Here is a 60,948-nt window from a genome sequence, read left to right as displayed (position 1 = left end):
ATTTAATATATCATAATACATTTTTTACTTTAAAATAGAAAGTTTGTAAGGATGTATATGTTCTCATTAATCAAAGAGTGTCATGGGCTTTCAGCATGTGAACCCTTTTGGCCTTTTAGAAAGTTATATTTTGTATTATTAATGTTTTAATTGCGAAAAGATTTGAAATTCCTGTTTTTCATGTATTTGTCCGTTAGGCGGCGCCAGTGCGCGCAGTAAACAAGATCAGACTCTCCATGGAAACTTGGGGAAAACTTCAAATTGACGAAGCGAGTATCAATGGCAAACGATTCAATCATTAAAGCATTAAAAACCAAATCAAAGTCTCTAAATCTCAGTTCTACGAAAATTATATATCTCCCGGAAGCGCTTGAGAAACTGACGTGGATTTTGGTGTTAAAGCTGAATAATAATTTTCTGTCAAGTCTGCCGTCTGAGTTCATGCGTTTACAGAAGGTGAGTTCAAACCTGTTTATTTTCATAACAACTTTGTTTCACACATTTAAAGACAACGACAGAACAACTTTAATTCATATTTGTACTTCGCTAAAATTATGGGCTATTACAAACATGGCAAAGTTAGCATTAAAGCATAGATAGGCATTAAAGTGTTCAAATTGTTAACAATAACACATTTTGATTTATTGTATAGCGTTAAATACCACGACAAACCAACTACAGCGAATCATTAATCCAAAATCTAACGTTATATCTTATTCTATTCATTTTCTCTTTGGCTTGGTCCCTTTTTTAATCTGGGGTCGCCACAACGGAATGAACCGCCAACTTATCCAGCATATGTTTTACGCAGCAGATGCCCTTCCAGCTGCAACCCATCACTGGGAAACACCTATACACTCCCATTCACACACACACACTACAGACAATTTAGCTTACTCGATTAACCTACACCTGGACTTGGGAATGAACATGCAAACTTCACACAGAAATGCCAACTGACCCAGCCAAGGCTCGAACCAACGACCTTGTTGCTGTGAGGCGACAGCGCTAACCACTGTGCCGCCCTCTTATATGAATTAATATAATTTAAACATACAAAATATTGCTATTTTATGCTTAATTAAAAATGTTTTTATAGGTCTAAATAGATGTCGTTGTTTTTTTTAATAGTTTTAATTGTACTTTCAATGTATATTTTTTTCATGTGCGTCTTAAGTTGACAGAGCTCAATTTGGGAAACAATGTTCTTGAGGAGGTCCCATCTGTGTTGAAACACCTCTGCTGTCTAAATAAACTTTATTTATATGGGAACCAAATCAGCTATTTGTCAGCAGAGGTGTTGGGTAAGTTCAAACTCTTCCTTCTTAAGTGTTATTTCATTAAACCGTGTCAAATACTGTTTTACAGTTGAATTCAGAAAAACTACCCCCCCCCCCCCCCCTGTTTATTCTAGCTGAAATAAAACAAATAAGACTCTCTCCAGGAGAAAAAATATTATCAAACATACTGTGAAAATTTCCTTGCTCTGTTAAACATCATTTGGAAAATATTTTAAAAAGAACCAAAAAATTAAAGAGGGCTAATAATTCTGACTTCAACTGTATTTATTTGCAGAGGGTTTACCAAACCTTGTGCTTCTCAATTTGAATCACAACAAAATCAAAGTCATTCCCTCAGAAATAAAAAGGTAAGAGGATTCCAATCATTTTTATTTTTTACATATTTTTACTTTTTGACTGGCATGGTGTCTGATTTTTACATTTTTTTTATTTACAGTCTCTGTCGCCTACAAAGCATCAGCATCACAGACAATCATTTGGAGCAGATTCCAGCTGAACTGGGTTTGATGAAGAGTCTGACTGAGATTAACTTCACTAATAATAAACTGACTCAAATACCACAACAGTTATGTGATTTATCACAGCTCAGGAGGTTGTATTTGGCCCGAAACAAGCTCACAGAAATACCAGAGGCAAGAGAGTGAACCATCATTATACTTGAACCATTGTTTATGCATAGTAGTTCATTATGTGTTCATTTTTTTTTTGCTTAGGGAGTTCTTGGTTGGAAAAACCTGAAGATCTTAGATGTTGCAGGAAATCGTTTATCTGTGTTTCCATTTGATGTAAGACATTTTAACTTTAACTTTTTATTTACTACTATTACTACTACTAATAATACATATATACTGTATGTTTGCATGTATATATATATATATATATATATATATATATATATATATATATATATATATATATAAAATATATAAATATCATATATATATATAATGTGACATCATATATACAAAACATCATATATATATATATCGGGATATCGAATAATCAAACATTACAAGAATATTTATCGTTTCTTAAGTTTACTTGATAAAAAATCAGTAGATTTGACAGCAAACAAAAACACCACCTATTTTTTTGTTATATTTTAACTTTTAGTTGAACAAAATGTACAATTTTATAACATTCTAGCAACAACAAAAGACTTGCAGTTGATTTTTCTGCAATTTTTTAAACATAATTTAGTGTCCTTATAGATTTTTTTACTAAACCTGATATATGTTTGCGTTTATGTTAACATTTTAATATCTATAAATAAATCAGACGGAAATAGACATATATGTTAATATTTATAAGTCTAAATATTATATATAAAGTAGATCATTTTTAGTCATTTATCTTTTATAATATATTAATTAAATATATTTCATTGTTACTCTTTAATGTTAAGTTTCAGTTTCTCACACTGGATGAACTGTTCTTTGAAGGAAACAGTTTAGTCCCATTCTCACTGATGGAGTCAATTCAAGAGAAAGAGATCCTCACATTAAAGGTAACTAATGGCGATTATTCAATTCAATTCAGCTTTATTTGTATAGCGCTTTTACAATGTAGATTGTGTCAAAGCAGCTTCACATAAATGGTCATAGTAACTGGAACAGTGTGGTTCAGGTTTTAGTGTTTAAGTTCAGTTCAGTTCAGTTTAGCTCAGTTCAGTGGGATTTAATCATTACTGAGAGTTCAAACACTGAAGAGCCAATTATTTGTTCTTTTTTCATAATATATAGTACCTTTAATGTTAATCTGACATTATTTCACAAATCAGTTTAGTATTTGCTACAAGATGGCTGCAGTTTACTTTGATTTGATCTTTTTTTAGACATTCTGCTGACTATACGTAAATTAGCCCCTATATCTATTCAGTTGAGTATTAGCAAAGACGTTAGAATACACAAGACATGTCACATGTATCTTTTTGAATGAGGAAAAGTGTAACAGTCAATATGGTGAATAAAGCCCTGCCTGCTAGTACAAAAGCCAATCATCCATCGCTATATGGCGAATAAACCCCTCCTTCTAGTACAGGAGCCAATCATCAATCTCTGTATGGCGAAAAAAGCCCGCCTTCTAGTACAGGAGCTTATCATTGATCGCTAGACTGGCAATTCTCCGGGGGAGAGGCTCGGAAAAGATGTGAGTTTCTGCAGATTTTGTGTGATTTAGATGTTTAGAAATGAAGCTAAAAACACAGTTGTTAATTTTTTTGGTAATAATACCTAATATGAAATTCAATGGTAAGCTTGGCAAGCAGTTTTGGAGAATTTGATGTTTCCCCATTCAGACAGAATCCCCGAGCATACTGCCCAAGAGGTGTTTCAAAGATGGCCACCGAGTGATATGACTTGCCTTAAAGGGACTTTGGTATTAGTAAAGTTTGCTTGAAGGGGATTGTTCACCCAAAAACAATTACATTTACTCACCCTTAAGTTATAAAGCATAATAAGTTTCTTTCTTCCACAAAAGAAGATATTTTGAAGAAACTGAAAACTTGTAAGCACTGACTTCCATAGTAAACAAATATTGTGGAAGTCAATGGTTACAAGTGTCTAGCTTTTATCATCAAAATATCTTATTGATATTTAGCTTTTATTTATTTATTTATTTATTTTTTCTGTTTACTGTTGCTCATGTTTTGGGCTGTACATATCAATCGGACTGGGAAAAAACATTAGGAGTACTAAAAAGTCAACTAAATTCCAACCAATCATGCAAATAAGGCCTGTCAACAGTACAGTACAGTATTTAGTCTTGAATAAACCATAACTCTTCTATACTGGTGCTGACTGTTAGTTTATTGTGTTCAGGAACTCTCAGCCAGGCTCATTCTTCAGGAGAGCACTAATATATTGTCAGCGGTATACAGATCTCTGCCAATGTATCCAGAGCTGCAGGACATGCTATCTCACTGGAGTCAATGTGCCTTGTGTTCACAACCCTTCCTCACCACCTGGTTGGAGTGTGTGCAGTTCATCAACACCAGGAAGGTATCGGTTCATTCTGCATATCACCAAGGATCAGCATTCAGAGCCTCTAGCAGTACATGTTGCAGTAGTTAAAGGGACAGTTTACCATAAAATAAATATTTGCTCTAAAATTGGCTCACCCTCAGGTCATTCAGGATGTAGGTAAATTCAACATTAAGGAAGATTTGTTGATTAATGTATGCAATTCAATGGTCAACTACACTTTGTGAGTAAAAAACAAACAAACATACAGGCTAAACAAAATTAATACCCATAAAATTTGTTTAAGCTTTGGAATAATAGTAATTTTTTACATTTATATAGCACTTTTTTGGACACACAAAAGCACTATACTGCACCAAACCAAACACTCATTGGACAGAGTGATGAAGCCAATTATGATATGGGAATGGTTAAGACTAAGAGGCCATGATGGACATGATTTGGCCAGGATGCCAGAGTTAAACCCTACTTTTTTTCAAAGGACGTCCTGGGATTTTTAACAACCACAGAAAGCCAGGACCTCAGTTTAACGTCTCATCTGAAAGACAGAGCTCACTGAGCAGTATAAAGTCCCCTTCACTATAGAACACACACAGACCACAGGTTTAGCACTGCCTGCTGGCCTCACTAAGACCACTAGCAATCTAGCTTTTTCCTTGTGGTTTCCCATCCAGGTACTGGCCAGGCACTGCCCTGCTTAGTTTCAGTGGGCAACCATGTGAGAGTTGCAGAGAACTAGCTGCCAGCTCAATTTGAGATTTTTTTTTTAATGCTGCATTGATCTGTCCTTTTTTTTTTTTTTTTTTTTTTTATATGAATTTTATTTAGGTAAATGTATTTTTATTTATTTTTTTACTTTAAGTGGCCTGTACCTGCTGGCTTGGATATTTTATGAATCACCAAATAAAACTTTTGTTATGATCAGCTGAAGGAAAACTACCCCTGAGATGGCCTGATGGGTAGTAAAACAACTAATTAAAGTAAATTTAAATGGGGGGAAGGGGGATACGTCATGATTTTCCCTAGTATGAAGCAATCCTGGATTAAAAACCACAACAATCCCTAAACCCAACCGTTACTGTAAATTATTTCCAAAATCAGATGGCAATAATAGTTGGTTAACAATCATGTAGAAGTGCATAAACCTAACCGTGAGCTTAAAATTATGGTAAATGTATCCCTTAATTCTGATTGGCTGATTGGAATTTTGTTCAAGGATCAACATAGATGCTAATCCAGGAACATATCCTACTTGGTGAAATGCAAATAGTAAGAATTTGATTGAAGATTATTTTATTTTTTTTAATTTTTCACCTTGGGAATAACAATGTGAGCTAACAAAATAAACATTGTACATATATTAAATATATTATTCAGGCACAAATCACAACACACAGACTGAGAGAACTAATTACAATGTTGAGAGGAAAAAATACTGTGATGCTCACACTGATCCAACAATTGTCACACAAAATAAATAATTAAATGATCCTTCTCAGGGTCAAAAAGATATTTACATTAGGCCTATATCTGGTCCCTGATCAGATTAAGTGAGAGTTTGTAGACATTTGTTGGAATATCCTATCATACTATTCAGACCTTCCATAATGCAAAAGAAATGCAGAATAAATATGTACAGTCTGCTGAAAACTACCTCTGACCAACATACTGATCCAACAGGGTCCAAGACTTGGTTGCTGGCGTTCGTCTGTGCGGTGTGAATTGGCCTTGATTCCAATTTGAATCACTTGATCAAACTGAACTTGTTAACAAAGGTTTGGCAATGGAACCACACCTCACTTTGTCTCCTTAACCAATCACGTACTTCCTAAAACTTATTTAAGGAAGACCAGCCCTCTAGCACTGTTCTTCTCGTTCTTTCGAACCCACCCTCTCTCCCTCTTTTTCCTCGCTTCCCATTCTCAATCCTAATACCCTCTCTTCACTCCTAGGTTGAATTGGGGGATTCAACCACTCTACCAAAACATTACAGTGACGGTACCCCCACTCTGAGTCTCTGGGCATCATCATAGGACGCCCGATCAACCTACCTACCTGTTCACTGTTTATACTCTTACTTCCCTTACCCTGCATTACCCCTTCATCCCTACAATAAAGTCTAGCTTAAAGTGTGGGGTGGTCCATGCTGGTGAACTGGGTCATAATTCAAATTGTGTCATAATGTGTTTGTTCTATTGTCTTTGAACAGCACATGGGGATGAAAAGCTCTCAATCTGTTCCAGTGAGGGTTGTGCTGTGCTCCTATGACTGCTTCAACAGGGATGACCACCAATACTATGGACTTGTCCGATTAAATTAAAAATACTTCTGTTTTTCACCTCATGAGTGTCCATGAAGATCATGATTTATTATAAAGAATATATTTGATGTTTGTGCAATGCAGTGGTTCAGTTTAGTCATGTGCGATACCACTGATATCCTATCCAATCCGATAGCAAGTAAAATAAAGGTGAGTATCGGCGATACCGATCTGATTCCGATACTGCCCAAAAATTACTGTTTGGGAAATTAAATGAACAAGTAGTGTACTTAAAAGTGTCACTTGCGTATTCTTGCTTATTGATGAAAAATTATCATACAAAAAAGCCAACTTACATATTTATTGACAGTATCTGAGCATGTATATCTTACGCCTGCCTGAACATCTTAAAAAAAACAATCACACTTCTACGTTTAGTGACATGTTAATCCGGTTCTCATGAAAGTGTATTGAACCTTTTTTCGTTGTTTTATTATTGTCACAAAAAACCCCAAGACCCCTAATACAGCCACATCGCCGCATTTTCTCCCTCTGTACCTGGATGGTGCCTGCCTGCTGCACCTAAGGACTCTGAAAGTGATGTCTGTCTTACCCTAGCAGCACCTGTACCTCCCCTTTCTCCTCGTTTGACCGCCTAGTCATGACGTTGTCACATTCTGTCTTGTGGTTTCTATGTAGATGTTTGATCAGGTTTGTAGTATTACCACAGTACCTCACTGTGTTGTTACACGTGTCATAAACCGAAACATTTGAGTTTATGGAAGTGAAGTAGCTGCACTTGTAACTTCACATTTGCCAGGCCAGCAGACTAATTTTGTAGCTGGCGTGCTCTGAGTCTGCAGTTGTACAGTGCCATATTACGCACATGACTTAGCAGGAAGAAGAACAAGTAGTCCGACTAATTTGGCATTATTCAGAGAAACTAGGGTAATTGTGGTTACTTTCTGCTGTGTTTCTATTTCCAATAATATACATATTTGCTCCAAATTACTGAAATATCAATATTTTGATAAGATAATCGATTCTAGAACATACAAAGCTGGTATCAGAGATATCGATATTTTAGTATCGATCCGCACATCAGTGGTTTGCACTGTCACCTCACAGCAAGAAGGTTGCTGATTCGAGTCTCGGCTGGGTCAGTTGGCATTTCTGTGTGGAGTTTGCATGTTCTCCCCATGTTCGCATAGGTTTCCCCCACAGTCCAAAGACATGCACTATAGGTGAATTGAATGAACTAAATAGACCGTAGTGTATGTGAGTGCATATTAGAGTGTGTGAGTGTTTCCCAGTACTGGGTTGCAGCTGGAAGGGCATCGCTATGTAAAACATATGCTGGATAAGTTGGCGGTTCATTCCGCTGTGGTGACCCCTGATGAATAAATGGACTAATCCGAAGGAAAATGAATGATGAGTGAATGTTTGTGTAATACACCAGCAGATGGCAATATTTGATCACTGACAATCTTTGATTGTACTGTCAGACTGACATGCGCTGAATAGAATCATTCATATATTTTATGCATAAATCTGACAATAATGTGCATCGATTGTTAAATTCTCATTCCTTTATCATAGTCAACAATTGAAAAGAACATTGTGACTTTTTTTCACAACAGTTAAATTAAATGTTTTATTTAAACTCTTTTTATTTTATTTTTATGATTATACATTTCTCACACAGAGCGGATTTTTTAAGTATCTGAAATCACCACCGGCGATGACTAATTCTGACATTTTGTTTTCCATGAATATTTTCCCCCTTTTCTATAGTCTGGTTTTATGCTTGCCATTATAATTCCCTACAATGAGTGCACTCCATACCTTCCCCTCTGTTTGGGCCAATGGCATCTGTTCTAACCTGAGAGGAAACTTCATCTCTCCAAATTAATTTCTCATGCAGGCCTCCTGAGCTCAGAGCAGAGTCTACCGAGTTGGGCCTAATGAATAATGCAGCAGGTTTAATTGCAAAGCCAGAAACTAATGACTTTGGACTGGTTAACAGCAGGGGAACCATACATCTCTGCAAACTGAATGAAAAATCAGCTCAGAAAAAAAAGAAGGGAGGGAGAAAACGCTAATTGATGAATAATTAAAGCTTGAGCTACAGGGCATAATTGTGACATTTTGTTTCAATCAATTTGGAAGTGCGGGGAAAAGTGCACTTAGGAAACTAATGGTGACTGTGTGGATGTCCACTGAAAAGTGCCACGAGACTCAGTCATTCATTATACAGTCCTCAGTCAAGCTCAGCCATTATTCTGGAGCAGTTGCCTCAATTTCCAAGTGATTGTGCACTTGGCGGGCGTTAATGCGCCTCACAAATGCTATATGGACTCGCTGTGAAAGGAGGAGAGGAGATAGTGTAAACAAGTCTGTTTCAGTCTGATGTTACTCAATTACTTTCTCTGAGGCGAATGCACCGACAAGCCCAAAGCTGTCAGGAGAGCCGCCCGCTCGACCATGATAACACTGTATTGTATTCAAAACGTCAGCAAAATCAATCAAACACAAGACACAGCTCTCAATGAAGCACTTCCCTAGTATTAAGATCACAACTGTCTTTGTGCATCAAGAAGAGTACAAACAGAGGTTTTGTTCATGGTTTGACACGTTGATGGAAAAACCAGTTCATCCAGAAGTTTGTTGTTGAGTCACAGGGTTGAATTAGGGTGACACGGTGGTGCTGTGGGTAGCACTGTCACCTTACAGCAAGAAGGTTGCTGGTTCAAACCCCGGCTGGTTCTGTTGGCATTTCTGTGAGTTCAAAGACATGTGCTGTAGGTGAATTGAATAAGCTAAATTGTCCGTAGTGTATGTATGTATATCCTGGTACTCAAGTTTGGGGGTTGAGCGTTGGGCTAACAACCCACCTCATAAAAACTAAATGTTACAAAACCAATATGGTGCCGCTAAATATCAACTCTGATATTAAATGACCATGGGAGGAGGTATGTATTTAGGTATCAGTCATATTGATTTCAATATCTTGCTGATTTTAGCCTCTCAAAATGCACTGATACATTACATTAAGAAATCATACCATTACAAGTTTATTGTTTAGCTGTCACTTTTTCATGCTGTTTTAGCAGCTACACAGCTATATGGCACAAGGCCATATGTGATCACAGCCGTTCTGTCACAACAGCAGTTTAGTGAGGTATTGATTTTATACAAATATTTAACAAACAATTTCAATCTGAAAGTTGTGACATGTTGCCAAGTATGGTGTTCCATACCAAAGTCCCTTAAAGGCAATTCATTTCCCTCGGCGGCCATCTTACGATTAAATTACATATTTGGAACCATCAATAAATTAAACAGCAACTGTGTTATAAGTTTATTTTCTAGACGTTTGAATCAAACAAAATCAGCATTTTTTCAGGTTGCCCAGCCTAATGCGCATGTGCACTGAAATCAAGATCACGACACCAACCTCATTTATATGCGTTTTACACATTATCATTCTCTGGATAATACTTCATCTGATCGCACTGCTCTTCTGAAGTAATTCACAACTTGGTCTTGATGGTGAATCTCCTCCAGAAATAGCAGACTTGCAAATTTGTGGGCGTTGGAGTAGTTGCTGCTGTCATGTGATGTGCGTTTGCTGTACCTCGTTCGTTTTATACAGATTACAAAACCAAAAAACTTTTGTTTTGAAGTGTAGTGGGTTCATTTAAAAGCACAGACTTCAAACTTCATTTGGATGTATTTCTTATGTCTGTGAACAAGTATTCGCTGACATTCCAGTGTGTTTGTTGACCACATAAACTGACGTAAAAGCACACGTCTTGTCTGAGCTTTTCCCCCGGAGAAACATCAGTCTATAGCAATCTATGATTGGCTCCTTTACTAGTAGACAGGGCTTCATTCGCCATATTAACCGTTACACTTTTACCCATTTAAAACTTTACGAGTGACATGTCTTGTGTTTTCTATAGTCTTTGCCCATACTCGGAATTGTGTTCTGCATGTTAACCATCCAAGTGCACACACACAGCAGTGAACACACATACCCTGCGCAGTGGGGAGCCATTGTTGGGGGATCATTGCCTTCACTAATAAAAATCCCTGCCAGACTCGAACCTGCGACCTTTAACATTTAAGTTCAACTCTTTAACCATTAGGCCAGAACTGCGTCAAATTTAATGCCGAGTAAAGTGTGTTGGACCATTGGCTTACTTAGTGCACAAAATGCTGTCTAATCTAGAAATGGAGCAAGTTATTTGCTTTAAACCAAAGTTTATGATGTTGTGATTCTCAACATTAGTTTAATAGCTATAGCATTTTAATCATATTGGGCAAAATAAATGGAAAAACTTCTTTCGCAACCAACACTGCTGAAAAACTACCCAAACACTAATGTACATACAGTATATACAGTAACATTTGAAGTTGATAAAAATGTTTTTTTAAGACAAAAATGGTTCAGTAGTTTTAGGACAACTTTGACAGAAGGGTTGGCTACTGTTGACTACTCCAGTGATTCCCAACCCTGTTCCCGAAGGCCACCAACAGTACACATTTTCAACCTCTTTCTTTCTAAAACACACCTGAATCAACTCATCTGAACATAAGAAGAGACTCCAAAACCTGAAGTTAATGGGTCAGATAAGGGAGACATCCTAAATATGTACTGTTGGTGTGCCTATGGGAATAGGGTTGGGAAACACGGATATACTGTGTTTAATTATTTACCGTGTCCAAGTTAAAGCTCATATTTTGACATTTCCCAGTTGAGAGATCTCAATAAATCTCAACGCAACATTTTTTTTCGTTTACATCATAATCTCAAACAATGCAAACATGCTGCAGGGCTTTTTGTTAATTTGTTTGTGTTCTACATATACAGTAATCAACATTTGTAGTGGATCAAAAATGAATGAATGGTGTTGTTTGGTAATTTTAGGACAATTTTGAGGAAATGTTGACTATTGAAGTGTTTCCCAACCCTGTTCCTGAAGGCTCACCAACAGTACACTTTTTCAACTAGAGGGACTTGACCAAATTTCTTCCGGTGCGGGAATAAATTTCAGAATAAAATGCGATAGTGTTACTCTGGTGTAAGTTGAATGGGAGAAGGTGGTCTAACAATAAAGCATTCCTGAGTCCTGACGTTATTTCAGAACAGCATCTTATTATGGTATTATGGTACAGCCAGTGCTCATAACTGTTACACATGCTGAACGCATGGACCAGCGTTTGCGCGATGTGATAATTCCTCAAAGTTTTACCCTTCAGCAGTAACAAGACTGAAACCTCAGTCTAAAGTGGTACTTATGTCTCATCACAAAGGGGCAAAAAACTGACGTTTAGCCTTCAATCCATGCACAACCTACAGTTTTAGTTATTATCTCTCTCTTTTGGTAGTACCAACATTTAAACTTGAGATTTCGGAAAACAGATCTAAACTTAGTGGGAACGGTCGGGTCGGGTAGAAAATTATTCTAAGCGGGCAGCAGGTGAACAAAAGCTGAATATACAGTAGGTGACACTTTAATATGAGCATTACCTTGCACCGCAGCCGCTCTAAATGAGTAAGAATGTGTTTTTTAGGTATGACCGCAGTTTGCGACAATGGGACGGGATGAGAACGTTTAAGACTTGAGGTAATAACATTGCCATGACGGTCAAAGAAATCAAAACATTCTTTTCATTCCAAAGAGTGAAACTCCAAAACCTGGAGTTAATGGGTTATATAAAGGGAGACATCCAAAATATGTACTGTTGGTGTGCCTCCAGGAACAGGGTTGGGAAACTGTATTTAATTATTTACTGAGTCCAGGTTAAAGCTCATATTTTGACATTTGCCAGTTGAGAGATCCCTATGCAACATTTCTTTTTTCTAATTTACATCGTAATCTTAAACAACACAAACATGCTGCAGGGCTTTTTGTTAATTTGTTTGTGTTCATTTACATCAGGAAGGGCACCAGCCTGAGTGTCTCTTTGTGCGTCTAGACCGAAAACGTCTGTCTTTGTGGCAAAGCCCAGTGGCAGCCATTACTCAGCGCACTGGAAACTAATGGTGCACCAGTGTCCTCCATCGCTTTAGCTGGACGGCGAGTGCCCGAGGACAGCTTTGAGGCTACCAGAGCAGAGTTTACCGCATGATCTGTGGCCTTTGCTTTACAGGCAGATCACCACTCCATTTTACAGAGAGAGACGGAGCATCTGAAATGAAACATGCATTATTCCAGAGAGCAGATGTTGGGGTCCTGGAGCAGCAGGACAGCCTCGGGCCCTGTCTGGTGTCAGTGTGTGTGTGTTTTTCTGGATGTGTATATGTGCGTGAGCAGCTCTCCTCTGTCAGACCACTTTGTTAAAACAGAGCTCGGCTTTTCCTCTTGTTTTGCTATCCCCGTTTCGCACAAACACTCCGCTGTTGTTTTCATACATCAGCGATGCGGGAACGTCACGACACGTCTGCTGTGCCCGATCCCTATTTGTGGGCATTTGTGCCGCCTGAATAGAGAGAATGGGCTTGATTGACATTAATAGCAATGCAGAATATCTGTCAGTGGAGAAAATATCACACAGTGGGAGCCGCGGTGGAGAACCGAGAGCATTATGCCGGTACTCTCTGAACATACATGCCATATGTTAATTAGGAAGTCTACACTGATATAATTACTGAAAGGGAATATTGCCTATGGTGAGAATATCTCTCCGGCACCTCATGGGGAACGTAAAGGAAGATAAAGTAGGTGTGCATAAATTTTAATTTACTAGGCTTGAAAACGGGAAGAGTAATGTTGGCAAATTCACTCAGGATGATCTATTGGAAAGCCGGAGGTTTATTGCATTTCTCCTTTGTCAGACTATTTAAGCTCCTATCAAGCCCTCGTGCACAAACATGCGCACATTAGGAACGCTTCAGTAGCTGCGTTACAGATTAGATCTCTTTAATTGGGTTTCGTTTGACCCGTTTCTGAGATTTCACCGTAATGCATCATGGCATCAGTAAAATACCCACTTAAATATTGGCTGCATAAAGAATTTACCTTGTTCAATTGCAGTCGCTGTTTATCTTAGGCAGCATGAATTGTTTATTGATGAAGGGGCTTCATTGTCACCTTGGACGCTGACAGATCAGCCATATTGCTTCATTTCTAACACGGAAGTAACCGGGATGAGATTGCTTTGATTGTGTTTTTGCCCGAGGCTGTCCTGCTCATCTCTCAAAGCTGTGTCCAGTCTCGTGAGTCCATCTTTATTGCTCCAAACATCACTGGTGAGGGAACATCACTCTGTCCAACAAATGAGACGTTTCCTAATCATTTTTTTTTTAAAGTTTCTTGCCTTACAAAACCTCACAAAAAAGGTTTGATGGCATATTAAATTCATTCATTCATTTTCTTTCGGCTTAGTCCCATATTTATCAGGGGTCGCCACAGCAGAATGAACCAACAACTATTCTGGCATATGTTTTATGGAGCGGATGCTCTTCCAGCCGCAAATCAGTACTGGGAAACACCCATACACTCTCCCACACACAAACACTCATTCACTCCAGCCAATTTTGTTTACCCAATTCACAGATAGCGCATGTCTTTGCACAGTGCTAATCACTGGCTCAAAACTAACACTTGCTATGAATTTATACACCCTCAGACCATTCCAAAACCATTCAAGAAGATTATTTGATAAAATTTTGGTTTTGGTGCTTTATAAAATGCAAGTGAATGAATACCAGGAATTTGAAAGGCAAAATATTGTTAAGATTTTTTTTTTGATGGTCCCTATTGCACATTTTGTTGACTAAAACTTGCGTTGTAACTACATGCCAATTAATTCTCATTTGAGTATTAGTTGACTGTCTGCCTATACTGCTCTTTCAGCAGACATTTACTGCCTTAGCTTAATATGTAAATATTCTCTTTTAACATCTATATGACCATGTCTATTTTAGTACTTTTAAAAATTTTTTGATAGATTGTATAATTTTTGTATTGTTTTTTCTAGGTTGTTAAGGGACAACAGATGAAAAATAGCCTTCGGGCTAATTCTGGTGCATTGGCAGAAATGCTAATTAATGTACACTGTCCCTGCCAAATAAACAAATAAAAAAAAATAAAAAAACTATAAGAAACTTTCCCAGTACGTCAACTTACACTAACCCTTACCCCTACCTAACAGTCTACTTATAATCTTATGAGAATTAGTTGTAACTTAATGCAACATAAATTCAACAAAATCCGTTAAAGGGACCATCAAAAGAAAGTGATATCAAAATATTTACTAAATTAAAACCTGTGACTCCTACTACTGAGATTTTGAGGTAGTGGAAAATCTGATGTAATATACATGTATGTGTATCTAAAGCAATGATATGCACAGTAAAAGGGAATTTGCAGTGTACTACAATTAAAATTAACTTCCGATGTAATATTAAAACAATAATAATAATAATAATCACACTGTTGATTATCATACTGTATTATAATTATCACACTGTTAAATTTATAAACCAAGTATTTTACATTTGCTTCAGTCAAATAAGCGTCATCTTTCATTTTCTGTATTTTAAAATATTCACTCATTCACTCAATTTATTTTCGGCTTAGTCTCTTTATTAATCTGGGGTTGCCACATTGGAATGAACTACCAATTAATCCAGCATATGTTATTACGCTGTGGATGCCATTCTAGCCACAACCCAGCCCTGGGAAACACCCATACACTCTTACTTTCACACACACACACACACACACACACACACACACACACACACACACACACACACACACACACACACACACACACACACACACACACTACGACCAATTTAGCTGATTCAGTTCACCTACCGCATGTCTTTGGACTGGAGGAAACCGGAGCACCCGGAGGAAACCCTTGCTAACACAGGGAGAACATACAAACTCCACGCAGAAATGCCAACTGACTCAGCCTGACAGTGCTACCCTTATACTTATAAAATCTGAAGTGCACATTGACAATAATAAAATTAAGCACTCTTCTTTGTAACAAGAGAAAATAAATAATATGTTCAAAGAAATGCTCGGTTGTGTTTTTAAAATCAGTTTTTAACAAAGTGACAGGGTTTGTCCACATTTTACCTAAAATTAAGTTAAAAGCATTAGAAAATCTGAAATAATTCTCCCTGTGACAGGTCTTCATGTATATTAACCCTTGAATGTCATAATGTTTTTCAATTTTACATTTTACTTCTTGTGAATCGTCTTTTATTATGGATGTCTTTCATTTGATCCGATCCTGTCACTTCTCCACCCCCCTCTGAATATGACCGGCGTGGGTCGATTTTCAGTCCTACAACCAAGCCCTGTTATCTTCCGAGTTCAAGTATTAAAATTAGCATCATTGATTGGTGTATTGGCCTGCTTCTGAGAAGGGGAAAAACAGCTACTCAATACCACGCAGTGAACCACTGTCAAGCTAAGAAGAGCTCTCTCCAATCAGGGAAATCTATTGTCTGGCATCTTATGCTGAATGAGGGCTCTCCTATTGAGCTGCTGGCACGACACCAAGGCGTTGTCAACATGATGGTTGTACAATCAATCTGTTGCAGCTCTCCTGTGGGCCACTAGGGGGCACTGTGTTTCTCCGGTAAACTGACTGTCCTGAATGAAATACACTGAGGCTGAGACAAGTGTGCCGCAAGCCTGCGTTTGAGTGAAGGTCTCGGCCGTTAGATCGCCCCCTGGGGGCTGGCTGCAGTACAAGTCATAAAGCCCGCCTCCTCCGTGTTAATGAAGGAGACTTGAGCCCAAATAAAAAAATTAATTACACTTGCAATAAAATGTCCCGAAAGATGGTTCTGGTCGATTAAGGCACTGATTATTGTGCTGAAATAGGTGCAGATACTCATTTTTGTAAACAGTTTGTTTTTAGCAGTAATTTAATGCTGGGCGTGTCATCGTGATTAACAGCAGTGATTGACAGTTTCTCAAAGCGCGGCGTCTGAGCTTCGGTAGAAGACTGAAGTGTTATTATTCGATTTCTGTGATATTTTACTATGACAAAATGAGTTCAGCAGTAAACTACAGTTTCTGACATACATGATCTGGTGGAACACTGTTTATTCGCTAAGGTCAGAGCTTTTTTCGGGCTTTATTAGTTTGCTAATAAACGCCTAGCCACCCAGATAGCAAAATACACTGGGGCCAGTTCTTGCCTGCCGGAGACTTACCCCTCAGACTGACTACCTCTGCTGGACCTACTCCGGATGCCTGGACTCACTGCCCGATTCCAGCCTGAGTCAATTGAGCCAGATGCGGCGGCCGAGCGAGCAGGCGCTGCCGCATGCGAGCCGGAATCAGCCCGCGACGCCGCGACTAGGTTATGCAAAAAAAAAAAAAAAATCTGGTAACCAAAAGTAAGCTGGGGATTTACCTCAGGAAAGCCTTTCAGCAAACAAAACTCATAAATGGCCAGAAATATTTAAAAAAATGTGCATTTTGCTGAACATACACTCTATGTTACCAGCATGATCTCACAAGAAAACGTAACTATTTTAAATTTTGATGAAGATGTGGCTAATTCTTACAAATTCTTGCAATTTTAGTCATTTGAAAACCATTCATGATTGAGCAATTCACACCAAAATTTATAAACAAATAAGACTGTACTAAAAAACAAAACATTTTTGTGAGATTGTGTTGACTTCACACACACGTATCCACCTGATCCTGTATTTCAGTCTGAGAAATCAGGCCAAAATCAAAGCCAGAACTTACGCTCTTAAAGCAAAAGTGCACCTGTGTTTTACATTATTCACAGCAGCCTTAATATATTGATAAAAAGAAGGCACATATTGCCACTGAGAAGCATTGGAGCCATGTGAGCTTTGTTTTTCAGTGTGGGCTGTGAATAAATGAGAGTAAGTGTTAGACACAGGCTTTGAGGTGAAGATGAGGCTGAATCATCATCGGGCCTCTCCTCATTAGCTGGAGCGCCACAGAAAGGCCCTTTCGCGGTGGCAGTTTTGGGTCATTCGCCCCTTTTTCCGAGTGTAAAAACACCTCGTGTTGTTAAGAGCAAGAAGACACAGAAGAAGCGAAAGAACTTCAAAGAGCAAACAAGCTTTAATCTTGTTTCGTGCTCTTTGAGAGTTTCAGCACTGACAATAATGACTGTAGACTATCCATAGGGAATTATAAACCTGGGCCTCTCTTTCGCACTTTCGAGAGGCTTTGTTTTCCTCGGGAAAGTTGGTTTTCAAGTTTTGTAATTTGAGACAAACTACAGCGGATGCACTGAAACAAACAAGCCTTTGATGCTCTGAAGGAAAATGAGAAAGAAAAAAAGGTCAGCGAATGGTGTGTGTGTGTGTGAAGACACTGACGATGAGCTCTCTTCTGTAAGTCCATATTTATATTTAAAAAATAAATGAAATCAAAGCTGAATTGCCTTAAGAGGCTGCATTATTAATAAGCGCACGTTATATACTTCTTTCTGATAGTTCATTAATATGCTCGACTTCACTCCATGAGATGACCTTTACATTGTACACTGTCAAACATTATACAATCAATTAGTCCTGACAGCATATGTTTTTATGTCATTGTAAATTATTAAACTAAGTTTATCATGTTCTAACTTAATTTTATGAGTTATGCAAGCTGTTTTAAGTCAGTTTAAGATATTATGTTCAGTGGACTCATAAGGTTAATCTAATTCAGCTTAAAATTTAAGGCATCCAGGATTTTTTTTTTTTACAGTGTACCACTTTAGAAACCACTGCTTGCCAACAGTAATTCAATGCTTATTAATGTAATAAAATAGTCAACAGCAAGTATTAATAGAAGTGTTACCACTAGCAAACATCCTGATGCTGCTGTTGAAGGTGAACTTGGCCTCTTCAAAGGTCTTCCGTGTTGTTTCAGGATTAAGGATTTCCTCCAAGTCCTATTTTTTTTCTCTCTCCTTGAATATCCTGTTTCACCTAGAAATATGTCACACTGAAGTTAACAAAAGATTTCACTCCTATATATGGGTCAACAAGGATTTTTTGGGGGGAGCAAACTTTACAATGATTTAAAGACACACACTTAAATATCTTGTCAGGCATTTTTAAAATAATAATTATTTGATGATATATTTGAACATTGTGATCATTTAAAATATGATTATTTTGGGTATAATCTTGTAGATTTTAATAATTATGTACTGTATATAAACTTAAAAGTTGAAAAATGAAAAAAAGTATACCAAAAAGACAATAAACTGGGGTGCAAAAAAAAAGAAGGAAAGAAAAAGAGAGAACGTCATTAGAAGTAAATTTGGCTTGTCATCACATTTTTTTAAATATTAGTTTGAACAACAAATTAAGTCAAACTTTATTTTTTAAAACTTCATTTGTTCCCATTTTGTACAATTTGTTAAAATTTATCACAAATGTTCTTCACTTTTAAGTGTTAGAGGCTAGATAAGCAACTGACATAACTTTCCCCTCTTTTTGGTTCACACAGGTACCTCTAAACCAGTGGTTTTTCAAAGTGGGGGTCGGGACCCCTTGAGGGGTCGCAGGACAATAAAGGGGGGTCGCCTGGGGGTTTCCAAAAATCTTATTAATTTTTATTAAACCATAAGAATTACCATATTTTATCCATAACCTACTGAAAAGAAAAAAATAGTCGTTTATAGTTACTATATACTACAGGGGTGTCCACAGTCCTGGAGAGCCAGTGTCCTGGAGAGTTTAGCTCCAACCCTAATCAAACACACCTGAACCAGCTAATCAAGCTCTAACTAGGTATACTAGAAACTTCCAGGCAGGTGTGTTGGAGCAAGTTGGAGCTAAAGTCAGCAGGACACCGACCCTCCAGCACCGACTTTGGACACCCCTGATATACTATATAGTTATTATAGTAGCTTTACTAGTTCTATTGGATTGCACCCCTGGGGTAATTACATTATATTAAAGACACAGCAATAGCGTCAGATGCAGCAGATACTTTAATGTCTAATCATCTTGGTTTATCCTGCCCTGTTTTGCAGCGAAATATGACAGAATTTCACATACTCAAACTCTTGTGTGACCACGGCTTAACTCCACATTTGTAAATATCATACTGTATATAGTACCTCAATATTCCCAGTCAGCATATTGTCTTGACCATGCCCTGCCATCTGTTTTCTCCACTAGTCCCTGATGGTTCACTGGCCTGAGGACGCTGCTGAATGTGAGAGGCAGCTGACACCAGCACGACCCAGGTAGAGGCATCTGTACGCAGGATTTTTTTCTGGAACACACCGCGCCTGTGGCTTTCTACCTCCACCGGCTCAACATCTGTTTCATATGGAGGGACACGAGCAACGTCCTTGAGGAATATGTCCGCTGTATTCATTAATCTCTCTATTTCAGTACCACAGCATCAGTCGTTGGCCCGTCATATGTTACATTTACCCTATCGCACTGCCATATGTCTGGCTCACATGTGCACGCGATTAGACTGAAGATGAAAACAGGATTTTGACATTCCACAATCATTGCAGATCAATCTGCTTGTTAAATTGGGTTGTATATACAGTAATACAGTTTCCAGGGTTAAGCCTTTGCTTATTTCAATTGAGAAAACTCAACTGCTATTCATTCATTTTCCTTCAGCTTAGTCTCTTTTATCAGGGGTCGCCACAGCAGAATAAACCGCCAACTATTTCGGCATATGTTTTACGCAGCAGATGCCCTTCCAGCTGTAACAGAGTCCTGGGAAACACCCATACAGTTACGCATTCACACACACACTCATAAGCTACAGCCAATTTAGTTAATCCAATTCACTAATGTCGCGGTTAGATCACAAAATTTTTATTGTCAGTTACAAAAGTCGCTATGTCACTATGTGCAAATTCAAAATCTTGACTCGTTCCTTCATGATAAATCATCCAATGACGTTCTTTCCCAAAGCAGTCACTAATCTTGCCATTTCGTATCTCAATTTGAATTTTTTTTAACCTAATTTCAATCTCAATAAACACTGATAATTGCTGACAATTGAACTTGTGGATTAAACTTGTATTTTCTTTTTAATATTAAGATATTTTCTTGAATAGTTTCTGGGATATTTTCCGACCAGGGTTGCTTATTAAATCCCTTGTCTGAACTTGCCACGAGTGAGACGTAGAAAATAAAAGCACATCAGCCCAGAGGAAAAATCAGATGCTCAAGACATAATCTTTAAAGTAATGACATATTAAAATGTTAATTATATATTAAATATATTATATAACAGAGGTTTGTGATTCAACAACTACAGTGAAGCATTCATTAAATCCTCATTTTCCACAAAGCAAAATAAATCATCCATGCGTATAGTTGAGTGGTGGACTCAAACAAACAAAAGGAAATGTTTTATATTTATCTTGTAAACAATATCTTGTTGAAACAAATTTCATTTTGTGAAATTTTATCTTAATGTTTATGTGTCTTTTGTTGGTCAGATATCTATAGAGAAGAATAATGAATTGAGGTGAAGCGCTTCAAAACAAGTGCGCTTTATCTGTTAAAACACAAATTGCCATGTAATTAAAATAATAATAATCTAGCCTAAATAAAATTGAAGTGAAACTTTCACCATTTCAGAGAAGCCTTTATCAAACAGTTTTTACTATTAATGACAAATTTGAATAAGCAGGACATACTTTTACAATGTATTCACAGCACCGAACATGTTCCCAGATTACCTCAGAAGAACAAACTCTGTTGGAAGGATGAGAGAATTCAGAAACTCGTTGTGAGAATGGAGATGTCCGCATATTTGTGCCAGTCTGTCAAATAAAATTGCTTAAAACATCTTAATATTTTAAAAAAGGTAGTTAAAGTTTGCATAACCAATGATTGATATTATTATGACCCACCCATAAACAAATATGCAGCCTATTGATTGAATACCTGAACAGCGCATTACCGGCAGCGTCCACTGACATAACTGAGAAATTATGTGCACCCACATGACGGAACTCATCGTGAAGAACAAAAAAAAATTAAACACGCTAGACTTTCTGCGATGGTGTCGTAAGGCGTTACAGGCATAGTATCGGTTGTTGTTAACTATTGCCAAGTTCAGACTGCATGTTTAAGCTCCGATATTGACTCATTTGTCTGCAATTTTTGAGAAATCGCAGACAAATGGCTGAAATCACAGGCAAATCGGTGGTCGTTCATGTGAGGGACAATCGCACAGTATGAACTATCAAGAACGCGATATGAGAGAATTGCTGATGAGTCGCAGATGCCTGTGAGATACTTGGCATGCTAAATATCTGGAGCTGTCGGCGATTCCAATCATGCCGTGTGAAATATTGATTGAAAATAACATCCATGATCACCTACAGCCAATGAGAGAGCAGCATTCAGTACAGGTCGAAAAGTAAAAAAGTTGAGGAGAGATTGTTAATTCTCTTCAAAAGTCAGGTGAGCAACACAGGTTTCTAAAACTAAAGCCTTCTTTTTTCCATTATGTAGTTTGTAACAAAATATATATTACATGACCTCACGTTGTTTCCATGTCACTTCCCGCATTTGTTTGGTTGTGAGAGGTGGTTTGGACAAAGTTGTCTTTGATTCTTTCTATTTTAAAGTCATACAGTGTGAGCACCGACAGAACGCTAGCCCAGATAGCCATGCAGTGGGAAAACATCCGTGACATGACTACTTTGAAAATCATGCAGTCTGAACTCGGCATATGCCACATTACACAAGAAGAAATTATTGAATCTTATATCACAACATCCATTTGTCATTTGCACAATCCCCAAGACACCCTAAATCAAGGAAATGGTGCCGAAATCATGACAAATTCCTGTGATCTGACCGGAGCTTTACATGTCTTTGAACTGTGGGGAAACCAGAGCACCCAGAGGAAACCCACGTGACCTGTCATTTATTGGCCAATGCTTCTTAATATCACACATAAAAGCTTATTTTTTGCATGTATTCATGTCGAAAACTACATCTCAGACACTAATATTTTAATGATTTATTAAAGATGAATCACTGTAAACATTACAATCATGTTTTTAATAATATTACAGCACATTTGTTGCTTCGCTTTTGGCATCTGAGAGTTTGGACCCAGAAACTGTGATGTGTGATGACAGATTTAGCAAGCGAATTGACTGCCATATTCTTCACGCAGCATACAGTAGGTCACTGTTTTTTATTTTTATTTTAGTCAATCTGAATGTTGAATCTGCATATGGACTTATTGCATGTTGTGTTGTAGTGCAGCATATGGTTGGTCTGGGTTTACTCCAGCAGGTGTGTTTGTGGAAGGAAAGCGCTCCGATCGCTGGTGACGGGCAGCACTGCAGCCGTATGTGCTGGATCACTGCCAGCCTAATTGGAGCACCTGGTTTAAGTCAAACCCCTCAACCCACCCATTAATGCTACTGCTCTGTTAATGCAGGGAATGTCTCCGAAATGAAATGATGAAGACTCTGAGCCATTGAGGCTGTTATTCTGATGGTCTAGTTTGGAGGTAGTGATGAAAAAGCTGAGATCTGCTGGTGTGGTTGTACTTTCTGATATAAATTATAATCAATGGCTTCATATAGAAACTTTAGCATGCTTTTGGAACTTTTTATTCTACAAAAGATTCTTTAAAGCAGAAAAAGATTCTTTAGATGGTTCTATTTAGAACTCTTCACTGAAAGATTCTCTGTGGAACCCAAAGTGGTGGTTCTTCATTGGCTTCTGGGTAATAAGGGGTTTGCATACATAATTCACAACTGTACATTATTCACAATAACCTATGGATGCTATTCCACACTGTTATATTGGGAACGGGTAGTGTTTTCTGTCAGTATTTCTTTACTGAATTGTATTTTATGTACAATCACAATGCTTGTTTGCCGCTCAATGTTTAGCTGGAGGGTTACTTTCGCCTATAGTGTTGTCAAAAGTGTGACATTTTAAAAACATCCATTACCTGCCAACATTTGAGCACTGTTAAGCATGTTGTTAAACACCCCTGATTGGCCATTGTGTTCACATGGTCAACAGAAATGACTGTGATTGGCCATGAAGGTCATTGGTTTACCACTCTTCACCGCTGTTCACCAAGTGCAAACACAGATACAAGGACATTAGAGTGCTTCAAAGCTGTGTAGATCGATTAATCCATCAGTGAATTGCTCATATGTCAGCTCATATATAGACCAGCTGATCGGTGTTACTTTGAAATGCTTCAGTGTCCCTTGGTGAACAGCAGGGAAGAGTGGAGATCTTCACGTCCAATAACACTTCTGTTGAACACGATGGCCAATCATGTTTAAGAACACTCTTAAAAGTGCTCAAATGTTAGCATGAAAATTTCAGAACTTGATAGCTTTGACAAACCTACATTCCCCTTTACGCACTGGGAGTGTTCAGCCAGACTATGTAACTATTTAATGTATTGTCAGAAAAGTGACTAATTCCTCCATATTCCAATTCATAATATGAGGAGTATCGCCAAACCCCACTTCTAAACTCAATCCTCATTAGGGATGAGCAAATCATACTCAGACATGGTGCAGAACGAATCTACACTGTTATTTAGCATTCCTTAAGCACATAAAGCTAAGCTACTCTCTCAATAAAATCCATGTTAGCCATTTAGCATTGAAGCTAGAGTCACTGGGCAGACAGAGGCCCTGCCCATCATGCGTCTTTTTTAAATGAATTTGATGGGCAAATAAAGCGAGTAAGCTCGAAATGTTTACACGTCTATTTACACCTGAATGTCTTGATTTATTTAAGCAGTGGTTCCCAAAGTGGAGTTGGTAGGATCGTGAGACAATGATGGGGCGTGTGGGTTGGGGGCTTGGTTGCTTGGTGATTTCCAAAAATCTTAAAACTGTTATTAAACTATTAGAATTATATTTTATCCATAACCTACAGAAAATTAAAATAGTTTTTGAACTTATAATATTTTCAAAATATACTTAATATTTAATAGTTACATAAAAAACAACAATGCCTCATTCACACGGGGCGTCATCGTCAACACTTCCCATTCACTTTTAATGGGTGATGTTAGGCGTTGCCGAAGTGCATTATAGATCCGTCTGCTTCACTTGCTGCAGAAATTGGGACTTTCTCAACTTTTCAAGCGCCGACAGAAGCATCAGCCAATCAGATTGCTGTATGCAAACACACCAACTCAGACAATAGCTGATTGCTGACTAATTTTCATTGGCTGACTCTGCTATGACGATCGCGTCACCCCCAACTTCTTACACACCCTCTGTCAAGCATTAACGCTGAAGCCCTATGTGAATGAACTATTAGTTGCAGAAGATTGATTTTACAGCACATTGTTAAACTTTGACACCTTAATGCCACTCACATACATTAAAAATGGAAGTTAAGCCCACAACTGAACATGGAGGATGATCTCCAAGTGGCAGTGGAAGTTATACCAATAACAGTCTTGTGCTGTAATCATTGTGCCCACCATTTACATTAAGTGAGGTTAATATTAAATTAAACAAATAAATAATGACTATAAAAAATGATATGGTTGTTAGACTGTTGCACTTTTTCGTGTTTTCAATGTATTGTGTTTATATAGTTCCTATTAGTGTGTGCACAACATTGGGTGCAATATTTGTATGTTTATATCCCCCTCCGAGCGAGTCCAATTGAAGTGTATTTTAGGGGTCACAGGCTGAAAAGTTTGAGAACCCCTGATGTAAAGAATGGTTGCTTTTGGAAAACAATAATAAATGAGACCCACTTATGTGCTCAAATGGAGAATCTATTGAGGATTTATTAACCATTTCCACACCTGCTGGGATGCTGTTTTTTTTAAGTAAGCAAAGCAAGCTTCTACGATGAAGCTCCTGAAAGAAATTACGTTTTGGGCTGATTTTGTTCATATATGATGTCACAGCAGTGTACCTACCTTGCCTTAGATGACCCAAAAAAAAATATATATATATATATAATTTACTTATTATTTACTCACCCACAAGTATTTCCAAACCTTTTGTAAATTTCTTTCTTCTCTTTAAGTCAAAAGAACAGTGTTCAACAGAAGAAAGGAACAAGTACAAGCATAAATGATGGCATAATTTTCATTTTTGCGTGGACGATCCATTTAAGTTTCCTGTGATTCACTAATCTTCCTTTCTCCTGTATTCACAGGTTTCTCTTAACAGACTGGCTTCATCTATAAACATCTGTCTGGAAATGCCAACTTGATGTGTGTCACACAAATGATCAGCGGAAAGAAAGAAAAAAGATCAGTGCAAGAAAAAAATTCCAGCACGATCCATCCTTGACACATTCAAGCCGGTAAAGAAGAAAAAACCCTCTTCGACAAGTCTGAATAAATCACTCTCGCTCAGACAGACAAAAGACCCTCTGTAAATATTTATCAGGAATCTATATAATTAAACGGGCAAGCGCGTTATGTCAAATGTGTCAGGTCCTTCGCAAAGCTGAATAATATAGTGGAACAGCTTGGTCAAACATTTGTTTTAGATGTGGGCGGCATCAGTCATTGTAGACGGATGGATGGGGCAGAGAAACACATTGCTGGAAGAAAGCACAGCGTATGAAAAACAAAGATGCAGAATACTGAAGAAATTACAAAGGGTAGTCAATCTCTGCATGATTAAGGCAAGCATGGCATTGAAGGTGAGGGTGCAGCTACGGTTCGCTCAAGGGGAGAAAATGAACATGGTTGGGTTGGCATACAGAGTCTCATTTACATGGGCTACTGTCACACATTTATCTTGTATCCGCAGGGCAAATGGTGAATACAGCCGCACACCCACATTGCCTACAGGTACCCTGAGCTAAGTATGCCATAGTGTTTTCTTCTGCATCAGTTTTTGAATTTGCATTCCTTCAGTATAATGTAATAGAACTCAATGCAAGCCCACCCCCCCCGCCCCCCATCACCTGCCCCAAAATTTCTTTTATTCCCACATTCCAGAGTTTAAAGTCACATTGAAATGGGCATAGATGTAGCTTTGACATTTTGATTAAAAATTATGTGGTTGGATGAATTCATTTACATATAACTGGTTGAATCATTCACAGTAAGATTTAGAATGTGCATTTATAAAATATAAAATATAAGAATTTGCTTTGGGTTCATTTAGGGTTTTTTGGATTTGTATTTCCAAAACCGCAGCACGGTGGCTCAGTGGTTTGCACTGTTGCCTCACAGCAAGAAGGTCGCTAGTTCGAGTCTCTGTGTGTTTCTGTGTGGAGTCTGCATGTTGTTCCTTTTCTCGTTGCATGCTTGTCCCACAATGACATACAATAATATAGGTGAATTGGGTAAAACACAATTGTAGTAGTGTGTGTGTGTGTGAATGAGAGAGTATGTGGGATTTTACCAGTGATGGGTTGCAGCTGGAAGGACATCCGAGGCATAAAATGCTGCCAGAGTAATTGGCGGTTCATTCTGCTGTGGCAACCCCTGATAAATCATGACTAAGCTGAAGGAGAATGAGTGAGTGTTAAAGCAACAATAATATGTTTCAACCTTAAAATTATCATCATAATTTTTTCTGCTTATCTAGGGACGGGTCGCAAGGGCAGCAGTCTTAGGAGAGAACCCCAGACACTTCCTCCAACTCCACCAGGGGAACATAGTCCCTCCAGCATGTCCTGGGTCTTCCCCGAGGCCTCCTCCCAGTGGGACATGCCTGAAACACCTCCCTAGGTGGGCGTCCAGAAGGCACCCGAAACAGATGCCTGAGCCGCATCAGCTGACTTCCCTCGATGTGAAGGAGCAGCGGCTCTACTCAGAGTTCCTCCCGGGTGACAGAGCTCCTCGCCCTATCTATTTGGGCCGCTTGTATCTGAGATCTTGTCTTTTTATTCATGACCTATGTCATGGTTGACCGGTAAACCGGTAAATCGAGAGCTTTGCTTTCAACTTAGCTCCTTCTTCACCACAACGGACCAATACATCGACCGCATTACGTTCCATTCTTCCCTCACTCGTGGACAAGATACTTGAACTCCTCCACCTGAGGTAAGGACTTTCCTCCAACCTGGAGATGGCAAACCATCTGATGTAACCACCAAATTTTTGATGTAACAAAAATTAAACACACTCATACTAAAACTGTAAATTTCAAAGCGGTTATGTGTATTTAGTAAAATTTGGATTTCGAATAAGTATCTAGATGAGAATGTATGTGTCTTTATATTGTAGGACAAAATGTAAAAATTTAGCCAAGTTTCATAAACCACAAGCATTAAAAATCTCTATTACAAAACAGCATTAGAAATTCCAAAGACTGGCATCATTCCTACACCCCTCTGTAACCCACCAATGAGCTCCAGCGACTCTAAGATTGTTTCAGTGACTTCTGCACCTGAACCACTCACATTTCCATTTAAAAAATCTAAAATTCCAGTAGATTTAGTCCCTGAGAGATTTGAACTCATCCATCTATGCGTGTGAAGGTGAAGATGAAAGAGCGGTGGCATGCGAGACGGGATCTGTCTCACGAGGGGTTAGAGGTGTCATCTCTGCCACTGGATTGATCAAGATGAGTGTGAATAGGGCGACACTCTGCCAATCTTGACAAGTCTTGCTCATCTGCTCTCGATGATCCTGCAGCTGGAATTAATTCTTTTTCCTTTTCTTTTTTTTTTTTGAGAGGGCCCAGAGCTCAGATGCATATTTCAGTGCAATTTCAAATCATCTGAGAGGTCTTGGGTGGGATTCCCATGTGAAGATAAGGTGCCTTTTAAGTCTCAACACTATAAAAAATTTAATTTACCGAAAAATCAATTCCACATTTAGAGGCATCGTCGGTCCATACAGATTCCCATTCCAATAGGGGCCACTTTTATCAAGTCTCATCAAAGTGTGACCGAGGGAGGCAGTTTATTTGCTTCCCCGACACTCTGTAGGAATCTGAGCGCTGACGCTTGTCAGCATGAAATATGATTTGGGAGGGTGATAAGCAGTCTTTGGGAGCTTGCTAATTTTATAGGGGTCATGTGCAGAATTCCGAAACCCTTATTAGAGAGACTGGTTGACACTAAGTGAACGGCAGCCAGCAAATTATTACTTAAATTCACAATCATGCACACAACATACAACTGACATGATTCAATCTTTGATATACTCACTGCAAAGTTTTGATTATAAATAATATTGGAGACTACAGGCATTTCCATTCAATCCAAATTTGAATGTCTGTGGTTGCCAACAAAAAAAATTCACAACATCTTTTTAATTTAAATAGCAAAAATCAAGAAGTCACTCGAGTTTTTTGTTGATGTTGTTGTTTTGTTACAAGCTGATCACACAAACAATAAAAAATACTAAATTAAAGGTGCACTAAGGGAATTTTCCCAAACAATATTGATAATTGAAAGCACCAAAGAAAAAAAAAAAACCCATGTCTTCACTATCATAACTAGAACACACTGAACATGTCTGTGCTTCTAAAAACGTAAGACACAACTCATCAGAATGGTTTGAAAAATAGCTCAGCAAAAAGTCGGATAGTTTCCGGACATAACCATTGAGGGTTCTTTTCACAGCTATAGATCGATTGTTTTGTCCGAAACTGAATAAAATCGTTTCAATGTTGCTTATTGTTCCTGGTGCGGTTCACATGGCGTTTTCACATGGCAAAGTTTCTAAATGGAACAAAACAGTTAAAACAAATCATGTGGGAGTAAACTCTCCTCACATTGGTCAGAATTTGGTTTATTTTCTGGGATTCTGCTCAGCTGTCATACATGGTTATTTTAATTTTATGATGAGAAACAAGACATAAGAAAAAAGGTGCGCTTTCATTTTAAAGGGTGACACCCACAGACAGTCATCAACAAATATAAATCAGAGGTAAGAATTTCTCATACTGTACATAGCCTCATTTCAGTTGTCAAGGGTTGTAAAATACATAACGATTCTATATCAGAAGTAGAATTAACCAAAAAGGTAATGATATTATGAATATTTTTTAATAGTTCAGTTTAGACAGCATGCTTTCACTTTCGTGTTCAACATAAACACGTTTTTACCAGTAGGAATAATAACTCTACTCATCATTCTCTCTTCTTATAGCCCACTCACCAAAACTGGACAAAAAATATTAGAAAATTCCCTGGTCTGATGAGTCTCGATTTCTGCATCATTACATTCGGATGATGGGGTCAGAATTTGCCATCAATAACATGAAAGCATGGATCCATCATGCCTTGTATAAACGGTTCAGGTTGGTAGTGGTGGTGTAATGGTGTGGGGGATATACTCTTGGCACACTTTGGGCTCAGAACCAATTGAGCATCGTGTCAACGCCACAGCCTACCTAAGTATTGTTGCTGACCATTAATTCATTCATTTTCTTTTCGGCTTAGTCACTTTATTAATCAGGGGTCGCCACAGCGGAATGAACCGCCAACTTATCCAGCATCTATTTTATGCAGCGGATGCCCTTCCAGCTGCAACCCATCACTGGGAAACACCCATACAATCTTATTCTCACACACACACACAATGGACAATTTAGCTTACCTAATTCGCATCATGAATGTGCAGCCGACAAATCTGCAGCAACTGCGTGACGCTATCATGTTATTATGGACCAAAATCTCTGAGGAATATTTCCAGTACCTTGTTTAATCTATGGCATGATGGATTAGGGCAGTTCTGAATGCAAAAGCCGGTCCAACCCGGTACTAGTAAGGTGTACCCAACAAAGTGGCTGGTGAGTGTATATGCCAATTACATGACCAAAATGCCCTGTGATATAGCCTGCTTTGTTAGTTCGTTGAATCGTATTAATTTCTCACTACAACCCAATCGCTCTAGGGTTTGTTTTAATCCAGCCAAGACCACCTCATTCAGGCGATCTTGGGTCAATTGTTTTGTCGCAGATGACCCAAGCTAAGTGGGCAAATGCACCAATGTTCTGAAACAAACGTCTAGGTGTGAAAGCAACCTGAGTGCCTGTAAACAGAAACTTGCAACAGATCCCTACCTCCAGAGTTCTCCTGATTGGTCTTCTGCTTTAGAACTGACAGTGATGAGCAGCATTGCATGTTAAAGTTGAAGTTCTTAAAAGTTCAATCTAAAAGACATTGCACTGACATGTCCATCAAGTGTGTGCTTGCATACAAACAATAGAAAAGTAGAGCAATGGAAAGGAAAACACGTTCTGTGTGAGCCGCCCCTTACTGCTGATTGGCTGCAAGTGAGACTTAGGTTGAAGTTATGGTCCAATCATTTTTTAAACATCCCTTAGTGCACAAAACAGTTGAAAACTGTGACATTCAGTCATTTTCCTTCAGCTACAGTAAGTCCCTTATTTATCAGGGGTCGCCACAGCGGAATGAACCACCAACTATTCTGGCTTATGCTTTATTCAACTCAATTCAATTCATGATTATTTATATAGCATTTTACAATGTAGATTGTGTCAAAGCCGCGTAATGTAGAAGTTCTAGTAAAGTCCAGATTTCAGAGTTGAGTTTCACGCAGTGGATGCCCTTGCAGCCGTAAGCCAGTACTGGGATATGAAAACTGTTACAAACCCCTCACATTTTAGAGAGACTGATGCATGATTGCTGCATTCTGCACTGACACCCAAACTGCGTTTACCTGCTCCGCTGATTTGTTTTTGTGTATTTTTGATGCCTTCTCTCCATTCCGAATCCATGAAGCACCTGCTGGGTGCTCGTGCTCCCTCACCCCTCCCTCTGTGGCCTGCAAGAGATGGATGGCTCATCTCTCTCGCGGGTCCACGTCCAGGTGTGGAACAGCTGGGGAAGACCGTGGTGGGGGGACGGCAGAGATCAGGATGGGGGAAAAGCGCAGCAGGAGCTATAAATTGCGCAGGAACTCTGGGTACTTAACACCGGCGTGTCTCTCTAGCTCTATTAATCACACGCAGGAGCTCAGGTGTGTCCTGTCACTCCTCTGGCCGTCAGCTGCACTTATTCACCTCCAATCCGTCTCTTGCTTTTTCTTTTGCTCTATATTTCTCGTCCTTCCACTCCTCGTGCCGTTACTCGGGGCGTTCAGGAGGGAGAAGGATGGGGGTTGGGAGGCCAGACGGAGCCCTGCTGATTTATGACCTCTCTCGGGTTGTTTATTTGCTGGAATGAAAGGCACATCACCGGCTTCGCCACACTGAATTTCTCACATCCTCCATATTCGAAGTGATCAGTGCAGTCGTGACTGCGAGAGGAAAGTTGAGTAAGGGTGTAATGAGGATATAAGACCACTCGCTTCTCTTTTGGATTGAAGTGTACTCCTGTGATTGACTCGCTCGAAAATTCAACCCAACAGTGTTTTTCACGTAAGAGTGGAGTAAGCAGAATGTTATCCTGCTTGATGTCGCAAACTGGTATTTCTTCTCATATTTGAATTAAAATTTCATAAACAGAATAATTTGACGTTCAGTTTTTAAAAATAAATTAAAAGTTTTCATCTGCAGGAAAAAAATGTAAAAAAAAGTCTTCAAATTACAAAAATATTAATAGTGTTGAACTTGAATTTCTGCTGCAATTCGATTAGATTGACCATTTCTTGTCATAACGAATAGCTACCGTGTGTTTGACAAACACAGCAGTGGTGCTTTCTTGCTCAATAAATAAGTATGGTTTATGGTTGGTTGAGTGAATGAAATCAGGACCCTATCATACTGCACTATACTGCATGAAATAGACTGCACCTTTGACATTGAAGTAAAATCTGGTCTAAAGTCCAGTGCAGAGCACGTTAATTATGTCTATATGCAGGTCCAAACACTTACACATTGCTTAATACAGACAAGATGTACAGCAAATATCTTTACATATGAAAAAAAAAGGATTAAAATGTTACAGAAATTATTATTGAGTACATAGATATAAAAAACACTACCTCCATGCCTCATCTCGGGGCTTTATTCTGTTTATTCAATTTACATTTGTATAATGTTATTATTAGTATTTGCAGTATTATTTATTATAAATTTATATTTATTATTTATATAGTTTAGATTTGTCCACATGTTGGGTTTTGGAGACTTCTGAATAACTATTGAGGGCATAAGAATAGGACGTGTGTTTGGATATTGACCACACTTCATTATTATTGTTCATTTATTAGTTTGCTGAAAATTACAACTGAATTTAAAAATAGTTTTGAAACAAATCTTTGCGCTTAATAAACAAAATTAAATATGTAGGCTAATGGCTGTCTTTAGTGGAGTGTGTACAACACGGTTTCCTTATTCAGGAAAGTAAAGGAGCAAAGTGAAGAGTAAAAGTAAAGAGGCCAAATGAAGGGGCTCATTCTTTATTCTTGCACCGCAACTGGTTTGTTTAACTGTTTTCTTGCAAGTGAAGAATTAAATATTTCCACTTACAAAGTCCACCATGTAAACACCAAATGCGTCATGACGTGACTCAGAATTGACTTTTAAAGTGAATGAAAGATGAGTCTTGTTTAATGCACATTATGCTCAAAACACACCCATGACTCATTTATAGAATAAGCACAACTCTGTTAGACCATGCGCCGGGGCATTGCCATCCTTAAAATGGCAAAAGAATATTCTGAAATGCCCTTAATGCGTTTGCGCCATGCGCTTTAGACTTTGCACCTAGATCGTTAAAATAATGCCCTCAATGATTCATACATAGAGACTCATTTAATACCTCGGATGAATCATATATAATTGAGCAAATGATTTGGGGTATATTTAAACGATGATATTGTACTAAAACAGATGTTCATCATTCCTTTGTGTTTTCAAACTGATCTGAAAACGACTAAAACATGCTGTGCTATCCCAGGCCAGTAGTTGGCGATGTCACTCTGTAAACATTACACACCTGTGAACATATAATCCTGTTGTATAATGTTGCACCTGTCAAAAATGAGCACATGCTTAAAGAAAGAAGAAAAATATTTGAGCCCCGGCCGGGTCAGTTGGCATTTCTGTGTGGAGTTTGCATGTTCTCCCCGTGTTAGCGTGGGTTTCCTCCGGGTCCTCTAGTGCAGGGGTTCCCTAACTTTTTTATTCCTGGACCCACCTAGGAAAGTAGACTCACCATAATATTTTAATATGGATAAATGGGTAAAAAAAGTAAAAATAAATAAATAAAATGATGTATATGGTGTGTGGCTTTTTGAATTTTGCGATTAGATGTGCACAAAATGAGGCTTGAAGTGCTTTTTGTGGGATGCTGGCTGTAACTGTGATCATTTTTTGTTGTCGAAGATACTCTTCTTTTTTAAGAAGAGTATATGATCAACCTTTGTTGACATATTCAGAATGTTTTGTTGTCAGGTTTCGTTTAAGCTGTAAGGGTTTTATGCTAGCACTTGCAAGCTTTTCCAAGCATAAAATACAATGCAGGACATCCTCACCCTCTAGATCTCTGCCAGCAGCAAAACTAAGATCAAGGTAGGACTGATTCTATTTTCTGTGTGGGCTCTTTTTAGATTTGGTTTGATCTGAAGACATATCAGAAGTCTGTGACGCCTTTAGTTTTAAAAACTTTTTACTAAACACTTCGCGGCTGTGGTCATGAGTGCTGCATGCTACTGACGTAGACACGTGACAGTTCAAAACAAATGAATCTGACTCAGTCATTCAATGAATGCTGATTCAGACTGTATCAGCTCGTGTTTTAACCTAAATGATTTATTTGAAAAACAGAATCATCTCTAAAGAGTTGTTCGCTCATTATCGTACTGGTTTTGATTCACCGCAATGTAAATATAGCTGCAGCTAAGTGACGTTGCGCGACACACCTTTGTTCACTGTGCGACCCACTAGTGTTTCGTGACCTACAGTTTGAAAACTCCTGCTCTAGTGCATTGAACAAGCTAAATTGGCCGTAGTGTATGTGTGTGAATGCAAGAGTGTATGGTTGTTCCCAGTACTTAGTTATGGCCGGAAGGGCATCCACTGTGTAAAACATATGCTGGATAAGTTGGCAGTTCATTCCACTGTGGAGACCCCTGATAAATAAATGGATTGAATGCATTGAAAGGAAAGTTTCTGTCACTCATTCCACTAACTGATTGTGAAGGCCTGTTCATTCATTCATTTTCTTTTGGGCTGAGTCCCTTTGTTAATCAGGGGTCGCCAACTTATCCAGCATATGTTTTACACAGCGGATACCCTTCCAGCTGCAAGCCAACACTGGGAAACACCCATACACACTTTTGAATTCACACACACTACTACCAAATTAGCTTTTCAATTCACCTGCACATCTTTAAACTGTGGGGGAAACCGGAGCACCCAGAGGAAACCCACGGCAACACGATGAGAACATGCAAACTCCACACAGAAATGCTAACTGACCCAGCTGGGGATCGAACCAGCGACTTACTGCACCACTGTGGAGCCCTGTTCTAAAATAAGGACGTTTAATATTTTGTGAAAATCATATAAAAAATTTAAATATTACTGAAAAGGAATGTTTAAGATAAGGGATGTTTAAGATATCACCATAATATTTGATTCTAAAAAGGGAAGATTCGTACTGCATGTTGCGTAGCACCTGACCCAGCTGCTCCTCTGTATCGCCTCTTGCTGGCAAACTGAAAGTCGCATTTATCAACATAATAAGCACTTGGAAAAACACAGTGTACGGCATCTCTGTTTACTCTGAAACTTGCCCGCTGAGATCTCTTTAGCAGTATTTCTCAAAACAGTTTACAAAACAGATTACGAAAATGCATCAGCTGGCTGCAATAATCCGTCGATGGCAGCCTGGATGGCGTTGGTGTGATATCTCACACGAGAAGTCCTTTCTGGAAGACTATATTAGCATGATGATGGATAGCACACAATCCCACTCCATGAATTCAGACGCTTCTGCTGCCAAAATCATGCTGGGTTGATGGAAAATTCCCGGAACTATGACGATCCGACGGACCCAGAATTGATTAAAACATTACTACCAAGGCCCTGACCGTGCGATTTTCCATTTTACATTGCATCAAGGTCATAAGATGAGCCACGCGCCTGTTTCACAGCTGCAGCAGGTTCAAGCCAAGGCAACTGACAGTAAGCAGAGCACATCCAGTGAGGTCTAAAAGTTGTGGGTTCCATATGCCTCCTAAAGTTTTATTGTGCACTAGGCTGGCTCTCGTAAACACAAAGTTTGTATTTAAGTCAGCAAGTGCTGCCCTGTGTGTTTAGAGCAAGCTGTTCCTGTGAAGAGGGGGGCTCGGGAGCCATGAAAAGCATCAATCATGCTTTAAACACACAGTGGGTAGCAGTCGGCCTGGTCCTCACTCTGCTCTCATTAGCCATCAGTCATCTCAGCTGGGTAAGACCCACAGCTCTGGGCTTCTGGCGCTGTGCACGTCGGCATTTTTCTGGGGTTCAGTTTCAGGGGGCCTGCAGGTGATTCTCTTGTGCTGTCTCTATATATGTACAGTAACTGCAGAGGTGTTTCCAGTTCTGACCGGTCCTTATTAATGCACAGTAGCTTCTCAACCCCCTTTAGATTTTTCTCCTAGAAAGTATTAGATGTCTAATTAAAATACTTTATTGAGCTCATTATCTTGTTACTCTGTTAGAAAGGGAAACATCTTGAATGGTATGAGAGTTGAGAGCTGAAGACTGGAGTTGAGATACTGATCTAAGTTAGTGTTTAAATGCAAAATTCCCTAGTAGTATGCTTGAGCCAAGGGGTCAACCCTTTAGACCAGGGGTATCCAAACTCGGTCCTGGAGGGCCAGTGTCCTGGAGATTTTAGCTCCAACTTGCCTTAACACACCTGCAAGGATGTTTCTAGAAAGCCTAGTAAGAGCTTGATTAGCTAGTTCAGGTGAGTCTGATTTGGGTTGGAACTAAACTTTGCAGGACACCGGCCCTCCAGGACAGAGTTTGTGCACCCCTGCTTTAGACTAGAAGTGAGGAAATTCGGTCCTGGAGATCCACTGCAGATCCAGCCTTGATAAAAACTCACTTCAGTTGTAGCTACTAACCAATAGACCTTGACAACATAGGCTCATTCTGAAAACTTAGCCCTAAATACGTTTCTGAAAATCATGAATTATGTAAACGGCTATGTATAGCGGCATTTCATCTTTAAAACCAGCGCTACAGGGCGTTATGACGTCGTTTTTTTTTTTGGTCTTACCAGCTGACCGCTTACCTCCGTATGGACAGCTTTGCTGCTGTACGTCGGTGGATTTGAGATGCAGAGAGGAGTTGACTGCAACAACGAGGTTCGAGTCCAGTGAAGAATGATTCCAGACAGCAGGTAAGACAAAACAACAGCTGAAAAATAAAATAAGCAAGTAAATAACCGGGTAAGAATGTGGTCAAATAAGAAAGCGAGGAAAAGGGTAGAGTGAAGATATCGGTCGGTAAGAACAGCAGAGAAATTTAAGATTGGAAAAAGCATACACAGTTACCTCTAGTGGATTTTCGAAAACAAAAACTGCATAAAATGTGGGATGTATTTTGCTGTCTCCAGAAATGTATATAGCGGTACGTAATCACAATGAGCCTGGATTATACCTTGATTAGGGTTTGTGTTGAACTGTATAGGACTCAAGCTCCCCAAGACCAATATTGTCCAACAAATTCAGTTTTGAATGGTTCTCATGATTCCATGTGTAAACCAACTCCCCGATTCCATCACCTGACACACTCACTGAGATTTTCAGGAAAGTGCATCTCTAGAGTTCTCAGAGAATGGTCAGAAAAAGAGAAACTATCCAGTGAGTGGTGATTTTTAGGGTGTCAAGTTAATGTCAGAGGTCAAAATTAGTTTGAAAGGTTAAATAACCACCTGTTAAAAGTGAGCTCTGAAGGAGAGCTGAACTGAATGTTCAGAATAGCTAACCTTGAAGCAGATGAGCTACAACAGCAGCAGAGGTGCACAGTGTTGCCACTCCTGTAACTTCAAACTGAGGATACAATTCACACGGGCTTCCCAAAGTTGGACAACAGAAGATGAGAAAAGATTGCCTAGTCTTGATTTCTGCTGACATTCAGGGTTAGAATCTGGTACAAACAAAATACAAGCATAAAAGGGGGTTTGGGGTTAAGGTGGTTGGTAGCTTGCTAGGCAACCATCAACCGTTTTCTTAGAGGATGACAAGCTGACAAAACATTGCTGTCACTCTGATACAAGTTGTATTTATGGAGAAAATTACAAAGCACTGCTGTGTTTGGGTGTCTACCGAAATGAGTATATTCCATACAAGATGAAGCTGATCGGTCTGTTCTTGTCACATGACTAGCGGAGAGCTCCTGCAATTCATTCAACTGCATGCGTCTAGGAGTGCGTCACATCGCTTGTACGTGCAAGCCGCACACCACAATTGGAAATAACAAACTTGCGTGAACTCTTAAAAAGACATAATATGCGAACAGCCACTAAAAGGCCACCGTCACTTGCGATCTCCAGCAGTTGATCATCTTCTTGCACTGACATGGTGGATTCACCTGATTTGTTGACAAATGTGTTGCAGATCTATTCCTTGGCAGTTCAGGGCATTTTTCCCCTAGCAAAAAAACTTTATAGATGCCCATTTCTTGCTGATTTTGCTGCTTGTGTGTTAAATTTGGCCGCTCAAGTGACCGAGATGTAAGTAGGAGAATGCGGCAATTTTTCAAAATAAAAGATTTTTTAAAATAAAAGATCTTTTAGACAATAATAAAACGGAAATAATTAATGATTTCTTGTGTGGCCTGGCGCTGATTGATTTACGGACCGGTACCGGTCCATGGCTCGGTGGTTGAGGACCACAGGGTTAGGGAATATGTTATTGGCATACTTTACCATACCTTTATTCATACCTATTCTATCCCTAAACCCAACCATAACTGTACATTTTACCTATAATCAGAAGGGAATAATAGTTGGAGAACAATCATGTAGAAGTGCATAAACCTAGCTGTAAGCCTAAACGGTAAACGTATCTCTTAATTCTGATTGGCTGTTTGGAATGTTGTTCCAGAATCAACATAGATGTTAATCCAGAAACACGTCCTACTTGGTGAAATTAGATGGGTGTTAGGCCCCTAGTTCCAATTGAGCATTGTTTAAATGGCACAGTGTACCAGAGTAGTTCTACTAATTGCAACTCCATCCCTTCATTACCACAGTGTGCTCATATTAGGCTGCAAGTGTCAGGTGATTCTGATTTTAGATCCACCTTTGGAAATAAAATACTCTTTTTAGTCTGCACTGACTTGTACACATACCTTCAGTAGGCAAGATTTATTACCTACACCCTAGGTTTAAACAATTTTGAAACCACAGTTTATAAGTCCACCAAGAACTATAATGGATTACACATTTTCTCAGTGTAGCAGATTTTAAGACAGTGTGAGAAAGAGCAGCGTTGTTTTATTTTTCACTGGATAAATATAGGCTTGAGCTCTTCGGCCCCTGGAGATAAACGGCAGATATCTTTCTCTTCTCTTTTTTCTATCTTTCCTCACCCTGTTCATCAGCAGGGTGCCGCGGAACCATTAGCTGACATTTAAGCAGTGCTTTTGTCACTGCCATGCAGCCTCTCTCTCCTCTTCTCTCTCTCCATCGCAGCCCACATCCTCAGTCTAGGAAGACGGTAGCTCGGCTACATGCATCATTCAGGCCTGGGTGGAGATGCAGCACTCCACTTCCTTAATAATGTCATTTTGCTTGAATGGTATTAACAGATTATCCCAGCCTGGGGCAGTAAGGCATGTGCTGGGGAAAGATAACCTTGTGTTCTGTAATTTAATCAAAAATGTTTCCTCCATAGAATCACTTTGCCACCTCCATAAGAGCCCTAATATGCTCTCGTACCCCCTAGTTGTATTCCTCTGTGGTTGCGGAGCCAGAAAAAAAAACTATTACAACAGAGTTTTGCTAAGATTCCTCAACGAGGTGTTTCGAATCACTCGGCGCTTCATCTGTGGACATGGGACTATAAACAGGCTTAGATGAAATCAGATTTAAATCCTCAAATTTAGCTCGGCTGCATATCAAAGAGACACTCTCGCTCAACTCTCAAAGGCAGAGCGTTATTTTCTCCTCCGTCACTGTAGGCCTACAGTAATATTCCTCGCCGCATATCGGCTTAAAAAAAAAGCATGGTGAAATTCTGCGACACAGTTTGATTTAGAGGCAAAAAATGTAAACCATTTAAAGGCGAACTCTTTATGGAGTTTAATCCTGCGTTCCATCCCTGGAAGCCGAATTTATATCCCGCATTAGCTATCGTCTCGTCAGAGTATTGCTCTTCTCCTCGCGCGAGCGTTTTTCGGGGGCAGACGACAGCGCTATCACTCACAAGCACATGAACACACGGGCATTATGGGCTTATCTCATCTGGCACAGCCCAGGCTAGGCCGCCGCTCGGTCCTCCGGGCTACTTTACTAATAACCTTTTTTCTTATCAGGCACTCTGCACCTCTGCCTGTGATCAAAGACCCAATTAATGGAGCAGGGAAAGGTGAGGCATTCAAATAATAGAGACAGCTGTTTTTCTCTGTTTGAGGGAATCCATTTGTATTGTTATCGGCGGGGAGCAGTTCTCCAGACCTCACTTAATTGAGGGTCTGTCAATTCTTGCCGCTTGATAAAAAAAAACGGGAGTTGAATCGCTAAAGGTGGTAAGTGGCAGGAATATCACAGTGTTTCAACTCATCCTCAGCTTTATGATCTCTTAAATGGTAATAAAAGCAGATAAGGGGTTCACAAAAGTGTAGACCTCCTGGTAGAGATCCTCTGAAGGCTTTGTCAGGGCTGAGCGATCGCCGAATGCCAGGGTTCGTTTTGGCTTGGCGTGGGGGGCGGACGCATTTGTAAAGCCTTTCGGCCAGGACGAAGGTAATTGCTGTACTAAATGTGTTGCCTTGTCAGTGTTGCTGTCACATTTCAGGACAAAGTGGGCTGAATATTGGACGTATTAACATTTCAACATTAGGTAAAATGTAAAATGGGGGACATGGGAATTAAGTGACACTTTAAATACAGACCTTCCACGCTAATAGCTTCCCTTCAGAGAGCATTTACTCTTCAATACTCAAGGCCACTTACGCTGGGTGTAGAAGGCCTTTCAATGGCCTATGAAAGCGTAATTTCACTTCAAGCTTTTCTCGATTCATGTATACATACATACTGAAGCACAATTTACTCAGCCTTTAACAGAACCTCTCTTACTTCCAGTAGTTTTAAAAACAATTATGGCATGCAAGTAATTACGATTAGTATGTCGTAATTATGATTTACCAAAGCATGGTTTTTATGTGGCGGAAATGGGTTTGCATATGGAGGCAGCTCTTTTTCTGTTTTATTTAGCTGTCTATAATCTGTACTACAGTACAGTGTTTCCCAACCCCGTTCCTAGAGGCACACCAACAGTACATATTTTGGATGTCTCTCATATGCAACCCATTCTTTTCAGGTTTTGGAGTCTCTCCTAATGCTCTGATGAGCTGATTCAGATGTGTTTGATTAAGGAGAGTGATTAAGAAAATGTGTAGTGCTGGTGTATTTCTAGGAACAGGGTTGGGAATCACTGCTATGGTATATACAGATGAGCCAAAACATGACTAGTCACAGGTAAGGTAAATATTGCTGACTTTGTTCCATCATTCATTTTCTTTTCGGCTTAGTCCCTTTATTAATCAGGGGTCACCACAAAGGAATGAACTGCGAACCCATCACTGGGAAACTACAGCCAATTTAGCTAATTCAATTGACCTCTAGCACATGTCTTTGGACTATAAAGGAAAAGGGAGCATCCCACAAAAACAAGAAGAGAACATTCAAACTCCACACAGAAATGCCAAGTGACCCAGCTAGGGCTCAAATCAGCAACTTCTTGCTGTAAGACGATCGTGTTACCTATTGCGCCACCGTGACGCCGATATTGTTGACCTTTTCTTGGTACATCAATTAGTAAGCAGGCAATCAGTCCTTGAATATAAAGTGTAGAATGTTTTTCATTTAATCAGTAAATTAAACATTCACCATTGTCCTAATAGTATTGAACAACCCCCATTCATGCTCCCCATACAATTCATTTACTTCAAATGTTTGTAGTTTGTATTCTTATATAGATTTTTTTAAATGAATCACTTTGGTAAAGCTTAACTTATAGTAAATTTTTGACACGTACGCTAGTCAAACATAGCCAGACACAGGCGTTACATGAGGGCCAAACTGCCCCAAATATGTGGATACTATTCTGATGATATTTGCATCACAATATCTGTACACTACCTGACTAAAGTCTTGTCGTCTTCCCAGCTTTAAGAGCAACATATTATAACTTGACTTCTAGTTGATCATTTAGAAAAGTAGCGGTAGATTTTTCTGATGAATCATCTGTTGAACTGCATCCCAATCATCACAAATACTGCAGAAGACCTATTAGAACTCGCATGGACCCAAGATTCTCACAGTAATCATTCAAGTTTGGTGAAGGAAATATCATGGTTCGGGGTTACATTCAGTATGAGGGTGTGAAAGAGATCTCCAGAGAGTATGGCAACATCAACAGTCTGAGGTATCAAGACATTTGTGCTGCCCATTTCATTACAAACCACATGAGAGGGCAAAGTCTTCAGCAGGATAGCGCTCCTTCTCATACTTCAGCCTCCACATCAAAGTTCCCGAAAGCAAAGAAGGTCAAGGTGCTTCAGGATTTGCCAGCCCAGTCACCAGATATGAACATTATTGAGCATGTCTGGGGTAAGATGGAAGGAGGAGGTATTGAAGATTAATCCAAAGAATTGCTTTCTTTGCCATTCCTGATGACTTTATTAATAATTTATTTGAGTCATTGCAGAGATGTATGGATGCAGTCCTCCAAGCTCATGGGAGTCATACACAATATTAATTCTTTTTCAGTGCATCATGACTTTATATTCTATACTGTACATTATTTCTGTTAAGTGACAAGACTTTTGTCTAAGCAAAGTCAGATTTTACTGTACTAATTAAATAATTAAAAATCAAGGAATGATCTCATTTTATTTTGGTAAAATAAGTGTAATCTAGATGCCTTTGTCTTTCATATAACCCAGTTCTGATACCAAATGATCAACTAGAAGTCAAGTTTTTATTTGTTGTTCTTAAAACTTGTATGTAAAAATGTGAAGTATACTAATCTTAAAAAAGTTATTGATGCAACAAAACAGAATCCATTCTATCCCATAACAAACTCTAAAACAAAGACAAAAAGACGTCTCCAATGCAGGTATGAACATATTTATTACACAGTAAAGAGTACAACAATACCAGAATCATACTGCAAAGATTCACAGACTGACAGACCATTTACTACAGCCCCCCCCCCCCCCCCCCCAAAAACGAGAGAATAAAATAAAGAAAACAGATTAAACAAGAAACCACAGTTCAGACATAGTAGACTCAAAAAACCCTAGAGTATACTGAAACGGTGTGATGACGGACCACACCCTCCCAGCCCACCTGTAACCTGTGGTTCATGTTTCCGTTAAGTATTGCACAACGACTTTCATGAGTTTCATTTTTTTTTTCACAATAAAATTTTTCGAAGAACCCTATCATTTCCCATCCTGAACCCACCCCACCGAGTCATTTCACTTTATGTTCATTTATCATCCCAAAGTTGAATTCACTTTACAAACTGAAGAAAGAAAAAAAAGCGAAACAAAATAGCGCAAGAACACCTGGCAAAAAAAGGCATGCGCATATTCACCAACTGTTCGATCAGGTTTGGTGCAAATTCCCAATAAACACAAACCTAAATGACACCAACATGTGGCCAAGCGTATCTCACAACAGAAGACGGAAACTGGGGGGAAAGGGGGTGCAGGAGAAGAGAAGGGCAATAGGAATATATCACATTTCTCATCTTTGACCATTACTGAATTATAGTGTATATCAAATGAAGTCAACACTCTGAAATATTTTCTTTTTTTACTTTGAGTCGACTCAAAGTGATTTGTACGCATGATAAACTTAAAATTAACTTTTTTTTTTTTTTCATTTTACATATCCTATCCATTAAGCTTTTTTTTTTTCTCATGAGGTCTGCATTGTTACCAAGTAGTGATATGGTTTGCAGCTATATGAGCTTTTAACTTTGGGTTTAAGTCCTGTTCTCATGTGCCCATTTGGTTTGACTAGACCAGTGTCCGCTCAGCGACTGGTGCTCCTAACGTGCTGTCAGAGGTAGAGTGAGACTTTTTGCCACCGAGGAAAAAAGGTTGTAGCAAAACAGACGTACTAGAGTGGGAAGGAGAAGAAGGAGATTCTTAACGCTTTATCCGTGCTTATTTATTCAGGTCACCCTGATTGAACTCTACACTAACTGCATGTATTTCAAAAATAGTTTCAAGACAGCTCAGCTGGCAGATTCTGTGGAGATGTGGATGGGTGTCTTACACCCTTGATTTTTGGATTAATAACCGTAGCATGCCGGAGGAGGCCGGAAGTGCGTCCAGAGCCAGCCTCTTCTCCTAAGAGGTCAAAAGCACAGCGTTTAGCACCATGAGCCAGCTAATGCCTCATTCACACTAGCAGCGACTTTGTAGCTGCCTGTCGCTATACCTGCAAACGCAGGTTTGAGCACGGAGAATACAACCAGCCTTTGAGCGAGTAGAGAGTTCTACTGGTGCTCCTATTGGCTTTCGCTCAAGAAAAATCGATCTTCATTTGCATGAAGTTGAAGGATTCTCAACTTTGTCGCGTCTCTCGACTCTCCCACCTGGTCGCCAACAATTGCTGTTGCTCGACTAGGTCGCCAGAATTCGCTTACTCTCTGTTGAAATAAGTGGTGGCCTCTTCGCTTAGCTGCTGCGAGTCGCTTATAGTGTGAATGAGGCTTAAGTGCTCAATCAGACCCCTCTTTCTCTTAAGCCAACAACGAGGTTGTGTCGTTTAGTTTCTCACATGGCTTTTAATCTTGAGCTGAAACACTTGGTTTGGTTATGCGCCGTTCATGAACAAGAAGAGCCTTTTGGAGAGACGAATCCAAACGATACGGAAGGAAAAAAGGACGACATTGAAACAGTTGTGAAAACCTCGCCACGAGGGATCTAGATGTGGGATCCATCTTCCGGTTATTGCTCAGTCCTTCGGACTACATCGTCCACACATCAAACCTTCTTTCCTCAGGAACTGCTACATGGTTTTGAGTGGCTCCTCCTCCCTATGAGCTGAACAGCCCTGGCTCTGGACAGGGGAGAGTTAAAGGTTTTGGAATGGAAACATTGCTCAATGTGGTTTCCCCTGATAAACACGTGGAGAAAACAAGAATGAGTCTCTTTTGTCATGTTTAAATCTTGAATAAAATCAGGTTTTGGTCCTTCATGTCTGTCTTTGGCTGTCTTCCATGTTATGTCTTTTGTAATACTGTGTATCCTGGTGCTCTGCAGTGTTAAAGCTGTCTGTTTTTCACCTCTGCATTTGGAAAGTTAGTTTCTTAGTGTCTTTTTTGTACACTTTTTCTTTTTTTTGTAGAAAACAAAACAACATATACCATAGCGTTCAGTATGCATGTGCATGCGCTGTCCTTAACTATTCAAAGCAAAATGTTTCGAAAAATGTGAACAAAAGCAGATCGTGGTGATACTTCTGTTTTGTCTTTTGTCTTTTTTCGCTTTTTTTCATAGGTTTTATCCATTTTTTAACAAGAAAAGAAAATCACAGATATGTAACGAAGCACTCCAAAGAAAACCTATGAGGTGAGGCTCCCTATGGAGAAAACAAAAATGCCAAAAGAAGCATGCTGAGAGAAACCGTGACAGTGCAAATACATTTATGTACGTCCCATGTACAAAAACATTTATGTTAGCATTCCATGTAACATGCTAGTTCTCAGAAAAACATCTGAATGAGACCGAAGTAGCAGCTCTGAGAGATAGCGTTTGCCTTTCGAGGACAACGGGGGAAAAGTTTTTTCTTCTTCTTAGAGAACAACAAGGGGACTAGCACAAACACATACGAATAGAAAAGCAGCTTGCGAAAGATAGAGAGACGGAGAGAGAGAAAACAAGAGAAAATATGTTCTTCCTTTTTGCACCTAGAAAGACTAAAAAGTTGTGACTGTGGTTTAAACTATTAATGCGTTGTCACAATTGTCCAGCACATGTACAATAAATAACCATTGGAGACGGCACAGGACACAAGTGTTTAACACAATGAGATCTAGAAGGGCAAAAAGAAGCAGAACGAGGACTGATGGCGGGACAGGAGAGAGCTCCAACAGCCAATGATTTATGGGGAATTCCTCAGCCCTTTGCTTCCCAGCGGCTGTCACAGTGAGGTTCTGACAGTCCTGCACTGGTGGGCCGATGACTTCACTTCCTGTTTTGGGAGCTGCATTTGGGATCAGGGCTCAGAGCGCATCCTTCATTAAGCTGTGTGCTACTCAACATCCAGCTCCTCGCCCCTACATTCCTCAGTGAAACAGCGTTTTATTTCTCAGACCATTGACCTGGATATTATCTTGCAGAAGAGGGGCGAACATCTGCGTTCCTTCACAATCTGCTGCACATCTGCAGAACTGAGCGCGTGAGCCAGAAACGCCGTCTACTCCACCACATCTGACACAGATGCCCTTCATGGCAACGACGAACGTCGTGTTGACTTCTTTACAAGGAACGCTGTCTTTTTGTCCTAATAAAAGTCAGAGTCTTTGCTTACATCAGCTGTGAAGTATTTCCTTGGTTTTGTCATTTAAAGTGTCTTTAATGAGGTCAAATAGTTTCATATCCCAGCTACTGGATAAAGAGCTTTGAGAACGGAACAAAGGAGGAGGGGAAACCCAAAAAAATAAATGAAGGAGAGGTCGAATATACTCATCAAGAGGTCCCGGCTGTCTACTCCATTTGTCTTCTTATTTACAAGAATGCAAGAGAGCCACAACAACAATAAAAGACATGGCCAACAGTCATCCATAATAGCTGTGGCATTAATAAAGGACAATGAGAATTTCAAACAAAGAATATCTTTGCGTTCTCTATCATGGCAAGTCAATATGACCCGAAATGGACCTCCTGTGGGTGATCGCCCAAAGTAAGTACAGTCTTCTCTCTTTGTTAGTGCGCTAGCTTTAGCATTTTGGAGCAAGTGAGGCAGGTGAGTCGGCTTGGACTCTAGCGCGGCGTGTTCTCCACGGTGGAGGGCGTGCCGGGTGTGGCTGAGCGAGGAGTGGCGGCGGCAGACGGCGTGTCTGCTGGACTTCCAGCTCCGCTGCTGGGAGTGGCTGAAGAGCTGACGGTGGCAGGGGTCTCACCCTGCTGCTGGGCCTGCAGTGTCTGGCCACACACGTGGTGGTGCTTTTCCCAGTCTTTGTGCTGGCAGAAGGAACCGCAGTAACGCGCCGTGTTGCAGCCGCTGCAGGTCTCGCTCGCCTTGCGCCCACAATTCCAGCAACTCTGCGTGGAAAAGAGGGGGAAGGAAGGTTTAAGTTGTGATATGTAAAAAAAAAACACGCATGCATTTTTTTTCCACGGTATTATCCCAATTAGGAAATAATAGATGCGTAAATCTTTGAGAAAAACGAGAGCAAGTCTCAGCTCATTAGCAGCAAACATTTCCCATTTGAGTTTAAGTCTAAATAGAGAATTCTGCTTTATTTTTCGTTGGATCTCCCTTCTTTGAAAACACTGAAATAATGAGCTAGCTGGGGAGAAAAATAAAAAACGCAGCCATTTTACCCAGTTCCACATGGCGCGATGTGAGGACACATTTGTAACAGGTTAACTACAAAACGCTGAAAGATCACACAGAAACTCAGGTTACCACTGTGGCCTCTTTGTGTTTGTCTCCGGGCCAAATAAGAGCAATTATCACAAAGTCTCGAATGCGTCCCAGAGATGAGAAGCCGCTGTTATAAACGGCTACCGATGAAATCCTCCAGGGAGAGGTGCATAAACATGGCTCGTGCAATTAAACTCAGATGCGTGCCGCCTTTCTCTGCTAACTGATTAAACGAGCCGTACCCCTGCTGTGCGCAGACACTCGCCTGCTCCCTTCCCAATTTCCCACATCCAAATCAGTACCACCTTAACTGTCCACATGTTTCATTTAGAGAAGGAAGAGCGCCGCTCTGCCTGAGGTGATAAATGCAATGTTATATTCCTCGACTCTGCATGACACCAGCCTGCATGAGGAATTATCTGGGACACGCTTTCTCTTCCCCCCTGTGCTTTTCATATGATCTCAATGTTTTCCTAAAGATTTACATACTGAGGAGATCAAATTTAAGCTACGGACATACAACAATCCAACCAAGTGTGTGTGTATGTCATGTGTGTATATATCATAAAATAAAATGAATTCCCAGAGATAATATCTAATGCAAAAATAAAATAAACGATGGAATATATTACCATCCCAATGAATCATTGTGCGGTATGTGAATGCTGCAGCTGTCCACTGATATAATAACAATGTGCGCTAGGCGCACAAGCTGTTACCTCACTGGAGTCCTCCTGCTGGTTGATGACTGACAGCGCGTCCTCTGCTGCTTGCCTCCTGGCCTCAGCCACCGTGCGCTCCATCTTGGCTCGCTCTGTGCTGATCATCTCGTGTGCCTTGCGCTCAGCCTCTGACACGGCTTTCTGCAGCTCAGACATGGCCTGCCTCTTCACTTCATTCACAGCCTCTTCTGACAGAAAGAACACAGTGCTTTTAAGTGTCCATGGCATGGCAGGAAAAAAGCAGATGATAGTGCAAAGAGAATATAATGTAGACTATAAACACATCCAGATGTGCTTTGTTAAATAAATAAAAACCCAGCAAGCGTTTTTGTTTTTTGTTTTTAAAAGATGTCTAATAGACGTCTAAACATAGTCATTTGGCTAAAACAAGGCTAAATTTGGGCTGCAAGTGAAAATCTAATAGACGCCTAAGAATAGGCCAAAACTAGAGCAGTCATCAAATAAACAGAAATGAATGACTACACATATAAGATCTGTCTGATCTGTCTATTTGACGACTAGTCTAGTTTTGCACTATTCTTAGTTTAGTTTAGTTTAGTTTAGTTTAGTTTAGTTAGATTAAAAGTGTATGAATCCCCTTGGGGCAATTCATTCTGACATGGTGGTGCTTCACATGTAACAAGAATGACACACTTAACACAATAAACACCAACACTTAACATCAAGTAAACAAACACAAAAAAAAAACTGAAAAAAAAATTAAATAACAATAATAAATAATAATAACTAATAATAATATTCCATCGGTTAACTACATTTATTACGTAACAGAATTGCTTCAGGCACAAAAGTAAATTGATAACAATATGTGGAACATCTTATTGTCCTTAAATTTCACCTAAAGGGGGCACCCACTCAAAATATCTGATCAAGGAGTGTGTGATGTCTTCTAGTATTTTATGTGCTATCCTCAACACCTGCTGTTCGTATCAGTATGCAAGGCTTCGCAGGGGAACCCCTAAAATTTTTAGATGTTCATTAGATTTTCACTGACAGCCCAAGTTTAGCCTTGTTTTAGCGTGTCTACGTTTTAATGTCAATTAGACATCTATTAAACAAATAAAAAATAAAAATAAAATGTTTGCAGGGAATCATCAAATGGCAACAAAACTACCCAAAATATACACTGTCATTCTAAAAATCTCAGTTTGTTGGATATATAAATAACATTGATCATTTTCTGCAAACTACTGATGCCTTTTTTTTTCATATTTATCATAAAAATTCTGTAATTTTGCCATAAAATGACAAATGGTCAAAATATCAAATATATTTATTAGCATTTTGTGCAAAAACAATATTATAGAGTACAAAAATAGGTAAAACACTGTTCTGCATTTTCACAACTAAGAACCAATAAACATAAAAAAAACAATATATTAAATAACACAGTAAATTTAAAAAAATAATAATAAAATAAATAAATAAATCACAAAAAACAAATAAATAAATAAACAACTAGATAAATAATTAAATAAATAAATAATAAAAAAGCTTTATTTCTCTTCTGCTTTAAGACTAGTAGTGTCAATATAATTTAACAAAGGTCTCCATGCTTTGTAAAAAGATTTTTTGAAGACCCTCTTAATGAAAACCAAATTTTTTCCAACTTTAAACATTTCTTTTATCATATGAAGGTGGAGATGTTTGCACTTAAGGAGAATAATCCTCCAAGCCATTAATGTGGTAAAAGCAACAACGTTCTGTGTTCTTGAAGGAAAACTTGGCCCAAAAGGAATTCCTAACAGTGCTGTTAGAGGGTTTGGAGTGGCTGATATGTACAAATGTGTCAAATATTTTACACCAAAACTCTTCAGACATATTTTTAACTCATTTCTAGATAACGCGATGTTATACCTTTTTTCATCAAATTTTTTAGTTTATTTTAACCAATAGTCAAATAAATAAATACAACTCTTTATGTTTTTTTTTTTTATTTGAAAACTGAAAGAAATAAATATTTTACACAAATGAGTTCAAAAATATCTAGTAAATGTAAATAAACTAGACAATTTTCCATAATTTATAGATATTCTAAATAAATAAAAAACTGACCCCAATTTTTTGACCAGTAGTGTATACAGAAAGTAACTCAACATCTTATTATTCTGCATCTCAGTCAGTTTAATTGATGCTATTGTTCAAAAGCAGCTACGAGATTAATCTGGGGATTAATTAGAAACATCAGTCTTTATTTGAATGGGCTCAGACGACTTTCTATGTTCGCTGAATACAAATAAACAAGAAAAAGCGCTTTTGTTTCGCCTCAAACCAAAGAGTTTACTCTAGTGCACAAGACAGATTACAGGTAATCCTTGATATTTTCCTCTCTGAAGTATAAAAGCATTTCCTTGAATCTGTACTTTTACATTGTTATCCCATTAACCGTAAATACTTCTGGCTGGAAAACTCATCTCAAGAGCAGACTAGGGCTTTTTTCGTGTGTTTGTTTGTTTTCATTGTTCAAGGCTGCAGCCTGACTAATTGCATATGCAAATCGGGCAATTTATATTTAAATTATGCATTTCAATTGCACCCCCAAAGGCCCATGCAGATCAGGATATGGCACTGTGCGAGAAAAAGTCTTGAATATTCATCACCTACTGTACACAATCTTTCGTTTAAAAAAAAAAAACAGACACGCATCTCTTAGTACATAGTGGCAACTTGTGAAGACGGCTTTAAGGCAGCTTTGACTGTTTTAGCATGGATTCTGTATGCATCACAAGAGGGGTACAATGGTTTAGAAAAAAAGCTTAAGGAGCTTTATTGCACTTAAACTGTCACGGCAGTCTCTTGTTCTGAAGAAATGGATGGCTGCGGTTATGCAGACCCCAGTCTTGAATATGAGGGATTATAGAGCCAGGGACATTTCATCAATACTGGACTGAATTGTAAAACCATGGTGGTTTGGTGCGCAGAGTCGTCTTCTCGATGAGGATGAGGTTATGGAAAATGCACCACAATCCCTGATACGTTTTACTGCACTTAGTCTTGACAATTCAGATGGAATTTCAATCTGCGGTGATTTGTTTAGGGTGTTATTACCGCTGTTGTGTCGCAGGGGCAATGTATTACCCCAAATGAGCGTCTTCTGTAACGTCATTTTCATGGCAAGGTTTGTTTGCTTTTATAAAGCCTTTGGTAAGACCACACAGAGAAGACAAACTGCTTAAGCAGATGCGTCTGTCGTGTATTAGCAAGCCGAGGCCAAGGTAAACAATCTGCTATTACAGAATCCATCACTTGTCATATTTCACACAGATCAACTGCTCTTTAAACAAAGCCTTTTAATATCTTTATCCGTCTTTTAACCAGCTCCTCTGCTGTGATAAAACAGAGTGCCGTGGAGAGCTGAGAGCCTGTTGCACAGCTAATGGCAGGAGTGCTGAAGTGCTGTAAAGGCTGGGAGCACTTATGTGTCCTGTTCAGCCAGTGCAATAAAAGAGCTTTATGATCTGACTTCACTGTTGGAATGTGTAGAGGTGCTTCCAGTGAAAGCCAATCACCAAACTGCCCGGCACACGACTCCTGGAACGTTACAGGAGTCAAATTAAATGCCACAAAAACAGACAGACGTTTCATAATGCGCTACAGATCTCCAAGATCTGCTACATTTTTCCATGTGCTTGGTCTGCTTTTGAAGGTTTTTGTAAATGTTGCTTTTCAAATGTGCAAACCCAGCAGGCACAAGACGTTAACATGACGTCAGATTGATGTTGTACCCCAACATCGTGGGGACGTTCTGTTTTGTTTGGAAATAAAAATTGGGTTGACGTCAGAATCCAAAGTTAGGCTGATGTCAATGTCCAACCTAAAATCACATATCAACGTCTAATGATGTAACAGCGTGACGCTGTGTGGACGTTACCCCTATGACGTTTATCAGACGTTGGATTTTGGTTGCCATACCTGACAAATAAATGTCAGTATTTGATGTCAATATGACGTTGGTTTAAGTTGTTGGCTTGACGTTGGATTTTGGACACTTTCCAACACAACCTAAAATCAACCAAATATCAACCTTGTTATTGGATATCAAAATAATGTTGTTCTTAGACACTGGATAGTAGGGATCATCCCATTGTCCTTCCATGGTTCAGTGCGCCCTGTGATCCGCGGTTCAAAATATGCATTATTTATATTTGGTTTGTTACTTTAGTCCTGCTTCTGCTGGGTGTACTCCTGCATCCGATCACTCTCGCTATTCACTATTCACTCGGTTTAACCGCAGTCTGCTAAAAAAAGTATTCTTCTCGACTGACTGTTCCCGCTGAATTAAGAGAGAAAAGCCGGACGCTCTCTCTTTGCTCAAGTTTCTTTCACCACGAAGGTGCTAAAAGAAACAGAGCTCTCAGGAATCCTAATAAAATCATAGAAATCATAAATAAAATGTGTTGGTGCCTTGGCAATACAAGCATAATGTAAACAGAAGTAATCAATACTATAAAAGTGCTCAATTATTAAGATGTATGACATAATTACTATCTGCATAATTGGTTGAGACTGATGAGGGGAAATTGAAGTTTATTTTTTAAGCAATTTTATTGGACGCAATTTTCAAAATGCCCTACTTTTATTTAATTAATGCCAGAACTTGCAAATTAACAGTAATATGTGTGAAGCTGTTGCATTGTCAGGTGTTTGTTACCTAATATATATGTTTATTGTTATTTGAATTGTTCTGTAGGCATTATTTTCTAAGCATAGCACAAATTGTACCGTACCAAAACCATGACCCTAAAATCGTGATACATGCCGAACCGTGAGTTGATTGAACTGTTGCACCCCAACTGAATAGACAATGAATTTTGCTCATGACCAAAATCTAACCTAATATTAACGTCTTATGGCATTGTGTGCCTGCTGGGAAGCCTCAGTCTTGTCTTTAATTAGATTTATATTTTAATCAAGTATATAATTTTATATGTGCATCAAAGGGAAGCAATTCTAGTAGCTCTAAAAGCCTTAAGGAATTAAGTCCATTCAAAAATATGAATATATTTGTATTTTATTAATAAATATGGATCCATATATATTTTGTGCATGATATGTACATCCTTTGCTGTGCATAAAATGTTCCTCTTGATTATTTTTTGCAATCATGAATCTCCGTGATCTCAGGATAACAGCTGTTATGTCGAGATCACACCAGAGTTTGGTGTGACACTGACAAGGTTCCCACCTGACTCTGCAGTTCTGCATACAAATAACAAACTTGACTGACTGATTGAATTTCAGAGAGCTTTTAAATCATAGACAGGCTTTTGAAAGAGCTCTGTCTGAATAATTTAGCTTTGATTTTCCACCTGGGCTTGTGTGTGTGTGTGCGTGTGTGTGTGTGTGTGTGTGCATGTTTAAAAAAATAACAAAGACAGCATGCTAACCGGCTTTCTTCCAGATTTCTTCAGGTACGTATCCAGACACTGGCCTGTGAAGGAGCTCCCTATGTACTTCTGGAAGCAAGAGAAAAACAGACACCTTATTAACAGTCAACTCAATATGTGGTACATATATTTTCCAGGGATAAATAACTGATAGATCGTTATACTGCAATCAATCTGGTCAATGAACTGTAAATCTGCCCTATTAGAGATCAGATTATCAAGTTAAGACACAAATAGACCTCAGAGCTGCATTTAAGTTACCTAAAGCATTGCCTTCTTGGCTAGCGGGGCTCTGTTGTCTTGACTGACTGGTGCTAGTGCTGCTGGTTTTTTTAAGGTCTTCAGCATCGCTGTAACGCCGGATCCAGTAGTTGAGCTCTTCTCGGTCAGTCTCCTGGCACCTCCGCAACACTGTCAATGAGCGACGTGTCTTCTCCACCATATCCATAATGCAGTTCAGGAGCTGTGGGGCATATACATGTGGAGTGTTACCAACAACACATCTCCTCTGAACAGAGATGACCAATTTAGATAGTAAAACATGATGTTGAAGGGCTTAAAAGAATTCTGACACACATCAATGCTACAGACAGTTAATACTCTGAGGTTGCTCTTATAGATCATGAGACTTTTCAAATGTACAATAAATCAATTTTTCTACTTAATGTTCTTCTGACGCACTTGAGGCAATTGTTTACAAATAAATACAAGTAATATAGATGCATGACTTTTGGTTAAAAATGATTATAGTGCATAATTCAAAGACTTCACCTGATTCATAACTTGATGAATCAGCATTTTTGAACAGGTCTCTTGAATGAACAATTAGACATACAATTTTTTTTGACAGTTATATGTTGCCAACTACTGGTACAATGACATAATTCAGGGGTGGCCAACCCTGTTCCTGGAGAGCCACCTTCCTGCAGATTTCAGTTGCAACCCTTATCCAGATAACCTTAAAGGGTTAAACAAATGACTCACAGCATTACTATGGTCACAGAAAAGTTTGCGCTGTTATAATTCACTTACCCTTTAATATATTTTGGTGCGATTATTACCCGCTGTTAAAAAAATAAAATGTTTTGAATGAGAAGCTGTAATGTAGCCGTAGCAGGAGGAACTTTGGCATGGCGCCCTGCCATGGCAGAATGAATGTAGCGGAAACCATATATCGATTTCGGCCAAAAAACTCCTAATTGTTGGTATTTAGGAATGAAATCTTAGAGTGATAAATTGTGCAGCTCTAATAAATATTTGGGGTAAATTTGGATGTTAAATATTGCTGTGTTGGAATCTTGTTATGCTGCTCAAAACTGTCAGAGAAAAGAGACTTGCAAAAAAATGCCTTTCTGTGACAGGAAAAAAAAACATGCAAACACTGAAATGTACTTGCACACCCCTCTCATGTCTTTATCTCACATTCTCTCTCTCACACACACACACACTTTAGATAGTAATAAAAAATGTTATTACTTTTCTTACATGGTCAAGGTGCTTCCACTCTTCTGCCCATTCTCTGTCTGTGAGTCTGTGATCTATGACTTCCTCCTGGCGTGTGCTGCTGCCGTGCATCCCTGACACAGAACCGGAGAAAGAGAGAAAGAGAGAGAGCGAGTGTTAAACGTGTTACTATTTTCCTCGGTTTTCCATTTCTCATGCTTGCCCTCAGCAGCGTGTCGTGCCCGTCTGTTTCACAGCCATAGCTCACCCGCTTCCTGACATCCTCCATCGCTCACACACTCTTCATTCCTCACATGCTCTCATCCCTCACTCCGCTTTCCAGTGCAGCCTGCGGGCACGCTCTCTCCACGCCACGCCAGAGCTGCCAGCCTCATGCATATCTGGTGCATATATCACCGGCTAACGTGCTCAAGTATTTTTAGCACATTTAAACCCGATAGGGTGAGTAGGTTTTATGTAAACCTCACATCATTTTTAAAGGAGTTTATGTTCCTGATCCAACTGAGCCTCGCCTGGGTTAACTTCTGAGACTCTGAGTGGCACGCGGTGGACTTTTTGGAGATTTGAGCTGCTGGCAAACTTAGCTTAGGAATAAATGCCCCTTCATTTGCTTTTATTCCTAAAATGAATCTTAGTAATGTATTTTAAATTGCACACTTATGTAAATATTGTAAATACAGTGCTAAACATACTATGTGAGAACACCCCTCACAAATCTCTTAAACTCATATTTTCTACAGGATGCTTTACAATATTATATTTGTGCATATACATTAGATTAGTCAGTACTGAAGCCAAATCTGGAGCTAATAATAAACAAAATAACTTATAATAACGGTCCAAAATGAGTACACCCAAATAGGGAAAATATTAAATAAATACTTTTTAAAAGAGCAAAATTCAAGAGAAACAAAAAATGTAAAAATATTTTTTAAATGCGGTAGTTTTTTCTATTTTCTTCAATATTTAGCATGAATTTAAATGTATTATCATTCAATGATTCAAAAACTTCACCTGATTCATTACTTGATGAATCAGAATATTTGAACAAGTCTATTGAATGAATAATTAGACATAATTTTTTTAAACAAAACTTTTAACAATTTTTTTTACATGTTGCTAATTATAGCATGGTGGTGCAGTGGTGAACACTGTCACCTCACAGCAGGAAGGTCGCTGGTTTGAGTCCCAGCTGGGCCAATTAGCATTTCTGTGAGGAGTTTGTAAGTTCTCCTCGTGTTCATGTGGCTTTCCTCTAGGTGCTCCAGTTTCCGCCACAGTCTAAAGACGTGTGGTATAAGTAAACTGAATGAATTAAATTGGCTGTAGTGAATGAGTGTGTATGCGTGTTTCCCAGTACTGGGTAGCGGCTAGAAAAGCATTTCTACATGCGTAAAACATATGCTGGAATAATTGGTGGTCAATTCTACTGTGGCAACCTCTGAAATAGAGACTAAGCTGAAGGAAAATGAATAAATAAATGTTGCCATCTACTGCTATGATGATGTAAATCAGGGGTGCCTAACACGTCGATCGCAATCTACCGGTTGATTGCAATCTACCAGTCGATCGCAAATGTAGCATGGTAGATCATAGGGCATTAAAAAAAAAAACAGGCGACAGCCTATCATTCATCCACACTGAAACTTGTCGTTTGATTGACATACAAGGGAGCCAGTCTGATATCTGTCCTTTTCTATTGCATGTGCTTAACACCCTGCTAACTTTGCTAAGTGCTGCAAAACTATAGCGGCTAAATAACAATATTCTGCATAAATTTAAATGCATTATCTTTCTATTTGTAAAGATGTTTCTGTGACTAAAATATTTTTTAATAAATATATCTGATTAATAAATCAGTTTGTTCAAATGTACCGAAATATATTGTGTATATTTTATTGAAAAATAGATAAAAATGTTCATTTTCAAAATGGGACATACTCACTTATGTTGAGCACTGTCTATATATATAGCAATACACACAAGAAGTTTGAGTTCTACAAACGAAATGTTTGTGCTCAGAGAGTTTTGTGCTACAGTAAAGAGAGGGAAGTTTTTTTAGAGGAGATTTTTTTTATTTGAAACTTGTTTTTACCTCCAAATTTATAGGGGATTTGCATTAAGATGGAATATTTTATTCATCAAGTTAGGATTTAATGGTCACAGTCACCATCAAACTTTTACAGCACAGTAACGCTCTTATTAATGACTTTCTCCAGATGCTGCCGTCTCTTACCCAGTGGCCGAGGGCGGTCGCGGAGCTCGCGGTGGTTGGGGTGACGATAGGAATCTCTGTAGTGGTGTGCGATAGCCATGTCGTCCAGACGGTAGTGCTGTGGAGGGGGTGGTGTGGGGTGTGGAAGGCCGTTGGGCTGGTAGGAGAGCCCGTTGGAGGGGCTGAAGCGCTGTCCCGGGCTTATTGTGCAGGGCCTCTTGTTGGGGTGCTCAGGATGAAGGGGCTCCCGCTCAAAGCCGTTCTCTTTGGTTCTGGAAGGGGAAAAGATGAATCCAGAGTGAGAACCAAAAACAAGGCTTCTGCAGGTTTCACCAAGTCATAGTTAAGTCTTTTTAAAGACCATTGTAATATTACATTTAAATATTTCTGACCTATATCTGGAAGTTGGGCTTATTTGTAGACAAGATACAGCATTTACATTTGGACTGGCAAAAGAAATAACTACAAAGAACAACAGAAACCTTTTTTGAAATATTAAGTGGAACATTCAAACACTTTCAAAACGGTTGGAGAAGAAATGTATGACTGATGGATGGACAGAATGACAGAATAGTAGAGAAAGATAAATGTAAATTAACAGATAGAAAGACAGACAGACAGACAGACAGACAGAAAATGAACTGACAGATGGATGGATAGATGGACGGACGGACAGACAGAGAGACGGATAGACAGATGGTAGGATGGATGACATAGACACAGATATATACATAGATGGATGAATGGATGAATGAATGATAGATAGACACAGAGAGACGGATGGATGGATGGATGATAGATAGACAGAGAGACGGATGGATGGATGGATGGACGGACGGACGGACAGACAGACAGACAGACAGACAGACAGACAGACAGACAGACAGACAGATAGATAGATAGATAGATAGATAGATAGATAGATAGATAGATAGATAGATAGATAGATAGATAGATAGATAGAAACTGTAGAAATCTTTTCTTTCCTCTTTTAACACAACAGATTGTCTTTCCACAAATATCAGGCACCATGTTGTCTCACTAGATGTATTTTTTTTCTTTTTGTTGTTGTACCTCTTCAACAACACAGGCACACGATCTGACATTGAAACGTCTTTTGAGGACAGTGCTCATTGATGTTATGTGCTTTCCTCGCTGAGGGTCGGGGGGGAACGTGAAACTGCTCCTGAGGCAGTAAGAGTCTGTCATCTAATGTGCTAAGTAGAAAAGCAGCTTCTTTGACTCCGTCGAGCACTTTGTTGTCATGAAAAGGAGGTCTTGACAGAGCACATGAGGACCATAAGAGACGTGCACTTACAGAACTCACTCAGCAACACACCTAAACCCGGGGGCTTTCACATTGCGCTGCCCTTCACTTTCATGTGTCACAGGTCCAGGTGTTTGCAGATGCAGGTACTTGTGTGTGTGTGTTGTGAGGCAGCTGTCCCTCGGTTACCTCTGAAAGAGACTGAACTTCCTAATGAGCTGCTTTTATGAGCTGCTAATGCGCATCCATCACCATCCATATGCTCCTCAAAGCAACCTCTCTCTCCTCCACCCACACCTCCAAACACAGCTGCCTTTATTTTACCCCAGTCTCATACATTTTAATACTGATTCTAATTATATTCATTCTTCGTGAACTTTAGCATTTCTGATTCAGACAGAGCTTGTGGTTTACATGTGTCTCACAATCTTGCTTTTTCCACAAAACATTCATTCATTTCCTTTGGCTTAGTCTCTATTACAGAGGTCGTCACAGTGGAATGAACCACCAACTATAGGTAGATATCAATAAAATACAATTAATGGAAAATTTTATGAATAATTCTCGTTAACTTCCTGCTGCATCGGTATGTGATCTAAAGCTGATTAGCCATGTGCATGGATGCTTCCAGCCTTCTGAGCCTACCAGTAGGCACAGAGGGCCCCTACTGGCCCATATCTATCAACTGATAACGCTGATGCTCAAACCAGCGACTTTCTTGCTGTGAGGCGACAGTCGTAACACAAAAGACTTTTTAATAATCTTTTCCCCCCATTTTTTTATTTAAATTGAAATTAATATATTTAATATAAAATATAAAAGTATATATAGGCATTTTATGAACAAAAGTTATAATATGAATTAGAAAAAAATAAGGATCTTTATTCTGCATTATTGCATTAAATTGATCGAAAGTAACTATAAAGACCTTTACAGTGCTGGGCATAATGGAGTACACCCCATTTTGAAAATTAATATTATTATTCATTAATCAGTGAATATAGGCAATGTATTTTGGTGCATTTAAATAAAAGACATTTATTATACAGATATAGGTAATAAAATAATATTTTAGTCACCAAACATATTTAGAAATTGAAAGAGAATACAATTAAATTCAAGCAAAATATTGCAAAAAAAAAAAATAAAACAAAAAACCTACAAATTTCAACTAAATTTTTCCATTTTTATGTGTCTCTATTTATTTATTTATTTTTTAAATCGGTATTTAATATTTTTTTCTAACATATAAATTTGGCTTTACTAGTTTTTGGACCGTTATTGTAAGTTATTTTGTTAGATTAGCTCCAGATTTGGCTTCAGTACTGAATAATTTAATGTATCTGCACGAATATAATATTGTATAGTGTCCTATTAAAAATATGAACTTAAAAGATACATTTGTGAGGGGTTTACTTATATATGCTGTTTATATAAATATTGTTACTTAAATATTGTTTTTAATGAGGAATCCTGAACTCATATATTTTTTATTTTAACAAAAACACTGGAGTAAAAAAACACTGGAGAAAACACTGGAGAAAAGTCATGTGACATTAAAGACTGTAATAAATTAAAAAATTAAAAAATAAATAAATAAATAAAATAAATAAATACAGTTGAAGTCAGAATTATTAGCCCTGTTTATTTTTTCCCCAATTTCTGTTTAATGGAGAGAAGATTTTCTGATTTCTGAACCTAATAGTTTTAATAACTCATTTCTAATAACCGATTTTTTTTATCTTTGCCATGATGACAGTAAATAATATTCACTCATTTTCTTGTTGGCTTAGTCCCTTTATTAATCCGGGGTTGCCACAGTGGAATGAACCGCTGACTTATCCAGCAAGTTTTTACGCAGGCAAATTTATTGTATTAGGCAAGTTATTGTATAATAATGTTTTTTTTCTGTAGACTATTGAAAAAATATAGCTTAAAGGGCCTAAAAATTTTGACCTTAAAATGTTTTTTTTTAAATTAACAACTACTTTTATTCTAGCCGAAACAAAAAATACTTTTATTCAGAAGAAAAAACATTATCAGGCATATTGTGAAAATTTCCTTGCTCTTTTAAACATCATTTGGGAGATATATAAAAAAATAAAATAAAATCAAAGTATTAATAATTATGATTTCAACTTATATATATATATATATATATATATATATATATACTATATATTTTATTATACATTTAAAAATATATTATTTTACAACATTACTTTTATTGCATTTTTGATAATAATAAATATGTATTAGTAATAGTATATGAAGCTTTCAAAAACATTTTTTACCAATTCCAATTTTTTTACAGTACTTTACACAAGATCCCACTGACGGTTTTTGAATGTAAGCATTTTAAATCCCAGCTAACGTCTTAATTTCCCTCAGTTTAGAAAGCCTTTTGGGGATCACTGAAAGCTGTGAACTGAATCTGAACCTCATTTCGAATTCACCTTTTTTTGTGTGTGTTTCACATATATAGGGGTAGTGCGGCACAATGGAATATTTTATTCAAATAAGTCTCCGCACGCATTTCTCTTCTAAATGAGGAGAGCGCACTAAGAATGCGTTGTGGGGTGCGCTCCTTTCCATAGCTGTAGTTTCCCGATTCCTTTGATATTAATCAGACCGAAGTGACCGTACATTGTGCTCTGTGATTAAGGACAGCATAGCTCCCTTTCAAAT

The 60,948-nt window shown here is 38.8% G+C and overlaps 2 protein-coding genes and 1 long non-coding RNA gene across 52 annotated transcripts in view; 1 reads left to right on the top strand and 2 right to left on the bottom strand.

The window, feature by feature from the left end:
• The first annotated feature begins 227 nt into the window (after positions 1 to 227).
• lrrc69 (leucine rich repeat containing 69) lies at positions 228 to 27,772 on the top strand. Its single transcript, XM_073931793.1, has 12 exons — positions 228 to 456; positions 1,178 to 1,304; positions 1,576 to 1,648; positions 1,738 to 1,933; positions 2,015 to 2,086; positions 2,707 to 2,808; positions 4,121 to 4,300; positions 19,696 to 19,763; positions 22,584 to 22,693; positions 25,681 to 26,175; positions 26,286 to 27,001; positions 27,072 to 27,772. Exons 1-10 carry the CDS (start codon positions 280 to 282, stop codon positions 25,689 to 25,691), a joined length of 1,116 nt encoding a protein of 371 aa, XP_073787894.1. The 5' UTR covers positions 228 to 279; the 3' UTR covers positions 25,692 to 26,175; positions 26,286 to 27,001; positions 27,072 to 27,772.
• Positions 27,773 to 32,657: 4,885 nt separating this feature from the next.
• On the bottom strand, positions 32,658 to 39,769 carry LOC141379144 (uncharacterized). The gene is made up of 3 exons (XR_012395153.1): positions 38,940 to 39,769; positions 36,637 to 36,761; positions 32,658 to 35,991 (listed from the first exon to the last, which is right to left on the bottom strand). It is a non-coding gene; the product is annotated as an uncharacterized lncRNA (long non-coding RNA).
• Positions 39,770 to 42,686: 2,917 nt separating this feature from the next.
• The window catches only part of runx1t1 (RUNX1 partner transcriptional co-repressor 1), a 233,066-nt gene continuing 214,804 nt past the window's right edge, over positions 42,687 to 60,948 (bottom strand). For 16 of the 50 annotated variants that reach the window (XM_073931144.1, XM_073931148.1, XM_073931142.1 and 13 more), the window contains 6 exons: positions 57,015 to 57,265; positions 54,791 to 54,891; positions 53,576 to 53,777; positions 53,315 to 53,383; positions 47,904 to 48,094; positions 42,687 to 46,859 (listed from right to left, as the gene is read on the bottom strand). In XM_073931144.1, coding sequence (XP_073787245.1) covers positions 46,578 to 46,859; positions 47,904 to 48,094; positions 53,315 to 53,383; positions 53,576 to 53,777; positions 54,791 to 54,891; positions 57,015 to 57,265 — 1,096 coding nt within the window. In that variant the 3' untranslated portion in view covers positions 42,687 to 46,577. 50 annotated transcript variants of the gene reach the window in all.

Source organism: Danio rerio, chromosome 19 (genome assembly GCF_049306965.1).
Source record: "Danio rerio strain Tuebingen ecotype United States chromosome 19, GRCz12tu, whole genome shotgun sequence".
In the NCBI taxonomy this organism is placed as follows: Eukaryota; Metazoa; Chordata; class Actinopteri; order Cypriniformes; family Danionidae; genus Danio; species Danio rerio.
This window is presented reverse-complemented; position numbering and strand designations above follow the sequence as displayed.

Bases quoted from the DNA above. Each gene is read 5' to 3' on its own strand.
- lrrc69 (XM_073931793.1), top strand. From the start codon at position 280: ATGGCAAACGATTCAATCATTAAAGCATTAAAAACCAAATCAAAGTCT. The intron at 2,809-4,120 runs GTAACTAATGGC...TATTGTGTTCAG, and splicing joins AAGAGATCCTCACATTAAAG to GAACTCTCAGCCAGGCTCAT. The intron at 19,764-22,583 runs GTAGAGGCATCT...ATAATATTACAG, and splicing joins CTGACACCAGCACGACCCAG to CACATTTGTTGCTTCGCTTT.